Here is a 72,089-nt window from a genome sequence, read left to right as displayed (position 1 = left end):
TCATTTCAGAGGGAGGACAATGGGGGACTAAATGGTAGGTTTGTGAGTGTGGATTATAAGGGATGAGTTGGGGTGACTGTACAGAGGGACTTAGAGGTTGGCAGGAGGAGTTGGGGTACGGAGCTCTTATCCTGATTTCCAAGATGTTTAGAGTGGTGTAATACCCAAAGTCTCAGCAACACTTAAGAATATAGTAATTGATTCACAAACAATGAGTGACTAGATAAAGATACGGTCACATGAGTATCTGGCTACAGGGTTGGGAACGAGCTGACTCTGCAGGCTGTCAGCCCCTGCTCAGGAGTCAGGCTACTCTGTTCTCTGTCTACTCAGAGTGTGGTCCACACACCAGCTGCAGAGCATCACTTGGGATCTTGTTAGAAAGGCAGAATCTTGAACTCCGCTCCAGACCTACTGAATCAGAATCTGCATTTAACAAGATTCCCAGGTGATTCACGGGCACATAAAGCTTGAGAATCACTGATCTTCACAATCATGCATCCAGGTCCTAGGCTGTCTGTGGGGGGATGTGTGAGCTGCTGGGATTTTTAAATTCTTTATACCAGGACAGAATGCCAACAGCTGGTGCTAAGAACTGGATTACATTGTAAATTTAAATGATCTTTATAATTTATTGGGCTCATATTTGAATAAAGTCTTTGTATATCGACCAATAGAAAGAGGGAACCACATCACCAATATGGCTTTGACATATCAAACATTCCTGGCCTTGGCATATATACACAATTTAACATCAGCAATGTTCAGTAGGAATTTTTTTTTTAATCACCAGACATAATTCCTCTATTCGTGAATTCACTAGACATTCCTTAATGCATAACTTCTATTAATAGTTTTATTTAAAATTCCCCTATTGCCACCTGGCAACAGATGCAGGAAATCAATTCAAGCAACCTCCAGCAGTCCTGAAGGGAGACTTTGAGGTCTCTGTGCAGTGAATTTCAGAAGGACTGAAGGACAGGTTAGCAATGCTATTTGTGTGTCCATTGTGGTTCCCTGAACACATCACTGCTCTGTGCCTCAGTTTCTCTCTTGCAAAGTGAGCAACATGATTGACAAAGAATTTTAGCTTATCAGACAGACTGTCAGCTACTTTTCCTCTTCTATTTTCTCCTTCCCTTTTCTGGATCTCAGGACAAGCTTCAACAAAGACCCCAGGTTCTTTTAACTAGAAGCAAACCCGGGCAGGTGTAAGATTAGGCCAGGCTAGGAAAGCAGGGCTTAGTGGCTCAAAAGTTAGCTGTGGTTGCAAGAAGTGGAAAGGGAATGGAGGAAGCTAAAAAATGTAGCCCTTCTACAAGCTCAATGACAGCTCTGATGGTACCTAAGAGCCCTAAGTTACCTCATGCTCAAAGGTTACACAGTTCAAGCCACTGGGGATGAGGTGTCAGTACCTTGCTTACACTGAATTATGTGCCAAATGGGGCCCTGGCATGTCTTTTTAATTTCTTCATTTCCTTATCATAGAAGTTTCCATCAAATGTCAGTCTACCATGAACTTGTAGCCATGCCTGATGCTCAGACACTCCATCCCCATTGTCTTTCTTTCTATTCCTTCATCTTCTCTAAAGCTCTCTGCCCCCTCAAAAAGCCCTTTCTACCTTTGACTGATATGCATATTAGTTCACGCAAATAAATGAGATGCATGGATCAATTCTGTTTGGGGTCAGCTAGGATATCCTACCACATATTTCTAGAATATTAGAACTGTAAGAGGCCTTACGGTAATTCAGCAATTCTCAAATATCAGTCTATGAACCAGTATCAGAACTTCAGCTTCTAAAACATGCAATTTCTAGGACCCCACCATCTGTATTTTTTAAATGCTGTCAGGGTGATTCTGATACCCGCACAGATTTCTGACTCGCCTTCAGCCATTTATAGATGAGGATGAGGTCAACAAGGCCTGCCACAGGCTCAAGTTCCCACAGCCAATGATGGCAGATCGAGGTTCAGTTTTCCTCAGTCACAAGTTGTGTGCTTATCTGCATTTCTAAGCCCATATATGTGTCAAAAAAATCAGAAGCCCTATGATGCTGAATCAAAAAGTAAACATTTAAGGAACATTTTGATAAGGTGAGTTTTACTTTACCAGAATTGTGCTCTGACTGAAAGATGACAAGAACCAACATGTTCCACCATTCTTTCCCCCAGCCCCACACTCGGCCTGTCCCCACAGCCCCACTGCTTTGAGGCTGGGGAGTGAGCAGAGAGTCTAAGAGCCCTCCATAATCTGAACAATTTCAGTAGATTCTAAATCTAGGAAAATGATTTTCCTCATAGGGTGCCAGACTCCACTTAGGACTCATCAAAACAAATAAAACAAAAATAAAACCAGACCAAACAGTAACTTTCACTCACGGCTCCTGAGATGATGGTGGAAACCTTCATGGCCCTCTAACTCTGGTGACCGCCTGGCCCTGGCTTCTCCCTGTTGGGAGCTCTACCCCTCCCTCTACCTCACGGCTCATTTCTATGCATGTGACTCTCAGACCTTCCTCTGCAGCCCAGCCCTCTCCCCAGCACACAATGCCTCCAGGTGTCCTGTCATCACCTTACTCTTTTAATGCATTCCAAGTAGAACTCAGTGCTCTCCATCAACATGGAGTATCTCCCTGTGCTTCCTTTTGGCCAGTGCTTCCACAATGTTTCTCCTCTCCTACGCTTGGAAATTGAGGGAGGTTTCTAGTTAAGTACTGCTGGACTCCATCCTTCTTGTTTTATGTTGGATTAAGGACAGAAAGAATTATTATCGAATCTGTAGATAGCATGAACCTGGGAAATTAACAGATATGGGTGATGGAATCAAGATGGAAATGCTCACGACGAGCTGTAAGAAAAGACTGAAATTAACATGATTAAGTTTAATAAGAATAACATTGTGCACTAAGATAAAAATGCAACGTTACAATACCATATTATTCCATTTATGTGAATTTCAAAAATAATTTTTCTTTCTGCAAAACTAATCTATGGGGCTAGAAATCAGAATAGCGGTTACCTCCAGTGTTTCAGGGAGGAGATTGACTGGAAAGGGGCATGAGAGGTGATGTTCTATATTAAGGTGATTGCGTTGTTTGAGGAGTGTATTCATTTTTAGGACTTACCAATTGACACGAGATCTGTGCATTTTACAGTACATACTTATAACTCAATAATAAAAATTTAAAGATCAGTAGTACAAGCAGAAGATGGGACCCAAGCATACTACAAGCCAGCTGTGAAATGATCTAATGAAAAAGCTAGGCACCTTTGCAGTCCAGAGGTAGACAAAGATAGTCCCCTGTTTTCTGTGCTGGCCAGTATGCTTCTGTGTGTCACGTTTTTAAGAGGGACACTAATAAACTGAAAAACAAGGGCCAGAGCTGGAAAACCTATTAGGGGAAGAACAGTTGAAGGAACTGGAATATAATAGGCTAGAAAAATAGAAGACTTTAAAGAGAATCCAGGTGGAAGGATGTCATGTTGAAGAGAAGACTGTCTTGCCCTGATGAGGACCAAAGGTAGGTTGTGGATGGAGGCTACTGAAAGACAGGTTCCAGCTCAGTATAAGAAGGTGGATTCTGGGACAGGCCCTGTGACGCAGCAGTTAAAGGTCCACATTCCGCTTTGGCAGCCTGGCGTTCGCTGGTTCGGATCCTGGGTGTGGACATGGCACTGCTTGGTACGCCGTGCTGTGGCAGGTGTCCCACATATAAAGTGGAGGAAGATGGGCATGGGTGTGAGCTCTGGGCCAGTCTTCCTCAGCAAAAAGAGGAGGATTGGCAGTAGCAGTTAGCTGAGGGCTAATCTTTCTCAAAAAAAAAAAAACAAAAAACAAAAAAGAAGGTGGATTCTAACGAGTAGAACTACTGAAAAATGAAATGGGTTGTGTTTGATATAGGACTTCCTGGAAGTTTTTAGGCAGAGACTAGAGAACCAGCTGTTGGACATATTGTAAGCTTCCAGTATAGAGAACTATGATTTCCTGAGTATTTACCGTGCCAGGCACTCTGCTAAAACCTAGAGACAAAATTAAGAATAATGATTTCCCTCTTCTTCTTCTCCATCTTCCTTTTCCTCTTATTATTATTCAATAATTAGCCAATACTAAAGAATTCTTTATGCCAGACACTGTCCAAAGCAGTTTACTTAATTATCACATTTAATCTTCACAAAAAACTCTATGAGAATGGTACCGTTATTATCCCAGTATCAGAAACGAGACACACAACTAATAAGTGTTAAAGTCAGAAGTTGAACTTGTTGTGACCCACAATACAAACGGTGTGTGAGCCAGTGTGGGGCCAGAAGTGGAGGCCTAGGGAGCAGATGGGCAAAGGGTTAAGCTCTCTTCTCCACTACTGCTCTCTCTCGTACAGTGCTGCAGTCCTTGAGCCTCTGCCTTGGTTCAGTGGCAGAGAGTTCAGTGGTAGAAGAGTCTGGGGTTGGGGACATGGGAACTCCATGAAGGAGCAGGATTAAAATAACTAGGAAGGCCCCACCAATCTGGTGACTCTTTAGTTCGTAGGATGTTCCTTGATGTTCTAGAACTTTGCTATCCAAAATGGTAGCCAGTAGCCACATGTGACTATTGGGCGATTGACATGCGGCTAGTCCAAATGGAGATGTGCTGTCAGTGTAAATTGCACACTGGATTATGAAAAAAGAATGTAAAATATATCAACAATTTCTATATTGATTATATGCTTTGATGGTAACATTTTAGATGTATTGGATTAAATAAAGTATATTATTTTAACAGTCTGATTGAGATATAATTCATTCATTTAAAATGTACAGGCTTTTAGTATATTCACACATGCTGTGTCCATCATCAATTTTAGAACATTTTTATTACATTTCAGCTAGAAACCCTACACCCCTTAGCCATCACTCCCCAATCCTCCCACCACCACCCGCATATTCCCAGCTCTAGGCAACTACTAATCCACTTTCTGTCTCTAGATTTGTCTGTTCTAGACATTTCATATAAATGGAATTATACAATATGTGGTACTGTGTGAGTAGCTTCTTTCACTTAGCCTAATGTTTTCAAGGTTCATCCTGTTGTAGCATGTGTCAGTAGTTGATTTCTTTTTGTTGTGAATATTATTCCATTGTATGGATAAACCACATTTTAATTCATCTATTCATCAGTTGATGGACATTTTGGATTGTTTCTACTTATTAGCTATTATGAATAATTCTGCTATGAACATCAGCGTGTAAGTTTTTGTGTAGACATATGAACTCAGTTCTCTTGGGTACACACCTAGGAGTAGAATTGCTGGGTCATAGGATAACTCTTTGTTTAACCATTTGAGGAACTTCTGACTATTTTCACTGCAGCTGTGCCATATTGGATTACCACCAGCAGTGTATGTGGGTTCAAATTTCTCTACATCCTCACTGACACTTGTTATCTGACTCTTTGATGGTAACCATTCTAGTGGGTATGAAGTGGAATCTCATTGTGGTTTTGATTTGCATATTTCTCTAGTGACTAGTGATGTTGAGTATCTGTTAATGTGTTTAGTGACCATTTGCATGTCTTCTTTGGAGAAATGTCTATTTAGATGGTACACCCATTTTAAATTGGATTATTTGTCTTTTTATTATTGAGTTGTAATAGTTCTTTATATATTTTAGATACAAGTATCTTATGAGACATATGATTGCAAAATGTTCTCCCATTCTGTGGGCTGTCATTTTGCTTTTTTTTTTTTTGAGGAAGATCAGCCCTGAGCTAACATCTGCAGCCAATCCTCCTCTTTTTTGCTGAGGAAGACATGGCCCTGAGCTAACATCCGTGCCCATCTTCCTCTACTTTATATGTGAGATGCCTGCCACAACATGGCTTGCCAAGCAGTGCCATGTCTGCACCCAGGATCCAAACTGGTGAACCCCAGGCCGCTGAAGCAGAAGGTGCGAACTTAACCACTGGGCCACCGGGCCAGCCCCTCATTTTGCTTTCTTGATGGTATCCTTTGCAGCACAGAAATTTTTAATTTTAATAGATAAAAAGTCCAGTTTATCTATTTTTTCTTTTGTTGCTTGTGCTATTGGTGTCATATCCAGAAAACCACTTTTTCAAATTTTTTTTAATTTTTTAAAATTTTTTTCCTTTTTCTCCCCAAAGCCCCCTAGTACATAATTGTATATTCTTTGTTGTGAGTCCTTCTAGTTGTGGCATGTGGGACGCTGCCTCAGCGTGGTTTGATGAGCAGTGCCATGTCTGCGCCCAGGATTCGAACCAATGAAACACTGGGCCGCCTGCGGTGGAGTGCGTGATCTTAACCACTCGGCCACGGGGCCAGCCCCCAGAAAACCATTTCTTAATCCAAGATCATAGATTTCCACCTTTGTTCTCTTCTAAGAGTTTTATAGTTTTAGCTCTTACATTTAGGTTTTTAATCCATTTTGAATTAATTTTTGTGTTGGTGTGAGGTAGCAGTCCAACTGCATTCTTCGGCATGTGGCTATCCAGTTGTCCCAGCACTCTTTGTTGAAAAGACTCTTTTTTTTTTTTGCCATTGAATTGTCTTAGCACTTGTAAATTGGTGTAAATCAATTTACTGTAAATTTTGGGGTTTATGTCTGGACTATCATTTCTATTCCATTGATCTATTGTCTATCTTTATGCCAGTAGCATACCATCTTGATTACTGCAGCTTTGTAGTAAGTTTTGAAATCAGGAGGTGTGGGTCCTCCAACTTTGTTCTTTTTCAAGATTGTTTTAGCTAATCTGGGTCCCTTGAATTTCTGCATGAAGTTTAAGATCAGTTTGTCAATTCATGCAAAGAAATCAGTTGGGATATTGATAGAGATTGTGTTGAATCTATAGATCAATTTGGGAAGTATTACTATCTTATCAATATTGTCTTCCAATTCATGAACATGAGATATCTTTCCATTTATTTAGGTCTTCTTCAATTTCTTTCAACAATGTTTTATAGTCTTCAGAATATAAGTTTTGTATTTCTTTTGCTAAATTTATTCCTATTTTCTTCTTCTCCTTTTTTTTTTTTTTTTTTTTGGTGAGGAAGATTGGCCCTGAGCTAACATCTGTGCTGATCTTCCTCTATTTTGTATGTGGGTCACTGCCACAGTGTGGCTTGATGAGTGGTTTAGGTCTGCACCTGGGATACAAACCCAAGAACACTAGGCCACCAAAGCAGAGTGCACCAAGCTTAACCACTACACCACTGGGCCAGCCCCGTATTTTCTCCTTTTTGATCATTTTCTTAATTTTATTTTTGTTTAAACTACATTGTTAAAGGTAATTTTCTCTGTTTATCTTTACTTTTTAAATGTTGTATAAAATTTAAAATTACATAGGTGACTCACATTATATTTCTAATGGACCGTGCTGTTCTAGAATAAAGAACTGAGGTTGGTGAAAATGAAAGAACTTAAAGGATGGGGTACATCCAGGGTGCTCATGACATTATGCCTCCAGAGCTACATTTGTGAAACCTGGTCTAGAATTTTCTCCTATTCTGGAAATCACTAGTCTTGAAGAGCTTCTGACTGCACTCCGAGATGACCCCTGTAGCCGCTCATCCTTGTTCTATACAGAGGGGGTCTAATCAGATATAACTGCAGGGTCTTCTGCGACTTCTTGGCTCTTGGGCCTACAAGGGTAGTAAAAGTCACATGGCCTGAGCCCAGGAATGAGAAACCAGGAAAAAGTAAGAAAAGACAGCTCATGATGAGTACGTCAAATTCTTTCGTATTATTTCCAGGAAAAGGAGTCATAGAGCCTTGTCATTGACCCTGGACTGTCTTGTACTCATCTCTCACCACTTCTGTTCACCAGCTGGCAGCCCCTCAGGAAATCTTCCCTGATCCTCCAGGATTGGAATAGATGCTCTTCCTATGTGCGCCCTTGGTGTTTTTGTATCATTTATTATACATATTTGAAGTCGTCGCTTTACTTTTCTTTCTTCCCCATAGCCTATAAGCTTCTTGAGCAGAGACAATACCTTGTTAACCACTGAACCACCTGTACCGAATTGACTGGAATGATAAATATTGAGTGAGGGAATGAATGAATGATCACTATGTTCCTTCTTTCTTTAGAATATTTTTACAGCATTGCCTTTAAAAAAAAGGTGCTTTGTAAGTGTATTTTGGTTCAGTGGACAGAATATTAAGCGTGTTGTCAAAAAACTGACCTGTGTTCCAGTTCTGCCTTTACTAGCTTTATTTACTAGCTGTGTGACCTTGAAGAAGTCACTTAGCTTCTCTGGACTACATCCCTCATCTGCAAGATGAGAGATTGAACTATTGAGCCTTAAGACTCCTTCCAGCCCTAATATCCTGTGAGATGTTGAAAACAGGACAAGCCTAGCTTTCAATTGTAGGCTTGCTTCCAGACAAGCAATTCAATGGAACAGCTGAGATCCCCAACCTTTTGCAAGGGCCTCTGCCTCCTCTCTCTCCTCCCTCCTCCTCCATGTCTTAGGAAATATTAATAGCCAAGAGCCTCACTGAGTATGGTTTTTAATAGAATCCAATTTCAGTCCATTTAGAGTGGGACTTTTCATGCTGACTTGGTAATTTGAACTCTATCATGCCTGATGGACTGAATGCATTTTCCCTGTCTGTGTGCCCGCCCTGGGCTGGTGGGGAGAGAGTGCAGGCATTGGGAGCGGGAAGCAGGGGCATCTTAATCAAAGTGGCTGCAGATCAGCTATTGTGGCCTCACAGCCAGCTTTGCTTTTCCTGCCCTGAGGCAGCTGATGGGGATGACAGGGCATTGGAAGAAGAGTGGACAAGGACTACTCTCCTGACGTTCGCCTTCTCTGTGCAGCCCAGAAGCCACTGGCCGGTGGGTGGAACTGTAAGAAGAAAACTGTGTTACTCTTTGGATGTGACTAGAAGACACTTGGTTCTGAAGACCATCAGAATTATTCCAATGGATTGCGATAGAGTCTCTGATACGCTTGGAGAGGGCACGTGATGGAGCATGGAGCCTCCTCTGCCCCCCTACAACCCCTAAGTACTTGTCCTATTTGATCAGAGAGTAGTCCAAGCGCCTGTTGGAAGCCCCCTTCCTCCTAGAATAAGAAGGGGGAATATGCAAGATGAACATACAGGTATTAGTAGCCACACTCTAAATGAGAAAACTGAGGCTGAGGAGGGTTGGAGGAAGTAAAGGAATGTTTATTCCATGCTTACTCTGTGGCAGGCACTGAACTAGGAGACAGCTAATTAATCCTCCGAGCAGCCTTTAAGGGATATAACATTATTCCCACGTAGAGGCAAGGAAAATGAGGATTAGAAAAGCCAAGTAACTGCCCAAGGTCACACAGCTAGTGGAAGTCAAAGCTAGTATTCAAACAAAGCTCCATCTACCCACTCCAAAAGATCACATGGTTTGAAACGGTGGAGCTCCATGCTCTGATTAGTCTGCTGGTCTACCTCAGCAGTGGCTCCTTAACCTGGCTGGTCATCAGAAGCACTTCAGGACATTAAAAAAAACTGTTGTATCTTGAGCTTTATCCCTTTGAGTCTGATTCAGTGGGCCTAATGCAGAGTCTGAGATTATATATTTTTAAAAAGCTACTTCAAGTGATTCTGATGTTTTGGAAAGCACAGCCCTGGAGCACATGGCTTCTCTTCTAACCCAAGTGTCCTAGGATTTCTTTGGTTCTCAGAAGCGCAGATCTAGTCCAGCCCTGCACTGATCTGAGGTAACATTTGCCACTGAATCCATTATCAATTCATCCCAGGTTCAATGCTCAACATTTACGGAGCACTCACTGTGTGCCAGGCATTGTGCTAGACATTCTGGTTGCAAAGATGAGTAAACCACAGTGCCAGCCTTGAGGAACATCCAGGTAGTGGGCGAGACAAGCACAGAGAGGAAGTTCCAATTTGTTGTGACAAATGCTAGGCAGAGGTCGGCTCGTGCTGCTTCAGGAGTGCAGACTAAGGGGTCAAGGAAGGTTTTAAGCACTGATGCCTTGGCCAAGTCCTCTAGGAGCGAGCAAGGCAAGGAGGGGGCTGGAGGGATGAGGTATGGACAATTGGACAGAGGGAACAGCATGGAAAGGCTGAGAGACCCAGGACAATGGGCTCAGGGAATCACAAGAAACTGTGCAGCAGTGGAATGTGGGGAACCTTGGGAGGAAGCCCAGGAGGTGAGCCTGGAAGAGTCAGTGGGAAAAAATCACATGACACATTGTGTGTTATGCTGAGTTTGGCCTTTATCCTAAAAGTGATGAGGAACCACGAAAGATTTTTAAGCTGTGGAGTGACATAATCAGATCGTGTTTTAGAAGGATCACTCTGATAGAACTGAGAGGGCGAACCGGAGGCAGAAGAAGCTGGCAACGGAGGAACAAATTAATTGCAGAATTAAGAATTTATGTATGTCAAAAAGCACCATAAATAAAATTTGAAAGCAAAGCACTTGGAAAGCATATTCGCAATGTTTCTTGACAAAAATAATATTCTTAATAAAATTACATATCGATAATAAACATACCAATATCAAATAAATAGAAAAATTACAAAGAAAGAAGTACAAGTGGTCAACAAGCATACGAAGAGGTTATTCACTAACAATCAAAGAAGTGCAAGTTCAAATAACATTGACATACTATTATTTTCCTATCAAATTGGTAAAGATTTGATAAGTGATCATACCCACGGAGTGAGGGTGCAGGAGACAGGGCACTCTCTGGGCTGCAAATAGGAGAGTGCTTCAGTACAAACTTTCTGGAGGGCAGTTGGCAGCATATGTCAAAATTCCTAAAGATAGCCAAGCAATTTCCTTCTTGGATTTCATCCGAAGGAAAAAGTCAGAGATATGTGCAAAATTTAGCTGCGAGAATGTCTGTTGCAACATTATTTACAATGAAGACTGGGAACAAATGAAATAATCTCTGTTAGGAGATTGGTTACCAAACGAGGGTCCATCTATATAGGGAGGATGCTGTTGAAAAAGTTTGAGAGACGCACGAAAAACATTGTGTTCATGATATAGTAAGTGAAGTAGCACAAAGTGCAAAAAAGTGTGTCCAATATGCTACCATTTGTGCATGTGGAAAGAGAACATATATGCATATATTTGAAAACGCAAAAATCTCTCTGGAAGGATATACAAGTAATTGGAGAGAAACTAGAAGCTGGCAGACAGGGCGGGAGAGATTTACTTCTTATGCTATAGAGCTTTGTGTACTTTTTGAATTTGTATCTGTGTATGTATTACATATTCTAAAATATAAATACACGTTTTGAAAAGTAAGTTATTAAAGAATATATACAATGTGTTCCAGTTTTTGTAAAAAAAAAACAACTGTGTATGTGCATGTGTACATTTATACCAAAAAGAACAAAAAGATACATCCAAAAGGATAACAATGTTTGTCTTGGATGGTAGGATTATAAGTTGGAGTTTGTCTCTTTTTTTCCTAAAATTTCTACAATACACATGTGAGGCTTTCATAATAATTACAAGAAAAGTGTAATTTTTTCCCCCAAAGAATCTATCACAAAAGTCCAAGCAGGAGATCACAACACAGGTCATATCCAGGATTAGTGATCCAGGTAGAGTTCAGCAGTGACATCTGCCAACAAAGTGTGTAATTAAATGACAGTCCCTGTTCTGGGGAGGGATGTCAGGAAGAAGGAAGCTGAAGGTTTGGTAAGGTGAACAGACCTGATTTTGCATAATTGCCCTCTGAAATATCTGTTGGACAAATGCATAGAAAATTCAGTCCCATCATCCCAAACATCAACCAATACCCCCAGGCAGCTTTTTTCTTTGGGATCATTTAATTTTGGGTCACAACGAATGGAGTTCCAATAAGCATGTGTACCTAAGCTGCTAGACAAGCAGACGGCCTGTACACTCGTACTGTGTGGTCCCACGAGGTTGTCCTCACTACTTCTGGTTTTTAACCTTTCTCTTTGGAAGGATGGCAACAATCTTATCCCCATCTGTCCAGTCCTGCCCAGACTCACTCGCCGAGGCAAGACTTCTCTCCTGCTCCATGTTGGGAATAGTTACTCTGAGTCCTTCTTGATGATAGGAAGACCTTGCCAGTTTTAACTGGTTCTGCAGGCCACTTCTGATATCATCTTCATCCTTCAGATCCCAACAAGCAGTTTGCCACCTCACAAACTTTCTGAGCTGCAAGCTTGGGAACAGGGAGTTTTGCACATTTGCTTTTCTACGTGTGCTGCAGGGTAGGGCCATGCGAAATCATTTTGGAGGAAGGGGGCAGAGAGAAGGATATGGTACGGGAGGGGGAGAATATGGCAGATGTAACAGCTTTTTCCTTTTCCTCTTCTCTAGAGGGTGAGCTATAGGCAAGCAACTGTGGGCCCCTGGATATTTCCAGCATCTTCTTGCAGCCCCCTTTGGAAGCCTTTGAGGAGCTTTGTGAATATAACCTGTGGTGCTGGCTTCTGGTCCCCTCAGCAGTGATTGGATTCTACAGCGGTGGAGCCTCTGATTAAACAAACAACCCATCATTAACTTTGTGTTGCCTTTCAATCTCTACCTATAATTGTGACTCTTTCCCAAAGCTGGGATGGAGTGAGGAATGCTAGGTGGGTTGTTTGGATACGTGCCAGCCCCAACAGCAAGTAGAATGAACAATACACAGAAATAACTGCTGAGTCTCAGCTGTCTTTTCCTGGCCTGTTACTGCCCTGACCACGAGGGAGTCTAGTGTAGGGACATTTTCCTGCCTTGGGCTAAATGCAAGAGGCGGTCCACGTACCACCGTTGACGTAGTCAAGGCTTTTCAACTTAATACAAATTGTCCTGCTCTTGAATGGTTGTAACTGCTCAATATAATACTTTGTTGAGCAGCAACTCACTATAGAGAATCAGTAGCTAGAGTTCTGGCGTCAGACAGACCTGGTTCACATCCCAGCTATGCCACCTAAGGTCATGCAAACTCGGGATAGTTAATTTTTCTGGTTTTGAGTTTTCTTATCCATCAACTGGGAATAGTATCTCAGAGAATAATTGCATGAAAGAAATGAGATTATACATGTAAAGATCTGAGGATAGTGCATTTAATAAATGTGAACTATTAACATTATTGCATCTGTATATTTTAATTTGTACAATTATTGTCTCTTTCACTAATCACACGAAAAATACATGAAAGTGCTTTGAAAATTTTAAAGCATTCATAAATTAAAGGTGTCATTGGTAATCATCTCATATGAGGATTTCTCAACTCTTCCATTTCCTTGAAGACTGGGACTACATCCTATGTCCCACAGCATATTGCACAACGATAGGCAAACAATAAGCCCTCAGTAAATGTTTCTTACTTGACTGAAGCAACATGGCAGGGCACAAAGAGCAGAGATATCAGGAGACTAGGCTGGGATAAAATTAGTTTAAGGCAGGAGAGCCAGTCTGCAGTCATAATTTACTCATTCAACAAATATTTGTTGAACACATTCTATGTGCTAGATACTGAGTCCAGATAATTTCTTCAACAAGAGGCAGTACGAGTTCCCACAAAGCCAGGTCCCTGGGCAGTCTCCACCATCTCAGCCTACTCTGGAAGCACAAAGGCAGCAGCCAGCATTGTATACCACTGACAAATGGCCCAATTCTTTGGGGGAAGCCCCATCCTGCCTGGCTCTGATTGACCCTAAGTAGCTCTGATTGAGAGTTGGGAGAGGGAGTAAAAGAGAGGGGCAGGGCTGCTTCCAACAGAAATGACAGGAACTGCTGCCTGTTCACTTACTTTTATTTATACTTAATTAGTCCACAGTTCAATCCCCCAGTCTATACAATGCCCTTTTCCCTAGACGTCATCTCTCCCTCCCTCCATCACCTACGTGGTCAACCCTTGGCTCACTATACCCTGCCCTTCTGCTGTCGCAGCTGCCTGCTGGGTGGGAGTATGGGAGAATGGTATGTGTGGTCACCAGAGAGCACTGAGAGTGGGCTTCAATGGCATGTGAATCCTGGCAGAGTCTCAGATCCCCAAGAGGGAGAGAAGAAAGCAGAAGCCAAGACAACAAGTGAGGGAGGGAGGCAAGGGCTGAGGTTCTCGGGGGTGGGAGTTGGGGGAAATCCAGTGTACAAATTCACAGTCTCTCTGTTGGCTCCTGGTGTTTGTCTCATCCCTGGATTTGTCACAATTGCCTTGAGATGCTCTGGTCTGTCAGAAAGGTGTGGAGGGGCCCAGCCCGTGGGCTCCGTGCCTCCTGCCTTTGAGATGGTATACCTGCCAGCCTCTGCCTCTGTCAGAAGCATTGGCCAAAGTCAAAGCTGAAATGGCCTGTGAGAGTCCTCTCCAGCTGTCCCCGAAGAAGTTAGGTCTCTCTCAGTGGCTGACCTACTAGAGAAGAGAATGTCTCTATTGTCTGGGCAACACACCAGATTCCAAATTTGCATGTCTCCTTTTCACACTGGAAGTAGACAAAGAGTTGAGGGGCAACCGGAGGAAGAAAGGGGAGCCAGAAGAAGTGGGGAGAAAGGAACAGAACCCAGGGAGGGGCTCTCCACCAGGGGGTGCCTGGAAGTCCCGGGTCAGGCACGGATGCAGCTTTAGAGAGGTGGTCTAGTTACATGGCTTCTTTCTCTCTCTGGGAGCATCTGCTGAGCTTCATCTCCGTCAGCTGGATATACCGAATCACATTGGTATCTGCGAGGAGAGAAACATACCTTAGGGAACACCTGGTGAGAGATACTATTGGGTCTACCCAGAATCAGGGCAAAGCTGTGTCTGCAGATCACTGACAGGCTAGACTCCCTCAGCCAAGGTCCATGGTGGCTGATAGGGCAAGCAGGATGTTGGCCCTCTCCTTCACTTCCTCTCCCAGCAAATGTGGACAGGTCACTGTGACCCAGGGGACAGACGGGAAGGAGAGGAGAGGAGGGAGAATTTATCCCCTTATTTCTGGGTAGCAGCATCTCCCAGTGGTCCTGAGTCAGCACAGTTAGTTGAGACTCTGCTTGGAGTTGAACCTCAGGCAAGTCACCAACTTCTCTGAGCCTCACGTCTTGTCTGAAAGAAACAACCTCCATTTTTGAATGCCTACTTTGTGCCAGGTTTTTTTCCTTCATTAACTCATTTAACCCTTCTTAGAATCCTGTAAGGTATGCATCATCATCTTCACTGTGACAAAAGGGAAAACCAGGGTCCAGAAAGATGCCCACAGAGACACATAGTAGTCGATGCCTCTCCTGGGGATCATAATACCTTCCTCATAAAATTGCTGTGAGGACCAAACTAGACAAGTCTAAAAGTGCTTAATCCAATGATCAATAAATACTAGTTGAATGCAATATTTTTAATTGAAGAGTTTAAAATGATTTTGCTTCTTTGTCTTATTTTTATTCTTCTAAGTAGGGTCAGACAACCACCTCACCACAAACTGGGGAGTTTCCCCCCGATATCAGTTCGTAAATTAGTGAGCTGGGTATGACATACAACAGCTGCTTAGCTCTGCACACACCAGAATATAAGAGCTCCAGGGCTGCCTGGGATGTTTACTTCCAAAAGTAGAAATTAATGCTATAGAATTCTCAAAAATGCCAGGCACAGCATCCAGAACAGTGTGGACCTATTGCAGGTGCTCAAGAAAACTCCATTGAATGAATCCAGTTCTTAGTCCTTAAGTTGCTTACAGTATTGTTGGGAGAACACAATTTATATACAGAAAACCAATCAAAAACACACAAAAAAGAACTGCATTAAAAAAAATCAGACATATGAACAAGAAGGGCAACATCAAGCCAAAGTCATTGTTTAAACGGCATCTCCTCAGAGAGGCTCTTCCGACCACCTGGTCTAAAATAGCATCCCCTTTACTCCTGATCCTTTGACTCTGCTTTATTTCCTTTATAGCACTTGCCACTGCTAAATGTTACATAATCTATTTGTCCATTGGTTTACTGTCCATTTTCCTCCATTATGGCGTACACTTCTTGAAGGTAGCAACTTCCTTTCACTCACTGCTCTTTTCCCAGCACCGAGACAATTCCTGGCCCATTGTACCCATTCAATAAATATCTATGGAATGAATAAATGCCTGAGCTAGTGGGGATAAATTTAAGTGAATGGTACAGATAACGCATGCTCTAAGGAATGGGATTGACTGGAGAAACCACAGCATGCTTCCTGGAAGATGCTGAGCTTAGCACCAAAATTGTCCATTTGTATTCTGTCTTGCCAACCAGTGTGTGAGCTCCTTACAATAGGGATCATGTCTTCTCATCTGCATTCCTGGTGCCCAGCACAAATCTTGGCACATAGTAAAAATTCAATATATATTTATTGAATAAGTGAGGAGAGCTGGATTCTGGGTTGGAGAAGACAAAGAATTTCATATTCTATTCGAAAAGAAGAGGTGCCCAAGCTCCCTGGAACCCAGATCTTAGGCAAATGCATGGACTGTGTACTTTCCTCAATCCAGGTCCTAACACACACCTCACCCCTAATTTGCCATTTCTGCCCCTGCCTAACCCTGCCAGCCATGCAAGCTGTACACAACAACGAGAAGGCCTTGGAGCTGCCAGAGGGGGCTGATGGTAAGAAAACAGCCATTGATGCCTTACCTGTTGGCTGTCGGATCCTTGCTTCTTTCAGATAGTAGAGTGCTTTGTCATAGTCTCCAAGGTGGTAGAAGGCCACACCAGACCTGTAAAGGGCCTTGAAGTTCTCGCCTTCCTTCTTCAGGACTTTGAGGCAATACTCCTTGACTCGTTCGTAGTTCACCAACTCAGCCTGCAGCAGGCAGGCTATGGAGGAAGCGAGAAAGATGGGAAAAGGCCATCAACACAGCAGAATCTGAATGTCTCCCTTTGGTTCTCTCTCCCCATTCAGAGAAGGTTTAGTAGGGTTGGGGTTTTTCACTGGGGTTTATGCCATGGAATTGGTGATCAAATAATCCTGGGTTCTAGGACTCAGTTTCATCACCCACAAGCTGTGTGACCTTGAGCAAGTTACTTAGCCTTGTCATATGGGTTGAGTTGTGTCCCCCGCAAAAGATATATTGGAGTCCTAACCCTTGGCACATCAGAATGTGACCTTATTTGGAAAGAGTCTTTACAAAGGTGATCAAGTTAAAACAAAGTCATTGCATGGATCCTAATCCAATAGGACTGCTGTCCTTATAAAAAACACCCTATAGACTGAGTTTTTGTGTCCCTCCAAAATTCATATGTTGAAAACAAATGCCCAGTGTGACAGTATTTGGAGGTGGGGTCTTTCGGAAGCTCTGCCCTCATGACTGGGATTAGTGCTCTTAGAAAAGAGACCCCAGTGAGCTCCCTCGCCCCTTCTGCTATGTGAGGACACAGCGAGAAGATGACCATTTACAAACCAGGAAGTGGGCTCTCACCAGACCCTGAATCTGCCAGCACTTGACCTTGGACTTCCCAGCCTCCAGAACTGTGAGGCATAAATGTTGTTTGACCCCACCCGGTCTATGGTATTTTTACTATAGCAGCCCAAATGGACTAAGACAAAGGGGAAGTTTGGACACAGAGACAGACGCACACAGAGGAAATATGACGTGAGAGGCACAGGGAGGAGATGGCCGTTTATATGCCAAGGAATGACTGAGGCTACCAGAAGCTAGGAGAGAAGCATGAAACACATTCTTCCTCACGGACCTCAGAAGGAACTAGCCCTAACAGCACCTTGATCCTGGACTCCTGGCTTCCAGAACTGTGTGTGGCAATAAATTTCTATTGTTTAAACCACCAGTTTATGAGACTTTTGTGGTGGCAGCTCTAGAAATAAGCTACAAGAGGCAATAACAATAGTAACTATGGCTAATATTTGTCAATTGCTTGCCTTGTGCCAGATGCTTGCCTCACTGTTTTACTTATATGAAAAATAATACATATAATCCTCAGAATACTATGATGTAGGTCATATTATTATTCCCATTTTACAGATGAGGAAGCTGAGGCCCAGAGAGGTTAAGTAATTTCCCAATGTCACGCAACATGAAAGAGGCGAGGCTGAGATTTAAATCAAAGTTGTCTGGCTGCAGAGCCCCAGTTCTTTATTGAGCTGTTGAGGGGATTATATAAAATAATGGTCATAAAGTATTTACTACAGGGCTTGGCACATAATAAGTACCCAAAGTGTTATTTAATATTATTATAATTCTTTTCTGCCCCTGCACCACTGCAGTGATGACCTCCTCTGACTTTCTTAAAGTTCTCACTCATACATGTTTGTCTCTGCAGTTCCTGGTAGCAGGGGCCTTCTGATGCGCTAGTAACCTGTCTCACATGGGGCGCAACTCTGGACATGAGAAGTGTGTCCTCTTGCCCTGAGTGTCCTGGACAAGAGGGCTAAGGCTGGCAGGGGCCTATGGTGGGCCCCTCCTATTCCACAGTCAGCCATCTCTGAGTAAACCGTCTCCCCTTGAAGCTTTCTCTTACCTGCAAACAGCCACAGGGCCAGGACCAGGGGGCAGAAGCTTGTACAACTCTGGCGAGTGGGTGCCTCCTAAACTGTTGTGCGCTAAGAGCCTCACCTGCCTCACCCTGATCCCAGCCCAGCTCAGCAACCTCCGCCTCCATGGGATCACTCGAATATCTAGCAGGCACTAAGGGCAAAGAGGTGTGTTAGACACGCTGGAGGGATTACAAAAAAAGAAGGGGGAAAGACATCCATCTGCTTCTTCAAAGCGAATGAACACAGAGACTTAGAAGGCAAAACGGCGGCTTGGCGCCCAGCCCCGGCTGGTGGGATGGGGGAGAGGGCTCATGTACCGTTCCTTTGTGTTCAGGTCCAGGGGTCTAACGTCAGCTGTTTTGATCCCTTAAATAACTTTCCAGGGAAAAAAATCCCCCCAAATCCCTCAAACTCTTGCATTCTGAGGGGGAGGTGAACCACACAGTCTCTCAAGTTGGAGGTGTGAGAACCAGGAAGTGGAAGAGAACCAGCCCAGATCTAGAAACCGATCCATCAGGTTTCCCTGGCCAGAGGGCAGAAAGCCAAACAAGTCGACCGAAGCAATAGGCTGCCAAGCCGGTGGGCATGGGCGTGGGTGGCTGTTGTCACAGGGAACAGCAATAGCTGGCACGCCAGGGGGCCATCCCGCTGAGCTGATGCCACCAGCTCCCTTCCCCTCTCCTCCCTCAGCTGCGGGGCCTGCAGCTCTCTGCCCCGCTACCCCCATGATGCTGTTGGAGTCGGTGGTGCTTCCACAGCTCTGCAGACCGGGAGGGGTTTCTGTCAAGAGGTTTCTGCGTGTGAACCTCATTGGCTGCTACCTGAGTGGGACTCGGCGCCAACATCTGCTCCCAGAGCTAAAGGGTTTCCTGTCTGCAGCTTCCACGTGCCCCATCTGATGCCCTCTGCCAGCTTGAGAAGCCCTCTTCCTGTCCAGCCCTCTGTCTGCAAACAGACACTGCTGTTTGCTGACCGGAGCAGTCCAGGAAATGAACCTTTGTTTCTTTTAAAAACAGTTTTTGAATGTCCAAAATTGGAGGGAAAGGAAGCAGAAAGGCCTAGAAATGGAAAAGTACCCCGTTCCCCCCCCCCCCCCCCAACACCAACTCCCCAGGACAAAAGGAACAATAACAATTTCTGGGACTCATTCAGTGAAAATGTTTCGAATGCCCCTGCAGATCCAGTGGGAACTGTGATGTCTGGCTGCGGACCAGGGTTCAGACCTGGAGAGAGGTGGACCAGGTAGGTTACAGAGTGTGGAGCCCCTGCTGGCATTGGAGGCTGAGCCCAGGAAGACGGAGAAACCAGAGCTAGCTCAGGTCCAAACGGGCTGCCGTCCTGAAAGGCTGGGCCGAGAGGTGACATCCAGATAAGAAACCAGAGGGGCCAGGCCCAAGCTCTCAAGAGGGTCGAGGTGGAGGGGGTAAGAGACAGTTTGGAAAGCTGCCCTCAGCCAGACCTACAGGTGATTTTTAGGTACCTCTCTAGTTCCGGTGGGGAGCTGTTTGGGAAACGTATGACAAGCCCATGGGATAAGTAAGATGGGATGTTTGTAGGCACATTTGTTTTGGAGTTGAGGAAGTTAAGAAGGAGACGTTGACCAGCAGTCTCCTGATGTTCCTTCCATGTGCATATGCCCACCCCCAGGGCCCGGGGCTGCAGTGGATCTTGAGAAGGTCTGCCCTTTCCTCCTCTCAGTTGTTAATCTCTTCCCCTACGTCAGAGGTGGTACTCAGAACCTTACATATACCATGTCTTAATCCTCACAGCAACTCTATGAAACAGGTTCTATTTTTATGCATCTTTTACAGATGATGAAACCCAGTTCCAGAGAAATTAAGTAACCTGCTGAAAGTCACTCAATGAGGAGGTGGTAGAATTATGATATCTACCCACTTCTGCCAGGCTCCCAAAACTGTGCTCTTGATCATGGGCATCTGTGGGTCTGCACTTGAGACCCCTGGAAATCCATGTAACATCTGGTAAAAGACAGGTCACCTCTGGAAACTACCTTCCTCTGTGTTCTAGGGTCAACGAGGCAAAAAGTGATGCCTAACTGCACTGGGCACCACACTGAGCCCTGGGATCAGCAGATAAACCAAACATTCCACTCCATCCTGGAGCTGATGGACTGGTGGGGAAGGCAGATATTACATTATCTCAAATATCCATGTGCCAAGTCCTGTGAAGGAGAAGGGAAGAGTGGGAGCATACTGAGAGGCCCTCAACCAATATAAAGTATCATGGGAGGGCTTCTTGGAAGAAGTGGTATTTAAGTTGGGTTCCAAAGATTGAGTGTTTCTCAACCTCAGCACTGTAAACATTTTACGCTGGATAACTGTTAGTTGTGGGGGATGTCCTGTACATGGTAGGATGTTTAGCAATATCCCTAGCTTCTACCCCCGAGGTGCCAGTTGCAACAAGCAAAAAAATGTCTCCAGGTATTGCCAAATGTCTCCTAGGGTTAAAATCACCCATTTGAGAACTACTGATCTAGGTGGAAAGGAGAAAAAGCTTTCTAGGCAGAGCCGAGAGAGAGAGAAGAAGAGAGAGAGAGAGGATGGCTTTTTCGAGGTGCTCTCAGAAGCCATGTCTGGCTGGAGCAGAGAGACTGAAGGGGAGGGACGGAATAAAGCTGGAAAAACAAGATGAAACCAGAACACCCAGACCCTCTGATCCAAGGTGAGGATCTAGGACTTTATTCTTAGGGCAAGAGAAGATTTGGATGATGAAATGATGGTGACTAGTTTGACTCAAGTGGAGGAAGAAAGGCAGGAGGAAGGGATTAATTTAAGTGGCATCCGACAGATAGAACCGACTGGCATTAGGGAACTCCTGAATGTTACATTCATGTGACTAGAACCCTTCATCCAGGAGATCTTAGACTGTCATTCTGGATTCACTGATGACCCAGGAGTGTTTTTCCACATTGTTGTAACCTGGTCTCTATTTGAATTAAGGTTTATAATACAATAGTCTCTGTGCTCTGCTACACAGCATGGATCAATATTTTACAGCACTGGGCTGGGAATCAGAAGAGCTGGATTCTAGTCCCACCTTTGCGACTAATGCTAAGATTACGAAAATCATTTTCCCTTTCTGGGCCTCAGTTTCCTATCCGTAACACACGGGGCCTGCACTTCGCTGAATAATCTCTACCATTATTTCATTCTAACAGCCTAGGAACACAGCTGTCCGCCACTTAATAGAAGGGTGAAATTGTTTCACTGGCTCTTCTTCAAAAGGAATTCTGTTCTCCCTATTCCTATCATGAGGCATCTTCTGTTGGGGATGACAATCAGAACTGGTGGGGAGGTGATCAAAAGGGCTTCTGTAAGACAACTCTCCCGCAATGTGCAGATTTTTTTGCGTGGAGATTGGATTGTGTTCTGACGTGGTCTTCCCAAGCCAAGGCTCTGGGCCAGGATCTTCCCTGAAGGGAGTAAGCACTGCCACTGTCAGTCAGTCTCAGGAGAGGAGGCTGTGGATTTGGGGAGAGGCAGGATACAGGCCAGACGGAGGGAGTCTGTTCTTGTCTGTGGCCTTGACTCTGTGTATACATTTGGATTCAAAAATTGAGTCATTCAGGGCCGGCCCTGTGGCCGAGTGGTTAAGATCGTGCACTCTGCTTTGGGGGCCCAGCGTTCATGGATTCAGATCCTGGGCACGGACCTATGCACCGCTCATCAAGCCATGCTGTGGCAGCATCCCACATAGAGGAACTAGAATGACCTACAAGTAGGATATACAACTATGTACTGAGGCTTTAGGGAGAGAAAGAAAGAAAAAAATAAGAGGAAGATTGGTAACAGATGTTAGTTCAGGGCCAATCTTCCTTACACACACACACATACAAAATGGGGAAACAGCGCTAAAAAAAAAAAAAATAAGATGGAGTCATTCAGTGGCAGAAGGGGTGCAGGGTGGGAAGACACATCCACAATCGACACAGGAAGATGGGCCTGGGCTCCCAAACACCAAATCTAGAAATCCTTTCAAAACAAATGTTATTAACTTTCTGGTCTCTGGGTCTTCTGAAAAGTCTGAATAAATGCTGCAGCATGGAATCCAACCTGTTGAGAACTGAGACAAGCTTCCATTCAAGCTTGGGAAGAAGTGCTAGAAGAGAAACAGCCTGCCCTTAGCCTCGTATGGTGACAGCAATGGTGGCCAGTGCAACTTATGAGGGAGAGGTAAATTAGGGGGACAAAAATTGGGGCTGTAAATCTTCAACCAACCTTCCCATGTGGAGACTCCTCTTCCACTGCCAACCTTGAGAGGTTAGGGCACGATTTTCTGAAAAGAGCTGGCAGGCTTTTTTAGCTCCACAAAGGAGCCTGTAGCAGGAGAAAGTTAGAGAAGTGGCAACCTAAAGAACCCTACTGCACACCCATGCATGCAGACAGAGGAAATCATACGATGTTGCCCAAACCAACCACACTGAGACCTCAGGCTGAACCATGCCAGATTCTCCTGGCTCTGGCACCTCTTTTGTTTTGTTTTTCCTGGTGCATGCAGGGCATAGTGACTGTCTGGGCAGAGTGCCACTCATTGGCATGAGATGAAGGGAAATGGGATGAGAGGAGGAAGAGCAAGTTCATGCAGCCCTTGGTTTTCTTCTTACAGCTGGTTCACTATAGTTTGCCTTTGCCTGTTGGACAGAAGGGAAGCATGGGCTGGATGGGAGGGAAGGAAAGACCCACCTGGGGCCAGGAGTGAGGAGAAGGAACCCAGTCTATGAGACCGCCTCACTTTTCTGGGTTGAATTGTGTCTCTCAAAAAGGTATGTTGGAGTCCTAATCCTCAACACCTCAGAATATTTGGAAAGAGGGTCTTTACAGGGATACTCAAATCAAAATGAGGTTATTAGGATGAACCCATATGCACTATGGCTGGTGTACTTATAAAACGGAGAAACTGGGACACAGAGACAAACCCCCACACAGGAAAGACGATGCGAATAGACACAGGATGAAGATGGCCATCCACAAGCCAAGGGACGCCCGAGGCTGCCAGAAGGTAGGAAAGAAGCCAGGAATAGCTTCTACCTCACAGCCCTCAGACGGAACCAACCGTGTCAACACCTTAATCTCAGACTCCTAGCCTTCAGAAATGGGAGACAATAAATTTCTGTTATTTTAAGCCACTCAATTTCTGGTACTTCGTTATGGCAACCCTAGGGAACTAATCCACCTTGCTGGTCATTCCTTTGGGAGGCGGGCCAAGGAAATGGCTACTACCTCAACGGGGGAAATTTTCCCCAAAGCTAATCAAATTTATTTGATTGGTTTTCAAATTTATTTCAAAGGGCAAAGGCATAGTAGTAAAGCGGAAGGAGCTTGGATGTGGGCAGAGGTGACATTCAGAATATTGAACAACCGCTATGGGTCCTAACCAAGCTGAATAGGCACATAGTATAGTGCCAGTTCTGGGGTGTTCTGGCTGCACATCAATGCTGGACCTGGAGATACAGTCTTGGGCTGGCATCCAAGCCCTGCCACCTACTAGCCCAGGCCCTTGGGCATGTTACTTAATCTCCCTGGGTCTCCTTCTTCTCATGTGTTAAATGAAGATAATGATACCTATTTTGTGGGAACTTTTGTGATGAGAAAATGAGATAATTAATGTATGTGACATGCCTCACACAGTGCTAGGCACAGAAGCTGATTCTCATAAATGCCAGTTCTTTATGAAGCCATTTGTCAAATATGGTTTCCCCAGCAATGTGCACATTCATTAGAAAAAATTTCCATTTTGAGTCCTACACACAACATATGATACACACTCGAAGCTACAGCTTAGTTTAAAGTAAATTTTTCAGAATGGTCAGATACATTTTGGAGGGTGATTTTAGAGGGTGTTTCTACGGCAGAGCAATGGGAATGTAGCGTGTGCAGTGAAATGACGGTAAGTTTGACTTATGAGGCTCCGTATCCAGGACTGCAATGACCCACTAGTTTCACCTTTCCATCAAAGTGCTGATTTTCTCTTCCGTGTACACAAATGCTTGCATTCAGAGTTCTGAAAACAACTCTTTTCTTTTGATTTCTCATTTTTGTTTCATGGTCTAGGATGTACATAAACTCACACTGGCCCCAAACGTTTCCCAAATCTAGGTTTGATGCTTGGTTTTACTGACCAGCTTTCCTTTCAAAAGTGTGTTTTCCCTGTTGGAGGTGGGTGGGTAGATGCAGAGAACATTACAAAAGCAGCTTTGCAGCAAGAAAAGAGGGCAAGAGGGAAAGAATGGGGTGGGGTTCCAGGCCTGTTTTCTTCTCACTTACAGATTAGACGGGCTCTGAGTCAACAGTTGGTCCTACCTGCCCTCACCCCCACCACACACACACACCCCTGCTACCTGTCTCAGCTCCTTCCTCCCCCACGAATGGATTCCAGTCAGTATCTGGCTGACAGTTTTATGGATGGGGTTGGGGATGGACCCAAAGTCACTGGGCTCCTCTAGAGTCCTAATAATTCAGGAAAGCAAGGAGTTCTAAAAGCCAGCTGTGGCAGGAAAATTAATGGGCCTGGCTCTTGACTCTACAGGGCATGAGAGAGCCTATGAGGGAAGAGGGAAGTATTTTTAGCAGAGAAATGGCTGGCTACTTTCAGTGTCTCTGAGCTAGTTGATTTAAGGCAGTGTCCCCAGCACTGGTACTCACTCAGGTGTCCTTGGATTAAAACACCTCACCTCTGAGGGTCTCAGTGTTGAAGTGGGTAAAAATGAAGGTAATTATGGTTGCTGTCGACCTTTTCCTTGAAGACTCGTTGGCAGGATGAAGAAAGTCAGTGTTTCCCAAGCGCCAGACCCTGACGTCTGGCAAGAAACCCACAGACAAATGTTTCTCATTAAATCATCCGTGGAAACTTATTTAACATGGAGATTCTCAGACCCCATGCCCAGCGACGCAGACTCCAAAGAGCTAGAGTGGAGCCCAGTAATCTGCATTTTTAATAAGTCCCCAGTGGGCGCCTGCAGGTGGGCCTCCTCACCTCCTTTCTAGCATTTTAGAATTTGTTTCTTAAGGACCATCCAGTTGGTTAAACCGTGAGAGCCCAGGACAGATAAGGGGAGCTCCAGGATTACACACAAGGGCAAAGAGGTCCCAGATGGCCAAATCCTAGAGCTGGAAATTTGCACCATAGGCAAACAATTATCTCAGACAGACAGTCAACTTGTGACATTTTGGGCTTTTCTCTTCTTAGTGATTAGAGACTTCTCGCTGGAGAACAGGAGCCCAGGCCAGGGAAATGGGGAAACAGGGCAGAAGGGCCGAGATGCTCCACAATGAGTCATGAGTCAGGAGAATCAAGTCCTGTGCCAGTCGGCAGTATTCATCCATCCTCCCAGAAGGGTAACAAGAGTAAGAGCAGGTAACTTTTATTAAACATGAATGGGCCAGACACTGTTCTAAGCATTAGCTGATTTAATCTTGACAACAGGGGCTGGCCCGGTGGCGCAGCGGTTAAGTTCTCACGTTCCGCATCTCAGGAGCCTGGGGTTCGCCCGTTTGGATCCCGGGTGTGGACATGGAACCGCTTGGCATGCCGTGCTGTGGTAGGCGTCCCACATACAAAGTAGAGGAAGATGGGCACAGATGTTAGCTCAGGGCCAGGCTTCCTCAGCAAAAAGAGGAGGACTGCCAGCAGATGTTAGCTCAGGGCTAATCTTCCTCAAAAAACAGAGTAAATCTTGAAAACAACCTATGGGGTAGGTTCTAGTATTTTGCCCATTTTCCAGATGGGGAAACTGAGGCCAGAAGTTCAGTCACTTGCCCAAAATTAGTAAGTGTCAGGGACAGGATTTGAACCTAAGCCATTTGGCACCTGAGACTGTGCTCTTAAGCATCACACACACGCTGCCCTCCTAGGTTGCTCAACTGCCTATAATGAATTTTAACGCCATGCCCTCATTAGACAGATTTGAGGCATGAGTTCTGCTTCTTGTGAGGAGTAAGGGTGAGATGGTGCCAAACTGTGCTCACTTTATATATTTCTCATCTAGTAGCTTCCAATATAACTCTCCAAGACCCTCAACTCCACTTGTTTCTCTACATTCAAAAAGAAAAGCAAACAAACAAAACCAAATGCAATTTCTACCAAGGCTTTTTCTGTTTTTCTAAGTTCTAAAACCAGCAACATCTCCAGTTCCATTGAGAGTCTGCCGTTATCCTAGTAGGGCTGACATGACACGTCTCTGGTTTCTTCCTGAAACAACTCCTACCTTAGCTGGTGCTTGAAAAACTAATCCCCACAATATTACTTTTTAATTGAAATTTTTATTGAGATAATTGTAGATTCACATACAGTTGTAAGAAATAATACAGAGAGATCCCCTGTAGGCTTTAACCCAGTTTTCCCCCAATGGTAACATCCTGTAAAACTATAGTGCAATATATTCACTATAACATTGACAGTGATACAATCCACAGATCTCATTCAGATTTTCTTAGCTTAACTTGTACTCATTTGTGTGTGCGTGTGTGTGTGTGTGTGTACGTGTGTGTGTTTACCTATATAATTTTATCACCTATGTGAGTTCCTATATCTACCTCTAAAGTTAATTTATGGAACAGTCCATCACCATGAGGATCCCTTCTGCCCTTTTATAACTACAACCATGTCCCTCCCATATCCTCACCTCCTCTTTAACCCCTGACATCAAATCTGTTCTCCATTTCTAAAATTTTGTCATTTCAAAGTGTTATCCAGATGGAATCACACAGTATGAAGTCTTTCAGATTTGGCTTTTTTTCACTCAGCACAATCTCCTTAAGATGCATCCAAGTTGTTGCATGTATCAACAGTTAATTCCTTTTTCTTGTTAAGTAGTACTCCATGGCATGATGTACTGTATGTAGTTTGACCATTCATCTGTTGAAGGACATCTGGGTTGTTTCCAGTTTTTGTTATTATGAATTACACTGCTATGAGCAGTCATGGACAGCTTTCATTTCTCTAGGACAAATGCCCAAGGGTGCAATTCCTGGGTCATGAGGAAAAGCCTTCAGTCTCTCACCATTTAGTATGATTTCAGCTTTGGTTTCTTTGCAGATGCTCTCTATCAAGACAGGTAATTCCCCTCTATTTCTAACTTGCTGAGAACTTATTATTCTTCTGAAATACCTGTGAATTATAGCACACCCTTGCCTAATGGTAATGCTTTCACAGAACATGTTGGCTAGTCTTTTTCTAACGAGGTCAGATCTACAGGTATGGTCCTCAAGTGGACCCTTTAGTTTTCCCAAGAATAAAATTATTTTCACAGCCACATACGTAGATCCTGCCCATCTTTGCAGTTATTTATGAAACATGTCTTCTTTGCCCTTTCAGACAAGCATCTACAGGGCATCTTTAAATCCCCACAGACCAAAACCACATCACAGTGGTTTGCACATATTGTACACTCAATAAGTAGCAATACCTAATATTTGTATAGTGTTTTACAAATCACCTCACCTTGACAGTGACTCTGGGGAATAGGTGTTATTGGTCCTCCTTCTAGTAGCTAAGGTTTAAGGAAGTTAAGTCACTTGCTAAGGCCATCTGACTTGTAGGGAAAGAGCCAGGGTTGTCTAAGCCCAAGTCCCATGTTGGTTCTACTCCAGCAGAGCTGGTGGTAAAGAGTGGAAACCTGGACTGGCTGATCTCTAAAGGTCTTTTCCAAGTCTAAGGCACTGAGAAGCTATGACAAAAGAAGGATGGCTGACTCAGGGAGTTAGCATCCCACAAGTGACAGTATCTTTGGTCACACTGTACTTGCCCTGCGTGGGGTCCAGATAAAGAGTTCTCCCACTACTGCAGCTGCTGCTTCCACTACCAGGAATCGCTGGGCTTTATCTAGCGGACTAACTCTGATTCCATTCACATTAATTTCTGACCTTCTATGTTTCCAATCTAGCACATTCTTGCACTTGACTCAAACAAATATTGGCGAATGTTTCTTTTGTCTTGTTTTAACAATAATATCTTTACAGATCTCTTTTTTTCAGCATTACCAAGCTGCTCTTTGTTTTCCCACCCTTTGAATTCTTCACCTGGATGCCCCCAGCGTTCAAGGGCTGCTTGATTGAGGGCTGCTGCATCCCTCTCACCATCACCAAACAATCCTGGGCAGAGGCTCTTAGTAAACTTAATCAGTAAAGATTCATTCATCATGGCCTGTGCCTGAGGCTTCATAAGGAAAATGGAGAGCATTCAAAAGATATTGATATCTTCAAGGAGTTTATATTCTTCTTATTTACCCTTTGTTGGCCAGTACTTAGCTGTCATAGTGGCAGGTAAAAGAGCTAAGGTGAAAAACCAGTCTAAAAATCTTACACACGGAGGGCTTAAGTTGACAGTCCTTTAAGGGATATCAGAATCTGCTCAAGGGAGTTGCAGGGACAAAGGCTGAGGTCAGTTTAGCCTTGTGGTGCCTGTCACATGCCACCGTTCATGAGGGAAGGCAGAGACCTAGGTGCTATGGCAGCATACTTACAAGTTATCCCATCCATGGCTCCTAACACTCACTCTTGACCTCATTGTGTACACACAGAGAAGGGAGTAGTAGGAAGAAGGTAGGACAGGATTGTTGTTCATTGGAGTCTTCATTAACATCCCTTGTCTTGGGTTGGAAGTGGACTCTGGAATGGCCAGCAGGGCCATTTGGAATGTAACGAGTATATACCCTGAAATATTCAGAAGAAACCCATTATCTCCTATTATCTTTACTTTATTGGCTCTGGCCAAGGACACATGTCATTCCCATTGGCAGGATTCCTGAGCCAGGGTCGGGGAAAATCTCAGAAGCCAAAATTCCATGCTGTTCTCCTTTTGGACTTTAAAGAACATCTCTCCTATTCTGGTCACCTCTCCCACCATCCCTCCATGACCCCAGCAACGTCTCTCCTGTTCCTGTTGCCTCTCTACCATCCTTCCATGACACCAGTGCAAATATCACGTCACCAGATATGTTTGGGGATAAGTTAGTTAACAGGCACACGTGTAGCAGAAAGAGCACTCCCATGGCCTCTCTGTGGCAGCACAGTGTGTAGCAGCAAAGTGCTGGAAATAACCTAAATATCCATCAGTAGGAGACTGGTTAAATAATAACGGGACATTGGTACAATGGAGCATGACGTAGACATTAAAATCAGGCTGTAGAAAAATATGTAATGACACTGAAAAATGTTTTCAGTGGAAAGTACTGGTGGAAAAAACGAAGGTTGTAAAAGTTTGTAAAGTACAACCTGAATCTTGTGAAAAATAAATGTGTGTGTGTATATCAGTGTGAAGAATTTGTAATAGCAGGCATCAGATTTCCTCTTATGGAAGAAATTATCTTTTTCTGTTTTAGAATACCCTTATCAACTGCCTCCGTGGGGAAGGTGAAGATTTGAGATCAGCTGGAGGCAAATTAGGTGGATGAAAAGATGGCCAGACTGCTCTGCACATGAAATGGCAGGAATTTGAGGGTGGGAGAACCGAAGAAGAGGAGAAAGGAGAAAGGAGGGGAAAAAAAGAACCTGAGAAGCATGGTAGGTAGTTGGAACCTGCCAAAACAGGTAAGTGGATGATAAGGAATTCCTGGTAGTCTGATGGCCAAATGAGCTTTAGGAAAAAGAATTTCCAATAGTCAATTTTTGGGATGTAAACTCCTTCTGTATCCCGTAACTTTCAGTAAAATCTGGTATGACATAAAGCCTGATGCGGTGGTGCTGTGGGATATGAAAGGGAAGACGCAACAAGGGGAAGTAGACGCCCTGGCTGACACCAGGTAGAGTGAGCAGCACCCTGTGGGGGCAGAGGGGAAGAAAGGAGACCAGGGGTCCACAGCACAGAGGAGACAAACTCCTTCTTTCCTAAATAAACTGGAGAAAGGTAGAACTGGAAGTGGGCCGGCTGACGTTTGTTTTACATATACATGTTTCAATACACTCAGAAGAAAGACTGGAAGGAAATAAACCCAAAGAGGAAAGAGTTGGCATCTTGGGGTGGTGGATGACAAGTGGGTTTTACTTCCTTCTTTGAATTTCCTTTATTTTCAGTATCTTCTACAACTACAATGTTTTACTTTTGTAATTAGAAAACTATTAAAAAAAATCACCTCTGCCCATTATGTCTTGAAGAAAGCAGGGGTGGAACTCGGGAGGGGAGGTGTGGAGAAGGCTTCTGAAGGGTTTCCTGAGCATGGTCATGGGCACTGCCTGTTCATGGGCACTGCCTTGGGGAGCCCTAGGTCATGAGAGGACCCTAGGCGTGATGGGGGAGGAGAGCCTGTAGGGGGATTAAAAGGAGGGCCCAAGGGACACACCTGTTGGTGCTTCCACCCTCAGAACACCTGCTCAAGCCAGGGGCTTTCTTCATCCGGCACCACGAAGGAAGCTCCATAGGCTGGCCCCAGCATGACGCGCAAGAGGGCAGGTAGTGTAGGCGTGACGCCGCCAGCCTTGCAGCCTCTCCCACAGATGGCCTCTCTCACAGAGTCCTTGCCTTCCTCCATTTCCCCTTCCCACCAGCAAGCTTTCTCAGTTGTAAAGCTCCCCAGGGAACCCAACTGATCACAGCCTGTATCTTCTCTTCCTGGCAAATCCTTGTTCTCTCCTCTCAGACTTGGAACTGGTCTGACTCATGAGAGAGAGAGCCCAGGTTCTGTCATTGCCAGTTCAGTTCAAAGAAAGGGTCGGAGAATCCTGGGGCAGAGTACGGAGCGTGGCAGAGAACAGACACTGTCTGACTGAGGCTTACCTGCTTGCACAATCTCAGGCCAGAGACACGTTGGCCTAGAACCCAGCAGTTCCTGTTTCCTGGACACACCTGTATCCTGAGAAGCTGGAAGCAGGCACGGGCCCCATCACCCAAGGGCCCTTGGTTCTGCTGGAGCTCAGCTGCCCTTCAGAGGAGGCCTGAGGGGTTACTTGTTCACTCAGCCTTCCAGGCCCAGGAACGAACACAGCAGCTAGGAAACACCTATGTCAAAGGATGTTGGTTCACATCCTGCCCTGGAGCCACTTAGGGACGTGGAACTTCCCCTGACCCCTCTTTGTCCTGCTGTTTCCTCACTTGCTTCCCACATTCCCCACAGCCTCCTTTGCTGAGTCCTTTTTCCCTCCCCTCTCGCATGCTTTCCTGACTTAGTCCATCTTGGAGTAGGAGTTAGATTTACCTCTAACCTTCATTTATGAAGCATCTGTTATGTGCCAGGCACTGTGCTTCGCATGTATGCGTGTGTCATTTAATTTCAATCACCATCACAATCCTGTGCGGTGCATATTATTACTCCCATGCTGTAATGGAAACAGAAGCTCACAGAGGTTGGGACCTGTCCAAGGTGAATGAAGGAGTCAATGGGATGTCAGGATTCAAATCCAGATTCTCTTCTGCTAAGTAAAGTTCTCTCCTATTACGCCACATTGCCCTGCAGATTTTCTGGGGTCCAGGTCTGCTGCCTGTCTGTTCCTCTGTGTTCTGTCTCTTTCTTTCCATCCTCATGGGCAGACACAGGGTTATAGCCTTCTTCCTATGTAGGTATCAGAAAGACTCCACACAAGTTCCCAATGATCCAGCGGCCTCTACAACCCAGAGGTACAGGTCCATTCAAGAAGGGAGCTCAGTTCTGACACAGCAGGAGCAATAGGCCCAGAATCACATCCCAAAATGTTCAGATCTGGCCCAGACGCTCAGGGTTCTCCAGTCTTGGGCCCAGAGTGGCAACTCTCTGAATCCCTATAACTTAGCCTGCAACTGTTCCCTGGAACTCTTGGCCCTGCCAGTCCATTTCTTAAAAAGCTTTTTTTTCTTGCCACCAGGACTTCATGGTCTAATGTAGCCAGTATTGCCAGGTCTTTGATGTTGAAGTCTGAATTTTGTAATAATTTGGGAAGATACAGAAGCAATCGGTAATATTTGGTGCCATCAACTTAGATTCGAGGGCCCAGATAATATTTTATATAGGCTTCCAGTCCATCCCCTGGGTTCTCTCAGAGACAGTCTGTCTGACTCTACTACCCTGGAGGGCTGTGAGGTCCCTTATTTTGGTTTATGCCCAAATTTGCAAGGGTTACCTTGGAAAGCTTAGTTGAGATCTTTTAATAATTGTTTGTCAGCACATACCAGTAAAGTGGAATAAAAGAGAGCTTGTTTCCTGTTTCCTTCCTAAATCTGGCTACTCCCAGAGAGAGAGGCCAAGGCGGGATGGGACTAGAGGGCTTTCAAAATCCTAGATGGTTCAACACTTCTGAAAGGAGACTTGGAGGGCATCTGACCCAACCCCCTTTGTTTATATATGGGGAAACTGAGTCTCAGAGTGATGTGACTTGTCCAAAGTCACAGAGCAAGTTAGCAGCAGAGTCTGGACTAGAATACTGGTTCTTACTCCCCCATGCGATGGTTTTGAGAACAGAGAAGGTTTAGATTTGGGCTGTGAAAAGCCACGACAAGCATCTAGTAACGCTTTGATGAACAAGTGAGCTTCCTTCTGGGGATTTCCTAGACTCAGAGGCCACCAAGAATCTTGGACCTTGAGGTCCCATACTGCCCCTTCCTCAACACCAGGGTCACACCACTGATGTTCAGGACCAGTTTATATCACAAGTGCTGACCCAACTCTCTTCCTAACTAACTAACGTGCTCTGAGTCCAGAGGGGAGCTACACTACTGTGGGGTCCCATGCTGCCAGGATCTAGCCCTGTATGTGGAGTGGAGTTGGAGGGCACTGCAGAAGGTGATGAGTCATATTATGGGATATTAAGAGAAAGTTTGGGGTTTGGGATAATTTTTGTGTTACTGGCAGACAAGGATAGACAAGGCACAGATAATATGCAGAATGGCATTAAAAATTATGTGTTTAAGGTGGGTTTTCTTCAAGAAAATAAAAAGAAGAAAGCAGAAACTACCCATAATTTCTCTACACAGATAACCCTGTCATCATTTTTTCTTAAAAAATAAAAGCAATAATGCATATAGTTAGAAAAGTCAAACATTACTGAAAGATTTAAAATAAAAAGTTACAAAAAGACATGGAGGAAACTTAAATGCATTTTACTAAGTGAAAGAACCCAATCTGAAAAGGCTACATATTGTATGATTCCAACTACATGACATTCTGGAAAAGGCAAAACTATGGAGACAGTAAGAAGATTAGTGGTTGCCAGGGGTTGGAGGTGGAGGTTAAGAGATCGACGGGCAGAGCAAAGAGGATGTTTAAGGCAGTGAAAACACTCTGTATGATAATATAATGATGGATACATGTCATTATACATTTGTCTAAACCCATAGAATATACAACACAAGAGTGAACCCGAATGTAAACTATGGGCTTTGGGTGATAATGATGTGTCACAAATGTACCACTCTGGTGGGGGATGTTGATAATGGGGGAGGCTGTGCACCTGTAGGGCAGGGACTAGATGAGACATCTCTGTTCCTTTCCCTCAATTTTGCTGTGAACCTTAAACTGCCCTAAAAACAATAAAATCTTAATAGTTAAAAAAAAAAAAGTTAAAGTCTCTCATCCCAATTCTTCTGCCTAGTCCCTTTTTCAAGCGAAGTTAGCAGCTTCACTTGTATGATTTCAGATAATCTTCTTGAACACAAATACTGTATTAGCATATACGTTTATGCTAGTTTATATCATTTTTTACACACCGGAATCATATTAAACACTGTTCTGCATTCTGCCTTTACACGTCATAGCAGATTTTGGAGACTGGTCTATACACCAGCACACACAGAACTACCCCATTCTGTGTAATGGGCCACACAGTTGAGAAAGAATGGCATGGAGAATTTTTCTTTTAAGAGCTGGAAGGGACCTTAGAGATCTTGGAATCCAACCCTAAATTTTATAAATCTAAAAACTGTGGCCAAGAGATAAAATTTCTTGAGCCAAGTCACCCAGCATGTTAGAGACAGAACTTGCACTCCAAGTCCCTGGTCACTAAGTCACGCTTCCGCTGTGTTCTTAAAGATGGGGACACCTGAACAGAACTGGGGAAATCTTAGCCTTCCGAGAACACCCCTTGTATTCTCCTCATCAGATGCTTGCTTTTTTGTGGACTATGAAGCAACCTGCATTTGGGAAACCATTTTAGTGTGTGTGTCTGAAACAATGTGGGAGAGTCAGTGTCAATAAGATATTTAATACAGAAACCAGGCATCAAGAGAGTTTTCCTAGTAGACACTATCCAATTATCCCTATTATCCTAAAATTGTAAGAATTAGAGATGAGAATTTCCTTCATTGGGCAAGTCTCACTTCTTATTCCTCCTCTTTTTTTGTTTTTCTCCTACATATTCCTTCCACTTAAAATGATAATTTACACTTCTAATACTTTGTAGCTTATAAAGTCCATTCACATAATCTTCTTTTTCCTTGCCCTCACCCTGTGAGTCAGGTTGGCATGATTATACCCACTTACTAAGGGAGAAAACTCAAGGTTAGAGATCTTGTGACCAGATTAAGTTCACATATGTAGTGAATGTGCCACCAGCTGTCATGTGAGTCTTCCTCAGTCAGTGTTCCACTGGACGCAGGGCCAGTCGGTCTATTTAGTGCTGAGTTTGGGTTTTTTTGTTTTTGTTTCATGGGAGATGAGGTTTTGGCCCATGAAAACAAGAAGTTAGTATCAGTCAGTCATAAAAACACAAACTAAAAAATAAATATTAATTCCCAGGATGTTAGAAGAGCAAATGTTCCATGCCACACAGAAAAATACTGTGTCCAACCTCATTTGGCACTTAAATTGAAACACATTTTTAAATGATGGTATCATTGCTCTCATGACATTAAAATTGGCCAGGTCTAGAGTAATGCATTTGGTCAACTCCAGATGTTCTTCTGGTGGATCACACTGTATCCACAAAGGGTTATGGAAACAGTAATGGCTGAAGTGAACTCCTGCTTTTAACACTTGCACTTAAATTTCTCAAGACCTCTTAACTGGAATTCACACAGTCTGGAGCAAGAGGGGTAGAAAAGAGGAGGAGGTACAGGTGGGGCTTCTGCAGTCTCCAGGCTCATTAGAAATTATGACTCACTAGCTCCTCACTCCTCTCTGTCCATACAAATTCAGGTCACCTTCCTAATGAGAAAAGACCTAGGGAAACTATGACCTGGTTATAGAATGCAGGATACTTTTCCCTTACTCACCAAGGATGGGCATGGAATGAGAACCTATTCATACGAGGCACAATCACAGTAAAAGGATGTTTACCCTACAGAAGACAAGACTGAAGGGTGGGCAAGCGAGTTGTCCTAAAAATGTCAAGGTTTGTCCTTGTTACAGTGGTGAGACGTATTCTATGCTGCTCCAAAGGACAGACAGAACATGGAGGGATCAATAGAAATTTCAGGGAGGCAAGTTTTAGTACTTAAGGAAGAAACTCCTGAAGATGGAGGCTGTGGGGTGAATGGTTGGGACTATAGGTGTGGGAATTACAGACTTAGATGAGAAATCCCAGTTTGCCACATACTACCATGTGACCATGGGCAAGTGACTTAACTGTTCCAAGCTTGAGTTTCCTGTCTCACCAAGTTATACAGATTAAATGAAATTATATATATGTGTGTGTGTGTGCATATATATACACACGCATATACATACATGTAAGTTCATTAAAGGCAGTGACCTTGTCCTTCATGTCTACTTCCATATACCAGCCCCCAATCCCACAGTCTAGCACATATTAAGTGCTCAATTAATATTAATGGAATGATTGAATTTATTGGATCCTTAATATGAGACAGATGCTGGGATAATCATTTTCATTCCTTTCAAACACATTCATGGAACATCTATGGGCTGCCAGGAACTGGGCTCATCATGGTATTTTTTACCACCAATACTGTCATTATTATTATTGTAGTTATTGTTTTGTGGGGGTGGTTCTTAAATGGGTCACTTTAGGCGGTGGTGAGTATCCCTATTGTTGGAAGTACCTAAGGTCGTGCTGGATGACAAGCTGGTAATGTTCACAAGGAAATTCATGCACCTGTGTAAGGTTTGGGGTCATATCCAAATCCAAAATCATAATTCTGATTTTACACAACTCTCATGCTAGCTAGTTAGCACCACTTCTCACTTTTGTTCTTTATACACAGAAACATTGTGGAAGGGAAACATTTGTCCCATGAACTTCCTCCATGAAAACTTGTCTGTCATTTGAGTGCCCTTTTAAAGTCCTGTTGGTAGAAAGGGAAGGGAAGCTCCACTAGCATGCATTTCAACCCAGGATTCTTCTAGCTCAAGTCAACCTCCCTTGGCACTGAACATTCTGCTTCCTTTTCAAAAATATTTGGGAACTGTTGGTTTTGGGTCCTACTAGACATAGTATCATATCATTGCTGATATGAAAATATGTGTGTATGTATAAAAGAAAGATAACGAGCTTTACACTGCTAATGAATGATTTCAAGGCCATCTGAATACCACCAGGAAGGCTAAACTCCTTGAATCTTCTGTAGCATTATCTTTGGCTTATTTTTTATGTTTGGTACCATTGTCTGAGCTAGAGGTTGCTGCTATGTGGTTGGAACTGGACTAATCAGCTCAGAGAAAATGGAAAATTCTGTTCCCAACATGGACACCTGACTTCTCAATGCCAAATAGTGGGGAATTAGGAAATTGCTGGTTCCTTGGTTGAAACCAATAGGTTTTCATCCCGTTGTTGGATTAGGCAGGGTCTGGTGGTAAATGGGAACAGCTGGAAGGAGAGATTGTCCCATCAGGAGGTCACTCACAACCTGTGAAGCTCTGGGAACATCTTCTGGCTGCTCCACATCTTGGCCTTTCTGTCTGCACCGCAGCTGAGTCCCCTTGCCTTGGATGGGGTACTCCCATGTATTTTGGCTGTAGGGACTCTGACTTCAAGATGTCCTAAAGAGTTTCCGGCTAAGAGTCATCCAACTCATTTCCCTTGGAGGTAAACTAAGGAGCTTCAGAATCCACTTTAGAAACTCAGCCTAAGTCTACATTCCGAATGTTCTTTCCTTGAAAGCATTCTACAAATTTCAATTCTCACAACCTTTCTTGAAGATGATAGAAGCCACATTTACAGGCTTAAGATTTATTGGCCAACGTGCCGTCCAAGGAGCAGCCTCAGACCAACAATGGCTTGACTAGTCAAGCTCTCCCCTACAGATGGCAGGATCTTGGCTGAGCATCCTAGCATGAAGCCCCTTCTTTCCTCTTCTTTTGCCCAATTCTTACCCCAACAACTCATCTTCTGGCTACCAGGTTGCCACTTGTCTCTAGCTCTTGACCTCCTTTTCACCACTGAGTTCTTGCATTCGTAATTCATCCATCATTATGCTTGGTTCTCTGGTTCCACATTTCTGTTGAGTACCCCTTGTCTTAGAATCTGCCTCAGAGTCTATATTTAATTTTGTCCACCTTCCACGTACCCAGCTAGTCATCTTCTAAGTGTCCGATCTAGGGTTGGCTGTCACATAGGACCTATGCTCAGAGGGCCCTGTATTTGGTTTAATGCTCTGTTGCTGCCTTAATTTTATCTTTGAAACTGTGCTTTGTAAGTCAAGTTCAACAGGACAATGGAGCATGGATATGAGCAGTGGAGATAGGCACAACCATTCTTTGCAGTCCCATTTGCATATAGCACTCATGAGGTTCCACGAACACAGAATTCCAGTGGATCCACAATGCATGAGAGTTCCTCAAGACCCAGCTTAAGCACAAGGTAAAAGTGTTAAGTCTATAACTAAGTAAGCAGACATGCTAACAGCCCCAAGAAGCCATGCTTTCCATGCAACCCAGAAACTGCTTCAACTGTGGAAAGAAAACAATAGTGTTCTAAGAAAGATGAATGACCTAAATCTTCATTATATCCTTTCTTACTTATTTACTTTCCTGTACTAGCCAAAATGCTGAAAATGATGCATGGAAGCAAAGAATAGGGTAACCTATAGTTCCTTTTCCTTTCCTTACTCATCATAAAGCCAAGCTCAGTAGAAAGTGTGCACATAAAGTATGGATATGAAGAACTGCAATAAGAAGAGTTGAGTTTGTTTTGTCAGCATTTCCACTATTCTAGTAAGACTAAACTACATATGTATGTATAAGCCACAAAATGTGAATTGTGTAATTTATATGATTTCACATACAAGTGCTCAAATATTTCCATTTAAAACTGGCATTGCACAATATACAGAGGAACAGTAAGATTCATGCTAATAATTTAAAATTTTAATTTTCTTGTAATGACATTAAATAGCAAATAAAAACACCACGTCAAGTCAAAAGAGAGAAATCATGAAAGAACGGAAAAAGCTTTATCTTTTAAGACCTTTAATGACACTCTTCCCCTGCTTTTTGAATAAGGAGCCCCACGTTTTCATTTTGCACTGGGTCTCACAAAGTACGTAGCTTGCCCTGGTCCCATGGCTTCAAGACATGTTCCCAACACTGATAAAGCTGGTTCCCATGCCAGGTGTTTTCCCAGGGTGACCTCTCTAGGCTTGTCACACCCCTGTCCTGGGGCTTCAGTTGGGATCAATTGATATTATCTGCCCCTTTGGTAAAATAAACAAAAAAATCTCCCAAACATAGCTCTAAATGAATGGGAAAATGGAGGTAAAATGACGTGGTAGGGGCTTCTCTAAAGTCCCAGGGTATGCCATGGATAGAGGCACAAGCTGACTTTCATCTAGCCTTCAGATCCAGTGCCGTGGCCTGTTGACACCCATCTCCACTGCTGGCATTTGAGTCTCGAACATCATTTGAAAATACCAACAAAGTCATTGTGTGCCGCAACCTTTTGATCACACCCCAGCTGGGGCCACCACAACCCCACAGGAACAGATGTAGAGCAAAAGGCTCTGCCCTTCAAGAGATTCTGCTAAGAACATTCCAGTGCCCCAGGGGAGTCCTGTGTCTTGTTCAAGGTCAACAGGAGCTGCTCCACAGGCCAGTACATGCTTCCTTTGCAGCCCTGGTAAGGATTAGATTTCTACATCTCCCCAGGCAGGTCAGAATGTCTTTTCTAATCATGTCAAAGTCATTATAAATTCTGAAGGAACAGGAGGCTTCCCATTTCTTTCCTTGAATTTCTTAGAGAATAAGACATGCAGGGGCCAGTCTGGTGGCGTAGTGGTTAAGTTTGGGTGCTCTGCTTTGCCTGCCCAGGGTTTCTGGGTTTAGATCCTGGGTGCTGATCTGCACCACTCATCAAGCCATGCTGTGGCAGCATTCCACATACAAAATAGAGGAAGATTGGTACAGATGTTAGTTTGGGGCCAATCTTCCTCACCAAAAAAAAAAAAAGAAAAAAGAAAGAAAAAGAAAAAGAATACGACATGCAAAATCAAGTCTTGCACAACTGGCCATATCCCTCCTAATCAGAAGGAACTCCAAGCCAGAACAGACCACAACCATGGGCACTTTGAAAATTGCCTACACACCCTTCATGTAGTCCCCCCAGGTCATCCAAATGGATTTCCAGAAGAATATCTGTTAGCACACTGTAGCTGCCCCCTTGCTATTCTCTTGGAGCCTTCCATGCAGAGTACAAATGTCCAGTGAGCCTAGGTTTCCTCCAGAAGCCTCACAACAGCCTTTTGTTTAGTGCTGAGATGCCCTTAGCAACATAGCCTAATCCTCCAGGTACTTCTGGCCTAGTCTAAGTTCCTTCAAAATGCCAACCTCTCCCTCTATGCACAGCTGGGTAGAAGGACAGATCCTTGAGAGAACAAATATCTTCAGGTTGCCCCCACCTGGAGCCAGCTGGGCTGCTCAGCTGGCACTGCAGCCCGAGGGAGGGTCAGCTGCCTTTTTGCCAGAACGAACTTGTAGTTGCTGTCTCCTTTCTTTCAGCAGGCACAAGGGGGAAAGGATATCTTATGGACCATGCTGCATTGTCCCGCTCTAACAACAATAACAGGGATCGTTTTTCCTTCCCTTTCCATCAAACGATAATTGTAAACACGTGTAAAAATTTTATGTCACCATTTAAAATCATCTTCACAAAAATATTTTAATGAAACATAAAAATGCTTCTGACATAATGGTAAGTGGGAATAAAAGCGGTATACAGGAGGTCCTTAGCTTTGTAAACCGTTTACATTTATGTACAGAAAAAAGTACAGGAAGGAAATATATCACAATGGATTTTGTTAGGTGGGGGTATTAAAGGTAATTTTGTATTTTCTTCTTTAAACTTTTTGGTATTTTCTAAAGTCTGTAGTGGTTTTGCAATCCAACAATAAAGGATACCTTCCTATTAGCTAGGATTTCTGAGAAAGTAGTAGTAACGATTTTGTGCATTGTCCCAAAGGAAACTAACATCAGGCTTCTGCTACTTCTCCAAGTGACTTCTACATGGCTCCCTTCTCCCAGTTGAGTTTTCTACACAGGATACAGATTCTGGCTTGACAAGACTGCTCAGCTCACAATTACTCTTCTTTTTTTTCTTGTTTATGTGAAACTTGACAATATTTGGAAATAGCCCTATCGGAGCCTTGAATCAAGCTGCCGTATTTCTTTCTCCTGGTTACCAAGGCTGAGAGCTCCCATCAGAATTTTCCAACTGTAAGGCTCTGGAGCCCACCCGAGACTGTACTCAAGGGAGACGGAGGCCTAGAGGACAGTGACTTTGTGCACCAAGGTGTGATGACAAGACACCGATTTTGGAGTTGAACGGCTCTGGAACCTCTGGGTTTTTTCCTCTGCAAAACTGATGATCATATTTCTTTAACTGAGTTGTTTTAAAGATTAAAAAAGATAAGGTATGTAGAGTGCCTAGCACAGTGCACATAATAAATTATGAATATTAATAAGTGGTGAGCACTGGGGAAGGCAGCAGAGGGGGAAATCGGCTGTTGCTACTCTCCTTTCTCTCATCGCTGAAGTTTTCGTAAGTGTGTGTGTGTTGGGGGGTGGGGGTGGAAGTGGAGGAGCTGTCCAGATCTCAGCCCTGCCCGGAATGGACCCATCTTTGGTTTCACCATGGAAATGTAACCACTTCTGGGGTAGAAGATAGGCAGTGCTAGCCACATGCCAGCAGCCAAAAGCATGGGGCGAGGGGCAACCCTCGAATGCCCATGAATAATACTAAATAGAAGACTCCATTACCACTCTGAAGTCATCGCATCAGAGATCCAGAGTGCCTCTTCCTCCTCCCACGGCCACTCTGCCCTTTAACTATTCATCAGGCAGGAGTGAGTGTGCCAGAGACTTACGGGAAATAAAGGGAATCAAGCTGTAGCTTGCGATGGATTGAAACATCCCATCTTTGCTATAAACTAGCACTTTATCTGCTGCTGTTGTTACTGGCACTGCTATCAGCACCCCCATTTCTACAACTGCTACTACCACTATTACTAGGGGTTCTGTAAGTTTGTAAACTACAGTGTATCCAGGGCCTGGCTTTTGCCTGATTAAAGAGGACACTGGACATGGCATTATGGGAAGGCAGAGAAAGGCTGGCACTAGAACCCTCAGAGGGAACAGAGCAGAACTGCATTTAGGAACAGAGCAGAATTATGGATTTTTTTTTCATCCCCCAACTGCTTGGGCCCCAGACACAGCCACCATCCCCAGCCACACCCAGTCACTCTCCCAACCCTCCTCTGCCCCAACTGTTCATAGCTAGTTTAGGCAACTTCAAGGGTTAGGGACCAGGAATAATGGCCTTTTATTTGGTCAGAGGAGCTAGACCATGCCCAAATGCCACCAAATGGAGTGGGAGAGAAGGAGAGATTGCTTTTCAAATACACGGCCATTGCCTCTGCCATCATCTTCCACTTTCACACAGAAAAACCCTGGAAAGACCCAGACCCTTCCTTTTGTAGGGACTTTAAATTTTCCTGTGTCAAAGTAAAATTTTTAAAAATGCCTGACTTTGACCTAGATCCCCCAAGTGAACTCTGGAATGTATATCTCACCTTCTCATCCCAATAGAAGGACCCCCTTTCTCCTCACACCCTACAGCCAGCTGGTGTGAGGACCAAAGCTACCCGGAGTGAGAATGAGGCAGGCAGGAGAGGGAGAATCAAGCTCAACCGTGAACTAGCTTCCCTTTGAGAGCGCTCTCTTCACCTGGCAACCGGGGGCCCCAGCAGAGCTCGGAGAGAAGAAAGGGGCATTTTGGAATCCATTTTGCTCAAGATGCTGACGGCATCGTGGCAAACTGCCCTTGCTACTGGGGCCAAAGGAACTTGGGGAAGGACCTTACCCATAGGGATGCGGTCACTTGGGGGGAAGGTGAGGGCGAGCTCTGGTGCCAACGATACCTGAGGAGAGCAGCCACTGGGCACGCGGTGGGTGCGGGGGGCCCACCCTGGGCGCTGCTTCCCGCATTTGGACCCAGGTCCACTGGGGAGCAGCAGCAGCCACTGCCAGGCCAGCTGGGTCCCCTTCTGTCCCTCCAGTTATTTATAGGTGAGATTTACGATGGATGCGGAGGAAGGGACACGGGATGACAACGAGTTTGGGAAGGTATAATCCTAAAGTCACACTTTTTCCAAAGCGCCCCCCTCCCCGGTTCTCCTTCCCAGAGCAGCACGGTCCCCGCGAAGGAGTATGCATCTCGGGCGCGCCGCAGAGGTCGGCTTTGAACCGGAGGGCCGGGGACTGGGGACCCGCGCGGAGCGGGAGGCGGGGAGGGCAGGGGAGGAGGGGCCGGTGCGCGGCGCGGCGCAGCTCACCTGCCAGGCTGTTGTAGCAGTCGATCTCGATGGCTTCCACCGTCTTGCTCTGCTCCTCCGAGAGGCGGCCAGGATTGGGGGCCCCGGCCGGGGAGGCCGCGCGCGAGTCTCGCTCCCGTTCCCCGGGGACCGGCAGCAGCCCCTTCAGCTCCAGCAACGCCCGGTGGTATTTGCCGATGGCTTCGCGGAATTTCTTGTCCTTGTAGCACTGCGCCCCTTGGCTCTTGAACTCGTGCGCGCGCCGGATGAACTCGGCGGGCTCGGCCGCCGCCCCAGCCTGGCTCCGCGCCGGGGCCCCTCCGCCGCCGCCGCCCGGGACGCACAGTGGTGGCGGCGGCCGCAGCGCCTCGCTGGCCGCGGGCGGGCTCGGGTTCCCCTTGGCCCCGGCCGCCGAGCCCTTCCTCTCCATTCGGCCGCCACCCGGCGCCCCGCGCGCGCCGAGATCCGCCCGCCGCCGCCGCGCCCTCCGGGGTTTAAAAGCGGCGGGCGCCGGCCCCGCGCCTGGCGAGCTCGGCCGCGGCCGTGACACCCCGCGGCGGTCTGCCGCCCCGCACTCCCATTCTCCTCGCCAGCTGCGGGAAGCTGTTCTCTCCTCCTCCTCGGATTGCCTTCCCCTCCTTCCCTCCCTCCCCCACCCCCGCGCCGCCCGCCCTCCTCCTCGCCCTCCTCCCCTCCCGCAACCTGCGGGCGGCGGCGACCTGGCCCTCGCGCGCTCCGGGGCTAGAGGTTTAGGGGACCGCGGGCCCGATTGGGGTGGCGGTGATTGTCGCTGACCCGGAAGAAGCTTGGCTCGCCCGAAGGAGGGGAGGATTAATGACAAAGACGGCCCCGTTCTTTCCCATTCAATCCAGTCTTCGGGGGCGCGCCTAGTCAAAGAGACGAATGGGGGAAGGGGTGTGCGTGTGTGTGTGTGTTTAGGGAGGGGAGACGCCAGCGACGAAACGCCTGAAGACTCACCCTGGATAGATTTCTTAAAAACTAAAAAGGTGCGGCGGGGAACAAGGGGCGTAGGCACAAGCCATAGCTTCTTGTCCTTTGCAGTAAGACATTCATTTGTTTAAGGTGGCAAGGCCTCCTTTTTATGGATCCAGGTTGTCGCCGAGGTGTGTCTCAGTGTGTGACCTCCCCGGCGCCCAGAACAGTGTGCACTTCAGCGTGTGGGACGTTGTATTCCAGGAGCCACCGTGTGCCGACACCTTGGTGTGCCCACAGCTGTGCAGAATGAATCACAGATACCAGAGATGGAAAACACCTGTTACTGTCGGTCATCGAGCTTGGTATGAGTGCTTCTAATTTCCATTTACAGGACAGTCCATGCCCTTCCTCAGGAGATTCCATCCCTTACTTCATTCATTCCTTCCGTCAGCCCCGAGTGTCAGCTGTCTGCTGGGGATTTGCTGAGGCCCAGGGGCAGACAGATAGGCAAGTGACTGCCCTGCTCCCAATTAAGAAACTCCCAGCCTACTGGGAGAGCTACCCCGCCCACCCGTAGAGTCACTCTAGGAGGGAAGATGGCTAAGTGTCACCAGGGAGGAACAGAAGTGCTGTGGAGCCCGAGGAGGGGAGGGAGAGGTGGCTTTTTAAATAGTCGTGGGTCAGGAAGCTTTATGGAGGAAATGGCATTCAAGGGCCTGGAAGGATGGGTAGGATTTGGGCATGAGGAAACAGAAGGAAGTGACATATCAACCAGTGAGGAAACAGAGCAGAGTCGTGAAGTTTGAAATCTCAGGTGTGTTTGGGGTATCGTGGTTTGATTTTTTGGCCTAAACAGTACCGGGAAATGGTTGGGTTAGATGATGGAGGCATTTGGATGAAGAGTTTGGGTTTGATTTTGTAAGCAATGAAGAAGGCCGACCTATTTTTCTAGTGCTCCCCTCTCCTTTATGATGCTAAGGAAAACTATATGCATTCTAAAGCAGTGGTTTTCAAAGTGGGGTTTCTAGACCCACAGCATCAGCATCACCTGGAAAACTGTTAGAAATACAAATTCTAGGGTTCCACTCCAGACCTGCAAACATCAGAAACTCTAGTGGTGGAGTCCACCAACCTGTACTTTAAAGAGCCCTCTGGTTGGTTCAGAGGCACACTCAAGTCTGAGAACCCCTGCTCCCCAACCTTGCTACTCAAAGTGTACGCCGTGGGCCAGTAGCATCATTATCACCCAGGAGCCTGTTAGAAGTGCAGAATCTGCAAAATCGCAGACCTATTGACCCAGAATCTGCATTTTAACAAGCTCACCAGGTGATTCACAAGCCTGTCAGAGTGTGAGAAGCTGTAGAGGATTTGCAAAGTACAGAAACCTCCAACCTTGCACCATCACCCAGATAGGTTTTTTGTTAATATTTTGGTGTAATTCCTGCCAGTTGCTTTCTATTCATCTATGTTTATACAAAGCGCTCTTTTAACAAACATGAGTGATATGGAACCATAGATGCAGTTTCCTGCTCTTTTTACTTTACATTCTATGTGATTAAATAGTCTTCTAGAGCCTTGTTTTTAATGGCTTCATAAATTCATTTTATGTCTATACCATAGTGTACTTAACCATTTTTCTATGGTCAGACAGATAGATTCCAATTGTTTGCTGTTATAAATAACACTGAGATAAAAATAATATACACCGTTTATGTATAGTGCTTTCTTTGTGCCAGAGAGTGAGTTAAACACGCTACATATGATAATTCATTTAGTCCTCATAACAGCTCAGTGAAATAGGCACCATTATTACCCCTGTTTTGGACACCAGGTCACAGAGACTTGCCCATGGTCACACTGCTAAAAAGTAGTGGAGCTGGGACCTAAATCCAGGCAATCTGGCTTCAGAATCTATGCTCTTAACTATATTTACACTTAAATTTTTGTCCTAATTTAATTTTCTTACAAGAAATTATGTCCACTTTTAAAAATGTCTTGAAACATATTGTCACTTTGCTTTTTAGAAAGGTTGTGCTAACTGTGCTCCCGCCAGCAATGTACTAGTTTTCCAACATCCTTGCCAACATTGAGGGGTAAGCTTTAAAAAATGTTTTCTAATTTGGTAAATGGGAACTGTATATTGAATGAACTGGGATCTCTTTAATTACAAGGGTGAGCATTTTTCACATCTATAGTTCCCATTTATATGGTATGGAGGGTTTCTATTTGGACACAATCTTTATGTACTAAATTATACCTTATATGTTACAGTATCTTTTCTAAGTGCCTGAACATCTTTAATCTCATTTAATCCTCACCTGGGCCCCAGAGAAGGAAAATGATTCTCTGCTCACACAGCAAGTTTGCAGTGGTTTATGACCAGTGAGACATGGTATTAGTTTGGTGGTTAAGAGGCTTTGGACTCAGACAGGGGTGGGCTGCAATTCTATCTTTGCTGCTGCTTGGGCAAGTTATTCAACTTTTGAAAACCTGAAATTTCCTCACACATTAAATGGGGATACTACTTGCTTCGTAAGGTTGTTGTGAAACACATTCTAAGTGCTCCACAGATGGTAACTTTACTCATTGAATCCTGTCATTATTGGATTCCATAATAATGTTATGGCAGACTCTAGTTAATCCATATTTGCCAACACCTGGCCCTTTTTATGTTAAGGTATTGTGTCAGGTAGAGCAAAGAGAAGACATTGGGAGTTGGGTGCTCTGAGTTTTTATTGTTAACTTCCTACTCCGGTGGTAGGAAGAGCTACTGAGGGCAAACAATGGATGAAGATCCATGCCTGGGATTTGGCTACTGTCAGAAATAAGACATAAATTGGGTCATGACGGTTACAACTATTTAAAGGTGAGAAGTACTGATGCGCCAAATTGCTTTTTGTTTTCCTACTGTGTCTTGGCTGTGTCATTCTTAAATTTTGGGTTTGAGAACAGGGCTGCAAGAGACATGAAATCCACATGGTATTATCCTGTGTGTGAAACAGAGCCCAACACCAGAGCTTAATACTAGCTTGGATGAAGGAGAACGTGAGTCTGGAAGGAAGGGGATATCATGGGCTGGGGGATGGAGTGAGAGGAGACTTATTATGCCCGTCTGTCCCACTTAGCAGAGCTGTGTGAGTATGTCTAGAACTGTTTTGTTTGCTTGTTTTTAGTATGCTTCTGTCTCTGTCTAAGCTACTCATTGGTAAATGTGTGCCGATTACTCAGAAATGGTCTCCTCCCTTCGAATGGAATTAAATAGGTGCCAAAGAGAATTTCTCAAACATCCTTTCATTAACTATTGACCGTATGCAGAGCACTATTTTAGGAAGTGAGCAAAGATACAAATGACAGACGATTTGGGCATGGATTTAGGATTCAGAAACTCAGTGCTTCTCAGACTTTAACGTGCGTATGAAACCCCCAGAGATCTTATTAGGATGCAATTCCCTAATTCCATTCATCTAGGGTGGGCCCAAGATTGTGCATTTCTAACAAGCTACCAGGTAGTGCTGATACCCATCTGGTGGGCTATGGCCCACATTTTGAGGAGCAAGTATTTAGAGGAAAGGGAAGGCCTCTCCCAGGGAGGACTTATTCACTAGATTGGTCAGGTTCCAGGAAATTAATTGGTCCACATTTAACAAGGGCAGGGTTGTGAACCCCCATGCAGCTTTCTCTTCTACCTCAAGCAGTAGGAATAGGTAAGCTGAACCAGGGCCTCTTCTTGGGATCTGGCCATCTTGTTTTCTCCTCCTCAAATGCATAGCCAGGCATACTTCTTATTACTTTCATTTCTGGTCCAATGTGGCAGGACACCAGGTGAGAAGATTTTGGTGTGTAGTGGGGAGGGAAAGGCTCATGTAGGCCTTTACTGTAGGCTGCTTGCTCCAACCTTCTGTTTACCAGAAAGCTCTGTACTAAGAAATTGGGTGTTTATTCAGGTGAAAATAAAGTAGTATTTTGATTTCTTCCTTGAATGTATTTCTTGCTCATGAACCTCACAGGGAAGAAAGACGATTGAGCCACAGTAGATTTCTAGTTCTCTTGGGTCCTTTGGTCCAATGTCATCAAAACCTCTCCCTTCATTCCTAACAGGCAAGCACTGGACAAAGGCCAATGAATCCATGGATGATCACACCACTAATGGAATAACTCATTACTGCTAAGAGATGCTGGAAGATTTCTTACAGAAGGTGTATGTGGAACTATTTGGATGGAAAGAACTGGGTGTGGTACCCAGCAGAAGGCACAGTGCTCCTGCTGGTTTTATGGGTCTCAGGCTCTGGATCTGCGCTGGGTTCTGACCTTGCTTCTGCTTCTGTGAGTCTCTGCCTTTCCCACTGCCTACCGGTCTTAGAAGACTGAAGTCCCTTTTCTTCCCGGACTCACTCTGGAGCTTGCATACCTCCTAAATAGATGGCATGCACTGCTTTTTCTCTTCCTTAAGCTCAGTTTCTTAAGCATATGCAAAAGACATATATTTGAATCTCTTTTATACTAATCTAAGCTGTTCAGGGTTTGGTCACATGCCAACCAAACCAGAGCTATTTTGTGGATGTTTTTCTAATTGCATTCAACTTCACAATTTACCTGAGAAAATTACAGCATTTCTATCACCAGTTTTTATCCATATTCAATCTTCAATCATCCCTCTGTGGAAAAGTGGGAGATTTTTAACTGTTTCATGTCCGCTTCTAGCATTAGCCATATGAGGCTAATGTAAGCTTCATATTTTCATTTGTGTCACCATCTGTCCCCTCACCCTCACCCCAACAACAAATTTCTCTATAATTCCAGGGCCCAGTTCAGCCTGGCCTTAGTTAGAAAAATAAGGCCTCTCTGCCTATCCCTGCTCTCTCCTACTACTCAATCCACTCTGCACCCTCTAACCTTCCCATCTCCAAGGTCAACTGTAGCCCTCCATAGGGGCCATGATGTCATTATTTGAATTTGCTAGCATCCTTCCCTTAGGGGATTCTTTCTTCCCCTATTCCATGTGGTCCTGGTGGAGCTGTCAATCATCTTGTCTGAGGTTCCCCCTCCCCCAGTTACAAGTGCCTATTCCACTCTTGGCCAATCATATTATTCCATCTCCATACCCCACAGTGATTGGTTCAGGGAGGGGCATATGACCCAAGTAGAGACCATCAGAGATTTCCATGAGATTTATATACAGCTATTGGGAGAGAGAAGTTCTTTAAGCTGGAAGAATTTGAGGTGCTGCCTATCAGTTGTCATCTTGCTCACCACTTGGAAAAGGCCTATCTGAAAAATGAAGTTGAGGGGCCGGCCCTCTGGCGGAGTTAAGTTCCCATGTACTCTTCGGCCCCTGGGGGTTTCCCTGGTTTGGATCCCGGACACTGACAAGGCACCCCTCATGGGGCCACGTTGAGGTGGGTCCAGCATGCCACAACTAGAAGGACCCACAACTAAAATATACAACTGTGTGCTGGGGGAATTTTGGGAGAAAAAGCAGGAAAAAGAAAAGATTGGCAACAGTTGTTAGCTCAGGTGCCAATCTTTGAAAAAAAGAAAAGAAGTTGAACAGAGGCAAAAAGGATATGAGGGAGAGACAGAGCTCTGGTGGTATCAATTCAGTTCTTGGACCCAGCAGTTTTTAACACCAGATACCCCCTTGGACTTCCTAGTATGTGAACCAATGAATTCCCCTTTATACCTGAGCTGACTGAGTTGTCATCTACAATTGAAAAACTATTGACGTATTCCTTCTCAGATATTTACCCTCTTCACCCACCTCCTATTGCCACCCCAGTTTGGCTGCTGTTACATGTGGCTGGCAGCTAAAGCTGTGTCCCTCTGCCTAGAAAACATTCATTTAAAGAATTCTTTTATACTCACTAAAAAATAGTTTACTTATTCCGTTATTCTTAACTTTGTATTATAGAAAAATTTAAACATAAGCAAAAGAAAGAATAGTATAACAAATCTTCAAGAACCCATCTCCCAGCCAGCATAAACAATGAACAGCAACCAATATTTATTGACATATGCTCAGTTTTCCATGTTTCCATTCTCTCTTACATCTCCATGCCTTTGGACTCACAGTTGCCTCTATGTTTCATCTTTCTGTATTTTTCATTTGCTTACTCTTAGAACATTAGGTCTTTCAGCCAAAGTCACCCAGATTTGCTTCAAGATTTAGCACAGGTGTCATTTCTACTATGAAGCCTTATTGACTTCCATATACAAGTTGGGTGTTCCTTCTGCTCTTTTCTGGTAGCTCCTTCTTCATACTTTTATATTACAAAGCGCTTATTCATTCAACAAACATCTATTGAAAAATTTCACCATTTCAGGCAGTGGAGAACTAGCAATGAACAAAACAGGCAAAAATTCTCACCTTCATGGAGTGGAGGGAGACTGACAATAAACATCATAAGTAAATAAATTATATTGGATGTTAGAATGTGATAAGTGCAACAAAAAAAAGGGAGTTTAAGGGGAATTGTGTGTATATTCAAATTTTAAATAAGGAAGATCAGAGAGGCTGTGCTTATTATACTGCATAATGGATACCTGCTTACTTTTTTGTCTCTGCAACTGGACTACATCTTCTTGAAAGCAGGGATTGTGTCTTACTCTTTTTGTAGCCCCAGCACCTAGTACAGTAGTGCATTTTGTAACAGTTGTGGAATAAATAGAATAAACAAAAAATACAAGACACAAACTCGAAAGACTTTTGGTGTCAAGGAAGCTTTTTTAAAGATAGTACATATACATGGAAAAAAATTCAAACAGTTCTCTCTGTAAAAGAGTATATAATACAAATCAAATTTTCCATCTAGCCCTGGGCCAGTCCTCCAAAATTCATCCCGATGGCATCCACTGTTACTTATTTTTTATGCATCACGCCAGAGATTATCTACCTATCATCTATCTATCTATTGATCAATCTAAAATTATGAGTATTATCTTGGAAATCATTTTATTTCAGTATATTCAGAACTGCCACATTTTAAAATTTAGCTATACACTATCGTCTGTACATATGCATTGGAATATATTTTACCAGGCTTCAGTTGATGGATATTTAAGTAGTAATGAAGCTGTATTGATGAACCACTCAGCTCTTTGGGAAGTCAGGTTGTGCTGATTCTGATGATCAAATCTTTCATACTTAACTAAGTCAACACCTCCCCATCGGGGAGGAGGCCAGTCTCTACACCTCTTCATGTATTATTTAGTTTAACCACAACCTCCTGAAGCTGTTATTATGATGCTCACTTTACAAAGAAGAAACCTGAGTTTTTCAGAGGTTAGGTAATTTGGCCAAGATCATACAGCTTGGAAGCAGGGAGCAGGCCTGTCTGACTCCACAGGCCATGTTTTGCCACCATTGGAGTTTTGGGTTCTTCGGCTAGGGATGAAACAGAGAGGATTTACACAGACTGCCTAGTAGACTGTCTTAGATGATCTTTAAGATTCTTTCAGAATTTGGAAATGCTCTAACACTGTGCCACCTACAACTGGCCGTTCTCTGCTATTTTCTTTCTGGCTTTGTGCCCTGGGAGACTGACCCCTGCACCAACTGGGCTCCTTTGCCCTCTTGCTGCTGGTCAGCTTTCCTCAAAGGCAAGCACCAGCATGAGACTGGAGGATGGGGGAACAGAGAGATTAATAGATTTCTTTCCCACTCCCTCCCTGCTTTGGCACCACAGTTTTAGGGGTGACCATGTCCCACCATTAGGATAGTTATGGGAGGGTGCCCCCTTCTCCTTGGGGCCACCTGTCAATGGACTCTGGTAACACAATTTCTGCCTTTTGCCCAAATATCTTCCCTCTCCTTCTAGTCTCTGGATGTTTCAGCATTCTTTCTTGGTTCCTATAACCATGCCCACACTTTTGTAAATAGTCTCCATATTAAAAGTCTCTTCAGGTGAACCATTTACAATTAGATTTTATTTCCTGTCATGATCCTATTGTAAATACTATTTTAAGATATGCCTTTCAGGGACTCTACAAGACCCAATGAAATTTATCTCTAATGGTAAAATTTCAGGTTAGTAGGGCCAGCTCTTTGGAGCTAATCTAGACCTTTTAACTCTCAAATTCTATCTACTTGGCAGCAGCTTACTTGGCCAAGCACTGAGAACTCCTCTCCTATTGGTGTGTGAGGTTGTCAGCAGATGGATTTTTTTGTCATTTATCTATTTCTTATAATTTTATGTATGCATCAGTAGGCATTTAACATTTTAACAGTGTTTTCTAAGACACACACATACACAACTTTTCTTCCCCTACAGAACTGCTGGAGAGATGTATTAGTTATCTATAGCTGCATAACAAATTACCACAAAACTTAGCAGCTTAAAATGTTATTTGTGGTTTTTAAACAAACCCACAGTTTCTGTGAGAGTATCTTAGTTGAGTAATTCTGGCTCAAGTTCCTTCAGGAAGTTGTAGTCAAGCTGTCGGCTGGCACTGAAGTTGTCCGAAGGTTCTGCTGGAGGAGGTTCCAGTTCCAAGCTTATTCACATCATTGTCGGCAGGCCTCCATTCCTCGCTGGCTGTTGATTGGACATAGTTCCTTACCAGGTAGGTCTCTCCATAGGCTTTTTTTTTTTTTTTTTGAGGAAGATTAGCCCTGAGCTAACGTCTGCTGCCAATCCTCCTCTTTTTGCTGAGGAAGACTGGCCCTGAGCTCACATCCATGCCCATCTTCCTCTACTTTATATGTGGGACGCCTACCACAGCGTGGCTTGCCAAGTGGTGCCATGTCCGCACCTGGGATCCGAACCAGTGAACCCTGGGCCGCCAAAGCGGAACATGCGCTGTACCACTGGGCCAGCCCCTCCATAGGCTTTTTGAGTGTCCTCATGACATGGTACCCAGCTTCGCAAGACATCTAAGAGATCCATAGTCTCTTAAAATCTAATTTCAAAAGTGATGTACCATCACTTTTGCCATATTCTATTGGTCACACAGACTAACCCTGGTACAAAGTGGCAGGGGACTGCACAGGGTGCAAATACCAGGAGGTGGGGAATATTGAGGGACATTTTGGAGGCTGGCTGCCTCAAGAGAGATGTAAGTATTATGTTTTTATCGTATATAGCTACCTGCTAGAGCTTAAGAGGGCATTTGTGTAATATCAAAAGAAAAATAAAATGAGGGAAGCTGACCAATGATCACAATATGTATAAAAACATGCATTTTTATTACAAAGGTCAGATAAAATTCAGGGCATTGAAAGGAATTTAGAACTCAAAGCTCTTTAGGTTTTTGTTTTTCTGTAAATTCAACTTCCTAATTTTAAAGTTGAAAAGTATTATCAATGCATCTTTAAGATGTTAAAATATCATTGGTTCCTGGAACATTGCTTTGGAGCTACGCTGCTGTTATGAAGTTTCCATAAAATTATTCTGTCAATCATTACCTTATGGTCCACTGGTTCTTAATCTTCTCAGGGGGAAGAGTCATGGACTACTTTGGCAAGTGTTGCCAGTGACAGAATCTGGTGGTGGTGTGGTGCAGGCTGCAGTGTCCAGCGCCTAGCGGTGGTAGCATGCTGCTCGCACTGCACATTTATTTAATGGCATGATTGGGAGCACTGTTTTTGCCTGTGTATACCTAAGTCTAGCACTGGTGATTCTGTGAGCTACCCCAGAGCATTTTTTTTGGAGTATTTTGTTTACTTCTATTTTACTTCTATATTGAAAATATTTATGTAATGGATTCTGAAGGTACTCTGCCAGGGAGTGTGGAACACAATTTAGAGTGAAATGAATTTGTTGATATGGTCACACTTACTGGTTATTTTGGATTCAGTGTTTTTTTTTTAAATTATGGTAAGATATACGTGCCATAAAATTTACCATCTTAACTGTTTTTAGTGTACTGTTCAGTGGCATTGAATACATGCACATTGTTATACAACCATGACCACCATCCATCTCCCAAACTCTTTTCATCTTGCAAGACTGAAACTCTGTGCACATTAAACATTAACTCTCCCCTCACCCCCCATAGCCTTTTTTTCTATTGTGGTAAAAAACATAAAATTTACCATCTCAACCATTTTTAAGTGTCTTGTTCAGTTGTGTTGAGTGTGTTCGCATTATTGTGAAACATATATCCAGAATTTGCTCATCTTGCAAATCTGAAACTCTATACCCATTAAACAACTCACCTCCTGCCAGCCCTTGAAAACCACCATTCCACTTTTGGTTTTTGTGAATTCGACTAGATACCGCATGTAAAATTTTCTTTGTGGTTACCATTGCAATTACATAAAGCATCTTAAAGTTATAGCATTCTATTTTAAACTCATAACAGCATAACTTCAATTGCATACAAAAACTCCACTCCTTTAAAGCTCCACCCACCACTTTATGTTATTGATGTCACAAATTCTATTTTTGTATATTGTATACCTGTTAACATGGATGTATAGTTATTTTAAAGTTTTCTTCATTTAAACTCTATGTACCAAAATTATAATAGTGCAGTTTACTATATTTGTCCATGTATTTACCTTTGCCGGAGAATCTTATATTTTCATATATCTTCATGTCTGCTCTCCTTTTGTTTCAACTTGAAGGACTCTTTTTAATATTCTTGTAGAGCAGGTCTAGAGGTAATAAACTCCCTCAGCTTTTGTTTACTTGGGAAAGTCTTAATTGCTCCTTCATTTTTGAAGGACAGTTTTGCTGAATACAATATTCTTGGTTGACAGATTTTTTTTTCCTTTAGCACTTTGAGTATATCATGCCACTCTGTTCTGGCCTGCAAAGTGTGTGCTGAGAAATCCACTGATAATCTTATGGAAGTCCCCTTGCATGTTATAAATCGCTTTTCTGTTGCTGCTTTCAGGATTATCTCCTTATCTTTGATTTTAGACAGTTTGATTATAGTGTCTCTCAGTGTGATTCTCTTTGGATTTATCCTAGTTGGATTCTTTAAGCTTCTTAAATCTGTATGTCCATTTCTTTCCTCCAGTTTGGGAAGTTGTGTGCATTATTTCTTCAAGTAAGCTCTCAATTCCTTTCTCTCTCTCTTCTTCTGGGATTCCCTAATATGTATATTAGTCCTCTTGATAATGTTCCATAAGTACCTCATGTTCTTTTTGCTTTTCTTTATTCTTGTTTTCTTTTTACTTCTCTGACTCAATGATTTCAAAGGACTCATCTTCAAGTTCACCAATTCTTTCTTCTGCCTTATGAAGTCTGATATTGAACTCCTCTAATGAATTTTTCAGTACTGTTATTATATTTTTAAGCTCCAGAATTTGTTTGGTTCTTTTTTACAGTTTCTCTCTCTTTGTTGATATTCTCATTTTGTTCATGCATCATTTTCCTGATTTCATTTAGTTGTATATTTGTGTTCTTTTTTAGCTTATTCAGCATCCTTATGATAGTTATTTTGAATTCTTTGTCAGACAGCTCATAGATCTGTGTTTTGTTTTCATTTTTGTTTTGTTTGCTTGAGGAAGATGAGCCTTGAACAAACATCTGTGCCAATTTTCCTCTATTTTGTGTGTGGGTCACCACCACAGCATGGCTTATGAGTGGTGTAGGTTGGCGCTGGGAATCCAAGCCCACAAACTCAGGCCCCAGAAGCAGAGCACACAGACCTTAATTACTACACCATGGGGCTGGCCCCAGATCTGTGTGTTTTTTGGAGTCAGTTTCTGGAGTTTTATTTTGGTCCCTTGATTGGTCCATGTTTCTTTGCCTTGTAATCTTTCGCTGATACTTGGGCATTTGAAAAACAACCTCCTCTCCACCTTTGTGTATTGGCTTCATGCAGAGGAAGACTTTCACCGGTGGGCTCAGCTGCCGGTTCTAGGACATCTCAAACCTTTTCTGATCTATTGCTCCCCCTAGTGTCTGCATGTGATTCTGCAGCTCTAACACGCTGCTCTGTTTGCCTTTGTTTTGAGCGGCTTCCAAACTCTGGTGCCAGTCCCGTCAGTGGTCCAAGTCAGGCAAGATAGACACTAGTCCCTTAGGTAACCCACAGACAAGCTGGAATGTTGGACTCATGGTCCACTCTTCTGCTTCTATCCTGAGGGGGAACCCTGGTCTGAGAGATTTCGTCCCAGTTGCTCACCACTATGCTGCATAGGGGAAGGGCAGGGATAGGCGTGGTGAAAACTGCAAATTTTCTACCCCTTTTGTTGGATTCCCTTTTTGGTTTTACAATGACCTGAATGCTGTAGCTTCTTGGCTGGTCTCTAGAGTTCTCATAGAGATATTCTGGTCCATATATTGTTAACTTGGTGTCTCTGTGGAGAAAGAAGGCCTATAGCTTCTTAGTCTACCATCTTACTGACATCACTCTCTCCCCCCATAGACCTTTTTCTCTCTCTCTATTTTTTTAAGAGGGGGTAAGATTTGCCCTAAGCTAATATCCATTGCCAATCTTCCTCCTTTTTTCTTTCCCCCACAAAGCCCCAGTACATAGTTGTGTATAGTTGTAAGTTGTAAGTTGTAAGTAAGTTCTTCTGGTTCTTCTATGTGAGCCACTGCTGCAGCATGGCTACTGACAGACGAGTGGTGTGCTTCCGTGTCCAGGAACATAACCTGGGCTGCCAAAGTAGAGCACACTGAACTTTAACTGCTAGGTCGTCAGGTCTGGCTCCCCTGTAGCCTTTTAATCAATTGCTTTTCTACTCAAATCAATTTGACTAGTACAATATGATTCTCCTGGTGTTATGATGTTGGAATTGGGAAAACATCGAGGTTTGACAAATGAATGTGGAATTTCAGGCCCAGCGAGAGAGAGATTTTTCTGAGTTGGTAGCTGTTCTCATGCACCTCAAATCATACTTTTGACCACGACAAATGTTTGGATTGTGTGGGACAACTCTGGTTGCCTTGTGATAACTGTGAAGTGTGGGCTCATAATTATGGAGCTGCTGAAGATGGCCAGATTTTCTTTCCCTTCTCTTGTACTGAAGAACTCCTCAGATCTGCAGAATTGCATCTAAACTCCTACAGATTCTGCTGCTGTTGCAACAATCTGTCACCAGCCATGCTTATCATCCATTATTTATTTCCTTCCCTTACATTCTGCCCTAGCTCTCCCACTCAGAGTCTGCAGAGGCTTTGTCAGTAAATTCAGAGCTCAGGTGTGGGCCTGGGAGGGAGGTATTTGAACATAAGGGGTGGGTAGGGCAGGGGAAAAGACTTGGGATGAACATACAACTTCATTTACACTTATTTCTCTTATGTGGACCAGATAATCTTATACTGGGAATGTAAAATATCTGACCTGTCAAGACCAGAAATCCAGGGCTCTCTGAACTTCCTCAATAAATCAAAGTTCAAGCTCAGTGGTGGGGATTAAAGTGGTTGCTTAAGGCTAATATTAAGAGAGAAACATGTGAAAGTACATATTATACTACACAGAGGGAGTTGAATAACAATTTCCCTTTTTTCTTTACCTCTTTCCTTTTTCTCTCCTTCCAATCTTCCTTTAATTCTATTGTCCAGCAACTGAGCTGCATTATAATTGATAGATTTGTTCTATATTCATCAAGTAACTTTCTGTGCTGAGAAGGTAAGGTACGACATTGTTTTGAATTGGCTGTTATTTAATTCACAAAGTACTAGCACTATCAGGGCCACCTTAGCATGTGGGAGAAGAGGGGATGGTCTGGAGAAGAATTCAGAATCAAAACAGATAGACCTGAATCACTGGGGGCCTGGAAGGGCAGTACAGAGGTATTGTGGAATTTGAGGACTATCAGACAGCGAGGGGGCAAGTACAAAAAAGCAAGCCAAGTGTTCATTTCCAAGTCTGGGACATTAGCTTGAAGACTTCTCAGGAGTTATTTAAAATTTTTTAAAATTAAAACAAAATGTTGTTTTATTTTGTTGGGTTTTTTTTTTGTCCTGGCAAATCTGGGCTCTAGAGTTCCTCCTGAGCACTGAGAAGGAAATACAGCCAGCCTCGTGTTTCTGGAGCTAAAAGAAGAGCGAATAAAATATTGCTTTGTGAAGCAGAGACTCCTGCTGGCAAAGGTGGCTTCTGCTATATGGGCAGGCACTAGACTTTCCCAGGCTGTGGAGTGGGAAGCCAAGACTCAACCCTTTCCCTGAACCCTCAGTGTTAAAAAATGAATCTCTCTGCTTCAACTTGGCCCTGGGCCGACCTGTGACTGGCTCTACCTACCTCTTCTTCCTTAGCTACTTCCAATGCTTAGGTTAGACAAAAAGTTGTTAAACCAGATAAATTCACCACAACTATTCAAAACCATGATTTTAATGATGTAACTTATGTGAAATAAAATCTGATAAGGCTCCATGGTACAGGGACAAATCATTGAACCTTTGAACAACAGGCAGCAAGGGGTTGGGTAGTAGGAGAGGGACCTCACAGGTCACCCTGACCAAAGTGTAGTAATTACAGTGAGGATTCTGAAGTCAGACTTGTGTTTGAAGCTTGGCACTGCCACTTATCACTTGTGTGCATTCAGCAAGTGACAACTTCTCTAAGCTTCAGGATCCCCATCTTAAAAATGGAGACAGTAGTACTTATTTCATAAAACTGCTGGGATGGTTAAACACCAAAATCCATGTCAAGTGTTTTCATTGAGTTTCTGGGGCATAATAAATACTCAATAGTTGTCAGTTATTTTTGTGACAATTATTGTCACCATCAAGATTAAGATGATAGGGGCCGGCCCCATGGCTGAGTGGGTAAATTCGCACGCTCCGCCTCAGCGGCCCAGGGATCCACCAGTTAGGATCCTGGGCGTGGACATGGTGCTGTTCATCAGGCCATGCTGAGGCGGCATCCCACATAGCACAACCAGAGGCATTCATAACTAAAATCTACAATTATGTACTGGGCCCTTTGGGGAGAAGAATTAAAAAAAAAAGATTCTGAGCACTGAGAAGGAAATACAGCCAGTTGCAACAGTTGTTAGCTCAGGTGCCAATCTTTAAAACAAAAAAGATTGAGATAATAGATAGAAAATGGGAGCCATTATAGCGTGGTTGCTAAAGAATGTGGGCTCTGTGACCTTGGGAAAACTATTTAACCTCTCTAAACCCAGTGTCTTCTTATAGGATTGTTTGTGAGGTTCACGTGAAAAAATTTTGTCTGTACTTAGCCCAATATCTGACCAATGTTAGTTGTTATTATTTAGTCAAACTGAGATATAGAGAGGTTTACTGCCAACCTAGAAAAACACTTCAGTACTCTCTAAAAGGAAGGGGGGCATGTAGAGGAGTTTAAGGTTGAAAGAAACTCACTATAGTTTGAATTCAAAGGTCTAATATCCTTTTTAAATCACAGAGGTCAACCTAACTTACCTTTAGGCAAGGGCTACCCTCGTTCCAGTCTAGGCTGGGCTGGGCTCTTCCCTGGGACAAGGCCTAAGTTTTTGCAGTGATGAATCAGGATTAGAGGAGGGAGTTAGTGAGACTGTTTATGTGTCTATGGCAGCTATAAAGGGTGTTTCGGCATGAGCCTATTCCAAACACTTAAAAAGTCAGTTGTTATTATTTGTGTTGTTTCCAACAAACAATGTGACCTCTATTACCACCCTCTTTGAGTCACCTCTCTCAAATGTAGCCCAGGTAGCTGCCCGGAATGAAAAGGATCTAGAAGAGTTTAGCAAATAGGATCTGTTACATAACAAACACCAGGTTTTGGGAGTACCTTATTCAGCAAGTAAGGCTAGGGGAAGCCAGAACAGAATGTTAAATCAACTCAAGCCCTTGGTGGGACAATAAAAAATTCCTATTGAACCTGTTTCTTTTGATGTTTTTGACAGAGCGCCAGGGTTCTGCTACATACTCAGTGGCTGCTAGAGCTCCTGAGTTTACATGTGGGATTCATGGAGTTCCCTTAGTTTCATCTGTCTAGTAGACATCTTCACTTGGATAATCCACCAGCACTTCAAACACAGCTAAAACAAAATCCAACTATTCTACCCGCTTCTCCAAACTGCTTTTCCATTCTGTTTCCTATCTCAGTAAATCATTCACCCAACTGCCAGGCTTGGAAGTCTGAGGAATTCCCCCTCTCTTCACCAGTACCTGGCAAATCCACCTCCTAAATATCATTTTAGTTCATTTCTTACTGTCACGTCCTTAATATAGGTCATCATCTTTTCAGGCTTAGATTAGGGTAACAAATTTCTAAATTCAAATTTGACCTCATCACTTCCCTCCTTAGAATCTTTCTTTAGTATCCTACTGCTCTCATTCCTTGATGTAATTTACAATGATCTTGCCCCTGGTTTCTGCTCTAGCCTTATCTCTCCTAATCTTCTCATATATTCTATGCTCCAGGCATTCTGAACATTTTCCACTTTTATGCTCTCTCTTGCTTCTTAGCTTTGGTTCATGCTCTTCCTTCTGCCTTGTATTTTCCTACCTCTCCTGTTCAGCTGGTGAACTCCTGCTCATCTTTCATGTCTCTGCTTAGACATCCCTTCCTCCAGGAAGTCTTCCCCTATCTCCTTCCTGTGTTTTGTACCCTCTTTTCATGGGTACATGACCACTCTGCTTCTGCTTCCTCCACCTCAGCTCCAGTTGCAGTGTAGTTTAATAAACAGGTTTTTAGTCCGTATCCCTCACTAGACTGAAACCTTGAGACTATGTCTATCTTATTCACTGTTATTTCTCCATCACCTAGCAGTGCTTGGCATAGGAGATTGCATTCTAAATATTTTTTGAATGAATGTATGAATAATAACACGAAAATGTCCTTTTATTATTCTTTTAACACTGCAGCTCTCTTAAGGTAAAATCAGCAATACTTGGTGATATCAACATGTAATCAGAAACTGAAAGATCCTAAAGTTCTCTCTTGATCCACATCTTCTTCAAGTCATCATTGGAAGTTGTCATCCCATCATATGCTCAGACCCATGCATATAGCCTATGGAAAGGGGGAGTGAGCCAAGGGTTTGATGCAGGAGTGTTGAAATGCAACAGCCTGAGATGTCAAAAGTTTCCATCCCTTATAGATTTAAGAACCTATAGGGGCTGGCCTGGTGGCGTAGTGGTTAAGTTCATGAACTCTGCTTCAACAGCCCGGGGTTTGTAGGTTTAGATCCCAGGTATGGACATGGCACCACTCATCAGACCATGCTTAGGTGGCGTCCCACATAGCACAGCCGGAGGCGCTCACAACTAGAAATATACAACTATGTACTCGGAGGCTTTGGGGAGAAGGAGAAAAAAATGATTGGTAACAAGTGTTAGCTCAGGTGCCAATCTTTAAAAAAAAGATATAATTCACGTATTACACATTTCACGCATTTAAAGTGTACAAATCAATGGCTTTTACTATTCATAGTTGTGCAACCATCACCACAATCAATTTTAGAATCTTTTCATCAACCCCTAAATTATCACCCTCAGCCCCCCACCCCAATTTCCCCCAGCCCTAGACATCTACTAATCTAGTTTCTATTTCTATAGATCTGCCTTTCCAGACATTTAATGTAAAAGGAATCATATAATATGGGGTCCCTCTGAAATTTTAATAGGACAGAAATACTGTATATTTATTTATGTACTGTATGTATGTCTGTGCTTTATACATAGAGTAAGATTTTTTTACACCCCCTGTGAGGACCAGTTTTCATCGCCCCCATTGAGAATGCATGATCCAAGGTGACACTTAATTTCTCTACAGAACTGTCCTAACCAGCTGCGGATACCAAAAGTGTGAGTCATTTGTTGACAATACACGATTATCAAGATGAAGTCTTTGTTTAATTGGTTTTAATTATTACCACCAACCCCAGAAACTGGCTACAAGTGAACTCGTCATGAGCTTAAATAGAAGTGAATGCAGTTTTTCTGACTAAGCCTAAATATGATTTTATAAATGGAAAAAACTGATCCTAAGAAGTAGCAATCTGGGCTTTGTCTTTCACCTGCATCTGCCTTTGAGTGGACTTACTGAAGAGCTTTGGGTGTCACCTGGAGATGTCACCAGGGGGATCGGATCTGGCCATCAAAACTCTGCCACATTCTGGAAACCATTTGGGATAAAATAATAAAGTTGAAAGAAAAAGCTGGTAGTCTATGAAGTGCTTTGAATCCCTTTGAAATAAACATAATCTGAGGTTTGAAAAATATTCCTATTCCTTATTGAATAAGTGTCAAAATACCAGTGGGTCTGCCTTTTGTGGATGATTTTCCACTCAGTAGCTGTGTGCTTCCCCTAAGCTTGTATGTTTTGTTCCTTTTAACTACTGGAAATTTCTTCTGGGCAGAGACTATCATGAAGAAATCAATCCTGTCTCTTGTGTACCTTGGATTACTATAAACTTGACTATGAAAATCATCTCAAAAATCCTTATTTACAAGATTATTAATTGGTCCAGACATACCAGGACAGTTGGCTCTATACTGACAAGTTGGGGATGGCTCTTTACAAATGACTTTTTCAGGGATTAATAATTAGAGAAGGAAACCTGGTCTGGGGATATTTGCCAGAAGTGCCGATTTCCATTTTGCAGTGAATCAACATAGATACATTCCTTTCTTCCTCTTAAACTGTGGTTCTCAATCCTAGCTGTACACTGGAACAACTAGGCAAACCTTAAAAATGCTGATGCCTAGGCCTCACCTCAGAGATTCTGATTTAATTGGTTGGGGTTGTAGCCTGGGCATCAGGATTTTTAACCTACTTACATGAAAATCTCTGGGGTTGGGTCTCAGGCATCAGTACTTTTTAAAGCTCTCCAGGTGATTCCAGCATGCAACTAGAGCTGAGAACCACTGCCTCAAGCCTAGCTTCTTTTTGAGCATGTAAGTCAAAATCCACTCAACAGAGTAGGTACTTAATAAATTTTTACTCATTGATGGATGAATCATATGGAGTTAGAAAGCCTGGGTTTTACTTCCAATTCTGCTACTAACTACCTGTGCAAGTTACTTCCCTCTCCTTCGCCCTAACTTACTTATCTGCAAAGTGAGGAAAATGGGCCTTATGACATCTAAGGCATTTTCCTGTTCCAACTTTCTATGGCTAATACTAACTGTTTCTTTGTATTTTAAAGCTACAAAGGGTCCTTGAAACTTTTGTAGGATTTGGTTTATCAGATAAATAAAAGGGAATAGTGCCACCATTCTTCTTTGGCCAGTTAATTTTCACTGAACAGCTTTAGTAATTTATCAGCTAATTACTAGGTGCTGGACACTGAACAAAACTAATGTAATTTCTTTCCTCATGGAACACAGGGGAAGAGGCTGCCCTTACATAGAGTGAGCATGGAGGTTATAGTTAAGCAGAAACCTGATAGGAGGTGTTAATTCACTCAACATTCAACAAATATCTATTGAGCTCTTCCTACGGGCCAGGGTTTACTCTTGGTGTTAGAAATAGAGCAGTGAAAAAAACCAAAGTCCTTTACTTGAGGAGCTTGCATTCTGGAAGTGAAAAGGAGGCAAAGGTGGTCTGGAGTCTGTGTGTTTATGGGAGTGGTGGGTGGAATGGGGGTGCATCTCAGGCCAAGGAACTAGGTGGTGGAAAGATCCTGCGGAGGTCAGCTGGTTATTTCAGGAACTAAAAGCAGGCCAGTGTGGCTAAAACATAGTGAGGGTAGTGAGACTTGGTTGGAGAGATGAACTGGTGCTGGACCACAGAGAATTTTCAGGCCATGAAAATGAGTTAAGAAGGTTAAATATTCCATATTTGGTTTATGAAAAGCCTCTAGCATGAATTTGAATTGAGTCTGGGTTTGAAACAACTGTGCAGGGTTAGTACCTCAGCTGATGATTGAGCCCCACTTATATACCTTAATTAGCCATATTCTTGAATTTGGAAATGCAAGAACTTCTGCAATGTCTGTATATTGTTTACCCACAAGGCTGCTATAATACTAGTTGGTTGGTGGAGTCATGGCAGTAGTGAGTATGTGTGCATCCCTGGGATGGAGGATGGAACTATAGCCTGTCTGAATCTTAAAGGTCAAAGATCATGACCCATAAAAAAAGGTCTTATCAAAGGATTTATAGAGATCTACAGTAGCACCAAGAAACATATTTGGTCATTTATTCATTTGTTAATTTCACAGTGGACATTTATTGAAAGCCTACAACCACAGAAGTTTCCCCAAAGAAGAGAGACAGAGAATTTGACAATTACAACTTAATGTGATAAGTGTTGTATCAGCGATGTGCTCTGGATGCTATGGTAGTGTATAAGAGAGCTACCAAGCTTACTTTGGTGATGGGGAGGGTCTGGGAAGAATTCTAACTCAGCTAACTTGAATTGCCTCAACTAAGTTTTGAAAGACTTCTAGGAGTTGGCCGGATAAAGGAAGGGAAGGGTATTCTAGTTAGAGAGAACTCCATGGGTGGAGGGATCAAGATGAGAGAGATTATAAGTGCACTGCTAGAGACAAAAGGTAGAGAGATGAGGTTGGAGAAGAAAATAGAGTTCAGGTCATGAAGGGTATTGTAATCCACGCCAAGGAGTTTGGACTTCATCCTGAGGACAATGGGAAACCATTCCATAATTTTAAGCAAGGGAGTGACCTACTATAACTTCAATAATGAATAATAATAGCTAACATTTATTGATTTCTTATTGTGTGCCAGGCACTCTTTTGAGGAGTATCACAAACAATGACTCACTTAATCTTTTCTGGAATCCTTGGAGTTAAGAATTATTATCAGCACCATTTTATAAATGAGGAGGCTGAGGCACAGTAATGCAGGAATTTTTCCCAGGGTGGCTCAACTAGTAAGAGGCTGAACTAGAATCCAAAACCAGACTGTTGGCTCCACAGAAAAGCACTTAACTACCATGCCACCTACCTAATTCCTTGTCACTCAAACTGTGGATCCTGGACCAGTAGCATCAGCATTACTTGGGAGCAAATCTTGGGCCTCACCCTAGACCTACTGAATCACAATCTGAATTTTAACAAGATTCTCCCAGGTGATTGCATGCACGTTAATGATTGAGAAGCACTGGCCTACCCCACATGAGGGAACTGGGTCAGAGGTGATGAACTGGAAGCCAAATACCCCATCTAAAGAGGAATACTCTTTTAGCTCCAGTTGATTTGTGAATGTCAAAATGTAAATAGCACTCTCACCCCTACTGCAAGTTCCTTTGTCATGTTTTGATGACAGGGAAGGGATAAAGATTTTTAAGAAACATTGTGTGGGGCATCAGTGTGTTGGCTAACAAAAGAGTTTGCAAGAAGAATTTGTCTAGCAGCTGCCAGTGTAAAACTCTGGCTCACATTTTAGAGATTTAGGGGGCAGGGAGAAGCTTCTCTTCCCTTGGATCAATTTTAGTTGCTTTTCATTGTCATTTAAGATGACAAATATTTGAGAGTAATGATTAGGGAATAAGTCTGGGAGTAAGGGGCAGAGGAACCTGCTTCTCCTGTGTTTCACCTAGAGTCTTGAGAACTGCCTGAATAGTCTAGGTGCCTCTTCCGTGGTCCATTCAAGGTCTCCAGGAGAATACATTGGGGCTGGGGGCCAAAGCCACAGTTGGTGATAAAAAGCAATTATTTTCTTGGTGTGTCTTGGACCTTAAGGTGACAGCAGAAGACAGCTTGTCAAGAATATGGGGGCTCAGTGTTTTGTCCATCTGTCCTTGTCTTTTCAGAGAGTAATCAACATACATATGTATTTGGGAACCATTTTTCCAAGATATCCTTGGAATAACTGTAAAGTGTTATATCCTTATAGAGCATGATATAAAAATAGGTGTCTTTAGTGAGGCTGCTCTATTCTCTAACTGCCAAGAAACCCAAAGCAAGAAGTATAAATTTTCTTTTGCAGGCTTGTTAGGTAGCCATGAGAAGTTTTAAGTGACAGAATCTATATAATTGTATTTTAGAAATATCACTCTGATGGGAATGTGAAGAGTGAATTGGAAAGGGTAGAGACTGAAGATCAATAAGGAGGCATTTTAATGGTCCAAGAGAGAGATGATGAGGTCATGAACAGTGTCATTGTCAGGACCACAGAGAGGAAAGATGAATTCTCTTTGCTTCAGACATTGCCCAGGTACATAAGACTCTACTGCACAGCTTTCCCCTGACCTCTAGCTCTTATTCCAATTGGATCTCACTATTTATATGGTCTATAGTCATCCCAAGCTTCATAAATTAAAAACTCCTCTTTCCTCCTTTATTCCCTATCTCAGTTCACCCATTCACCCAAGCCAAACAACTAAGAGTCATCCTGGACTTTCTTACTCCCACATCCGTTCAGTCAAAGTCCTTTAAATTCTACTTTCTTGAGGCCCATTATATCCATTCTTTCCTTTTCATTCCACTGCTATTTTCCCTATTCAGGTCCATATTCTTTTTCACTTAAACTATAGGCAGTAGCATCTCCAGTCACTTATACCCTTCAAACCATCTTTCATATAACTGCCAGATTGGTCTTTCTAAAGCAAAAATCTGACCTTATAATTACTCTCAGTAAAAAATTCTCCAGGGCTTCCCTCATTGCCTACAGGATAAAGCCCAAATTACTCATTATGGAATATAAGCCCTCCTATTACTCGGCTTCAATTCGCCTGTTGCTGTATCTTATACTTACTTATCTCACTCGTTAGCCACTTTACCTCTAATATCCAGACACAGGTAAATGTTTGCAAAACTTGGAATATACCAGCATGCTTCATGTCTACATATTTCTGTTTCCCTTCATTTCTCCTCTCGCTTGTCTCCTTTCCACCTTATCTGAAAAAAACCTCCTCATCTTTCATGTCAGCTCAGACGTCATCTCTTCCACGAAACCTTTGTGGAAAACTCCACCCCACTGCTCCCCTTATTTCCTGGGTAGAATTTCCTAATCCCTAGAGTGTAATAACAGTATAATAATAAATATTCAGAATAATTATTTATTGAATAAATGAAAAAAATGAGTGTGTGCTCTTTACCTAGTTCATTAGCAGAAGAGTTTTGGTTATTGATATTTTTAAATACCACATCACTGTCTAGGAGAGCTTGTTCATTCCCATGGGCTTCAATTACCAGCTCCACACAACTAACTTCCAAAGAATCTCCAGTTATGTGTCTTTTACTGCTTACAAGATATTCCAGTGGGAAAAATAAACCAGAAGCAGGGACAGTAATCAGAAGTCTATTATAATATTGTACGCGAGAGGCAGTGAGAATGGAAATTAGGGAGCAAATTTAAGAGACATCTGAGATATGAGTTGCTTCCAGGCCATATGGGGAGACTCTTGCCAGTGCTCTGAAATTACACAATATGTGCTGATGTCTCCTTCCCCTATGGCGAAGGCTGACACAATGAATGCTCATAGGACTGAGGAAGGTCAAATATTTTCAGAGCAACACTCCTTTTCCCTTCCGTTCTCAAAGTCTGATGTACAGATGAGTGGGAAATCAGCAGACTTGGGAAACAGGAAGAAAAATTCCAGTTTCTCCTTTCCCTACCCAAGCCCTGGGTCTAATCTTTGGTCTTGGGTTTCCCAGATATAATATATAAAACCAAGTCTGCCAACTACCCTCAGTAACTGCATGACGTTAGACCAAAACATTTCCTTTATGCCCTCTATTTACAATTTATAGCTTTTGGCAAATTGGCATGCTGGGCACTTCAATCCACCTCAGTTTATTACCAGATCTTGATTCTCCTGGATTCATATTGAGGAGTGTGGCTCCAGGACAAAATCCTATGTGTGATCTGTCTGGTCTGACCATAGCCAATTACAAGGCTTTGCCTGGCAGGCCTCATGCGGGAAGCTGCCCTCCCTAACTTAGACTTGGTGCACAGTGAGTGCATTCTAGTTTTCTGGATGGAGTTGCAGTCAAGAACTCAGCCCACCTTGGGCTAGCCATGCTCATATGCATATCTGCATTCCCATCCCACACACCTCCATTTGGAGGCCTCTTTACTGGGGGCTTCGGCTGAGACACTTTCCAAGCACCTCCACCAAGACCTCATTATCAGGGGCCCTTGGCTGAGGCAGTTTGACTCGGTACCTTTTCACACCTAGCCCTTTCCGCTCTTCTTTCCTGTGGCCCCACAGGTCCATAAAAAAGCAGGAGCTTTTTGTTCAGGCCTTCTTGGCAGTGAGACGATATCCCCCATCTGTGCCTCTATTAGATCCTTGTCTGGTGCCATTCCATGGGGAAAATGCAACACTAATGAGCCAGTGCCTTTCTCTTTTGCTTCTTGCCTGGACTGTTGCAGTAAGTGAATAAAGAGGTTTGGTTGTTACTTTCATTTTAGCTTGTTGTCCTAACTAACTGTCCACCTCAACACCTGGCAGCTGTTTCATTTCTCTATCTTTTAAATAGGTATAAGAATATTCCATTCCAACCCCCTTCTATTAAGGGCTCTGGGCTCTTGAAATAAGAGCTTTTTATTATACAAGCCATATATTCTACTTTTTTTTCACTCTAGTAAGATTAAAATATTTTGAAAAAAGGAGAATGGATAATCCAGATGCACATTAGACTACGTTGGATAGAATACGGAAACCTCTAAAACAAAACAAATATTTTTGCTTGGCCTATGGAATAATGTGAGTAATTTTGGCCAGATGGAGCATGATCATGAATTAGCTACATATAGATGAGATTTGAGGCACTAAAGAATAACCCACTGCATAGCTTTAAATTATACAGACGAGGCTCTTTGCCCATGGTGGTTTAATTATTTTCTTGGAAGACATTACACTTCATCATTCAGGAAGCTTAATGAATTTTATAATTACCCTTTCCTCTGAAGTCCACAGTGGTGATTTCCCATCTGGATTGGTAAAGAAGAACTCAAAGCAGGAAACCTTATTGAAGTGCGAAAAACTCAGGACAGCATTCCTTTGCTGACCATTCCCATTTTTGTACATATCCAACAGCAGATTGAAGTGCTTGCACCTGTGGGCCTGGGGGAGGAGGAGAGCAAGTTTCTTTTACCCCTCCAAAGGTCTATGCCTCTATTACTTTGATTGCTCCTGCCTTAGTTTAGGCCATCATCACCTCTTGTTTGGATTGTTAGAAACTATTGCTTCGTATGCATCCAGTTGACCTTCCACACAACAGTCTGAGTTCCCGTTACCAAATACAAGCCTCCATTGGCTAGCCAATGCCTTTAAGATCAAGGCAAAACTCCTAAGCAAATAATATCTGAAACAAACGGGGCCCAACTGTTCCTTCCAGGCTCATCTTTGAGCATCATCACATTGTAGGCTCAAGGCACAATATACCCACTCTTCTTTGAACAAAATCTCTTCCACTTCTGTGACTTTGCACCAGCTACATCCCCAGCCAGAGCAGTGTCCATTCCCTTTCCTCTTCTAGGAAAAATCATATTCATCTTTTGATACTGGTTGAAATTTCACTTGATGTGTTCAATATGTTAAAGGCAGAACAGCAAAGTGAGAAAGAGTAAGGGTACTGGAGACTTGAGCTCCCCTATTGATCATGGTAAGCTTGAGTGATTGTTTCACTTTCCTAAGCTTCTGTTTCCTCATTTGTAAGTTGGTGACTTTTCCCTCCTGGCTTCATTGAAGTATGATTGACAAATAAGAATTGTATATATTTGGGTTGTGCCATGTGATGATTTAATATATGTATACATTGTGAAATGATTACCACAATCAAGTTAATTAACACATCCATCACCTAACACAGTTACCATTTTTTTTTTTGTGGTGAGAACATCTAAGATCCACTCTTTTAGCAGATTTCAAGTACATAATACAGTATTATTAACTATAATCATCATGCTGTACATTAGATCCCCAGAACTTATTCATATTATAACTGAAAGTTTATACTCTTTAACCAGCATCTCCCCATTTCCCTCAGCTCCGGACACCATCATTCCACCCTCCGGTTCTGTGAGTTGGTGATTTAATAGTAACTGCTGTGTGAGGATGTCAGGAAGATTAAATGCAGCAATCTTTTTAAAGTGCTTAGCACTGTGCCTGGCATATCATAAGTAGTTAATATGTAAATGTTAACTATTATTTCTTTTTGCTGACATTTCTCCAACTCAGTTGTATTTTAACTTTGTTATGTTTTAGCTTAACTAGCTTTTATGCCTAGACTTATATTAGGTCGAGTGAATTGAATGATGAAGAAAGCAATTTACCAACTCTAGTTCATTTATTCCTAAATATTTACCCCAGCTGTATCTCATGGAATATGGTTGAATAAGTTATATTGAACTGCTATGTGATGGTGATACTTCTAAGTGTCATTCTAGCAAGGACTGTTAAGCCAGGATCAAGCTTTTGTATTTTGGGAATTCTTAGAGTCCAGTCAGTTATTTTTAGTGCTTTGCTTTAATAATAAGCAACATTAACATAACCAAATAATTTGAGGACTCTTCCTTTGTCAAATCTTTCTACCTATATTTGCTATGTCTGGATGGAGAAAAATATTTTTACTGGATTTATACAAACAAGTGTGATTTTTAATACCAAATACCATTTTGGACTTATTCTAATTTCAAACTTGACTTAATTCAATATTAACTACACACCAAAGCCAAACTTATTTCCATTCTATATGAAAATGCCATAGATATCATTGTGATTTCTAATCTTGCTTTGAGATCTGACAAACTCTTACATGTAAATACAGTTTTCTTATAAGGGGGTAACAGAATTTGCAGCAAAAATTAATTATGAATTACTTGTTTCATCTTTGAGTGTATACATGTGTACAACTCTGTCTTCTTCAGCTAAAAATATAAATTTAGACATGTTGAGAATAGAAAGCTTCCCCCATTATTCCACAGCTCCTCAGGAGCTTTATATTTGCTGTGTCTTATGTAAACCGTAACATGTACTACGTCACTTTTCACTGTGTATTACAATTTTGGTTCACACGGCTATTCTTTACCCACCCACAACTGATAACTGAATGAATAAATAAAAATGAATAGATGAATGAATACTGAGAAGATAAATTGTTTCTTTGAGTGATTTGTCCATGAATCAGACAGAGAATCTCAGGTTTGTGTACGGCATATTAAAAACAAAGCCCTGGGGCTGGCCCCGTGGCTGAGTGGTTAAGTTTGTGCACTCCGCTGCAGGTGCCCCAGTGTTTCGTTGGTTCGAATCCTGGGCGCGGACATGGCACTGCTCATCAAACCACGCTGAGGCAGCATCCCACATGCCACGACTAGAAGGACCCACAACGAAGAATATACAACTATGTACTGGGGGGCTTTGGGGAGAAAAAGGAACAAAAAATTAAAAAAAATAAAAACAAAGCCCTGAATGCTAGCACATATATAATATGGTTTTCCATTATACATGGGTATACTGTATATCCAAATAGTATATGCATTGATACTCTTCATTTGCGTATCACTTGGGAATAACTTATGGCATGGACCAGTGACATGAGAAAAGACACTTTATTACAAAGTCTATCGTTTCAAACCTTTTTTCTATTTTTATTTGTCTACTGGTGAATTTTTTATCTTCTTTTAATCTGAATATGTGAAATGACACTGAATCTTACACTTGGACACCCACAGGAAAGTAAAGAATCAGCTCACATTATATTTTAGTTTCACATAAAGCCATACACACAAGGACAGAGATCTGTGAAGAAAAGTGTCATGTTATTGGTCAGAAAATGGAATATGAACCCAGAAATGTTCTTCCTACCAATAAATATTTGGTAAATGTTAGTATAAAATATACTCTAAAATGGCCCTAAGAAAATAAAATTATTTCTTTATGTCCACATATTTTAGATGTAGAACTAAATAAAATGTAAACTGCAGGGAAACTCAGCAGGGGATAATTATTGGAGAAAACAAAGAGCATAATTACTAGGAAGGCAAGCCTGGTATCAGAGTTACCAGGCAACCAATCCCAAGAGAAAGTAACATGAAAGTGGATTGGGAGATAAAGTCATCCAATTTTCCAAATGCCTGGGCAAATTAGGTGTCTGAGAAGAAGTGGAAATGAACACGTTATCATTTCACGGAGGCTCAAGAAAATTTCCTAACAAGTCAGCCGAGAGAGGATGAAGAGAAGGGAACTATTTGCAGACATAGACGTTATTAACCATTTCCTGCCTTCTCACTACTCACCTACTCCCCTCCAACTAAAATCACATTAACCACTAATTGGCAGCATGTGCAGAATAAAGTTTCTCTCCCCATTCTAATCTTGCTTACACATGAATAGACTTTTCCAGATAAATGCGTG

The 72,089-nt window shown here is 43.2% G+C and overlaps 1 protein-coding gene and 1 long non-coding RNA gene across 4 annotated transcripts; one reads left to right on the top strand and one right to left on the bottom strand.

Moving 5' to 3' along the window:
* Positions 1–13,028: 13,028 nt before the first annotated feature.
* TTC9 (tetratricopeptide repeat domain 9) lies at positions 13,029–43,663 on the bottom strand. Of its 2 annotated transcripts, none has more exons than XM_046647225.1 (3): positions 43,053–43,618; positions 16,556–16,738; positions 13,029–14,639 (listed from the first exon to the last, which is right to left on the bottom strand). In XM_046647225.1, exons 1-3 carry the CDS (start codon positions 43,459–43,461, stop codon positions 14,560–14,562), a joined length of 672 nt encoding a protein of 223 aa, XP_046503181.1. In that variant the 5' UTR covers positions 43,462–43,618; the 3' UTR covers positions 13,029–14,559. The 2 variants fall into 2 exon arrangements, with proteins under 2 accessions (XP_046503181.1, XP_046503182.1); XM_046647226.1 differs by lacking the exon at positions 13,029–14,639 and adding an exon at positions 18,398–18,564 and having other exon boundaries at positions 16,571–16,738; positions 43,053–43,663.
* Positions 43,664–43,804: 141 nt separating this feature from the next.
* On the top strand, positions 43,805–61,942 carry LOC124230833 (uncharacterized). Of its 2 annotated transcripts, XR_006886299.1 has the most exons (4): positions 43,805–44,329; positions 48,066–48,165; positions 52,376–52,526; positions 61,593–61,942. It is a non-coding gene; the product is annotated as an uncharacterized LOC124230833 (long non-coding RNA). The 2 variants fall into 2 exon arrangements; XR_006886298.1 differs by having other exon boundaries at positions 48,066–52,526.
* Positions 61,943–72,089: the final 10,147 nt, after the last annotated feature.

This window comes from Equus quagga, chromosome 20 (assembly GCF_021613505.1).
Source record: "Equus quagga isolate Etosha38 chromosome 20, UCLA_HA_Equagga_1.0, whole genome shotgun sequence".
Lineage (NCBI taxonomy): Eukaryota > Metazoa > Chordata > Mammalia > Perissodactyla > Equidae > Equus > Equus quagga.
This window is presented reverse-complemented; position numbering and strand designations above follow the sequence as displayed.

What these genes read in the sequence shown, in the direction of transcription:
- TTC9 (XM_046647225.1), bottom strand. Translation starts at nt 43,461, where the DNA reads ATGGAGAGGAAGGGCTCGGCGGCCGGGGCCAAGGGGAACCCGAGCCCG. An exon ending in CTGCTACAACAGCCTGGCAG is followed by an intron (nt 16,739 to 43,052) that starts GTGAGCTGCGCC and finishes CTTCCTCCATAG; the next exon opens with CCTGCCTGCTGCAGGCTGAG. An exon ending in AAGGATCCGACAGCCAACAG is followed by an intron (nt 14,640 to 16,555) that starts GTAAGGCATCAA and finishes CTCTCCTCGCAG; the next exon opens with ATACCAATGTGATTCGGTAT.